Genomic DNA, 72089 nt, shown 5'->3' with positions numbered 1-72089 from the left:
CAGAAGTCAAATCAAAATAATTTCGTCATATAAAACAAAATAATAATACAAATACAAAAATCCACTTATACACATACATATGTATGCACATTTATTTACGTAAATACATATCATAGCCAAAAAGCCATTGTCAATTTGTTCATTGGAAATTGATCTGTTTCCGAACTTTTTGTATTAGCTGCATACATACGTACATAAACACTCACAAACATGTCCACACATACATATGTATGTCTGTATCTATACAAAAAAGAAAATAACTATAGCATCTATAACATTGTGGTTTTTCAATATGGTACAGCTCTCACCTCCCGCAATGCCGTTCTGGTTTCATTTTTAAAAAGCTAGTAACAAAATTTGTTCAAATTCAATTGGTGCATTTTTACTACAGGCATATTGGTTGAAGGGCCATGATTTACCACCCTGTGGCCAACTATCACGCCGCAACCCGTTTACCACTACTTCCACTCCAGTCAGCTGAAGAGTATCCATTGATTTTTTCCGGAGTAGTTTTTTTTACATTTCATTAAAGGCTTTCTCTGTACCGAAACCCAAAGTTTTGGATGCCAAAAACAGTAGCAGCAACAACAACAAAATATAAATGACAAGAACTATGTTGCAAAATAGATCTGCGAGTTTGGCTACGACACTATGTGTGTGTGTGTGTGCTCGTGCGTTCGTACATGTACTAGCAACGTTCTTTTTGTTGTTTAGTGAATATATTTCATGAAATGGGAAAAAATCCAGTTATAGATTTTACCACAAAGACACCAAACCGTCAAACACACGCTCGCACGCACACACTGAAATGCATTTGCAGGCTGTTGTTGTATTCTGTGTAATTTGTACCATAGTACCAAAATACCACACATCGAAATGGAGAGGAAACTATTTTTGTCAGAGTCTCAATATTGAATAGTAAACCTATGGACCTATACCAAAAAATCTATGCGTTTCTCCTACAGTCACTTGGTATTCGAAGGATTTCTATCCGGTTGTGGAAACTTTTAGTCTTACCTTTCGTTTCCGGTTTCATGCTTGAACTTTTCTGCATGTTCACTACATAGAATAATGTACTTTGTATTGCTAACAACTCACCACTTATTCCTGACAAGAAGGACTATCCATGATTTGGTATGTATGGATGTATGTGTGTACTTGTAACCAGGCAAAGTTTCCTACCACTTTTCAAGACCAGCCATGTGTGCATATGAGTGTTACAATTGGAATTTCTACATCCGAACGGAAGACCAGATGCTGTATACACAGGTTTCCGTTCGTTTGATTTTTATGGGCCACAAGTTGAGCTTCCGTTCGCCAAAGGGGGTTGGCATTGACAGGGGAATTGGTTGACTCGAATACTTTGTGTGTTGGCCGTTTCATTCACCATTGCAACAATCTTGATTTTGTGGTCAATTGAATGTCCAGCATGTCTTGAGGGCGAACACCAACAACCAACAATGTTGGTGCATCACCGATAGCTCTGGCTTTCTTCCATCCATGTTGTCTCATTGCTTAGCTATTATCGCCTCATTGGGTTTATGGCGTGGATTCAATTGTAATAATTATGACACTCATTGATTTTAATGGCAAATAAAAGTTATTTGTGGGAGGAACCGTTTAATTTACGAGGACAGTAGAAAGTAAAGATGTGTATCGGGATGATGGGCGTGAATGACATGGATGAAATGGTTGGGAGCGGACAATCTGTGAAATTGAGCTAAAGGAAGTCAAATTGTAAGAAATTGGAAAAAATTAAAATCTGGTAACATCTCGGCAAACATTTGGCAGTCACATAAACCGAATATCCTGTTACAGAGTAATGACAAATGATTGACATTGTTGAAAATTGGTTAATTTTATTAATTTACAATTTAAAGCAATACATTTACAAAACCGATAGTTTTGAGTTCAAGGCATAGTGTCAGCGAACAATCAAAAAACCTTCAAACACCAACTAATACATTTTAAAGTGGCACATCGTATTCGTTGACATACTACACATCAAAATGCCGTGTTTTAGATCCTAATTTTAGAACTGTGTACTTTTAATACTTTTAAGCCAAAAATTGAAATTTTGGAAATCTAATATTTGTTTTTAAAATATCTATCTATGAAGGACTATATCTTGTTGTTCTAAATAAGACCACAAAAATATATGACGATCGATTGGCACCGCCTAACTTTTTTACAAAAAAGGGTTTCGTGGACGGCCATGCAACAAAATCACACAATATTTTTCAAAAAAAAAAAAAAAAAAAAAAAAAACAGACACTAGAATAACATGTGCTCTTTCAGATGAAAAAATCTACCAAAAATGTTTGACAGTTTTCTTGGAAAAAATTCTTGAAAAATTGTTTTTTTGGGGCTTTACAAGTGGGGGTCCCCCCTTAATTGTTTAATCTAGGGAATCGGGTTTAACGACAATAACGTGTGAAATCGAAAGAAACTTCCACAAATCATTTTTTCCAAATTTATACTATTCAAGATAAATTTGGAAAAAATGATTTTTGTTCTCTGGCTATGTTCAGAGCACTTAAAGATGCAATGATCTATTTAAATAGCGTAGAGTGTAACATATTCAACCTCTTCGACTATAGGCTTGTTTACTTAATTCATACAAAAAATGGCAACTGAAAACATTGTTTGACAAATCTCTATTATACCCCAAACGTTGTCAACGAAATCTTATAATCCATACTGCTGGTTTATGAGCGCTTAATTTTTATTTAAACTGTCATACATATTTCACAAGCAATTGAAAGCCACTATCGAATTGTCCTTAGTTGGCCGTTACATCAATAGAGCTCAAGTTTGCAACACGAAGCCGTATCTTCAAGAGCGGTGGGTGGCAGTAATACTTGTGGAATGTTTTGTGTTTCATTTCGATTGAACAACTATTTCGAGCACAATAAATTCCGAATGAAATATATTTTACTCCAAAAAGGATTTCCTTAAATGAAAGGAGAAAAAAAAACTACAACTCCAAAGCAGGGAAGTGAAACACTAAAAAAGACTTACTAACGGCAATTGGCTACGTAATGGGGAAAGCTATCGTTTACATTGAAGATATTATTAAGAATTAGTCTTTAGGCAACATTGGCAAAATAATAAATAAAATAAAATTTAAAAGTTCAATTATACAATTGTCAAATTATGACTAAAAAGACAACATTCAGTTCGATGTATAAGTATAAGTATAATATGCCATTTAGATATGACACCATTAACCGGATTTAGCCCATTATCAGGTTTTATTTGCTAAATCCAGCCAAAATCTACCAGATTTCCCATACAAAAATAAATCCTCGTCATGAGTGGATTTGTTTTAAATCTGGCATAAATCCTCGTATACAACTCTGTTTTTTGCAACATGTTGCTAGAAAATACAAAAGGTTGCAAGCCGGCACAAGAAACAAGGTAGATGAATCGGTGAATTGCTACACTAAAAATAATTTAAAATGTAAAAATTTGTAAACAAGGCGGAAAAATTAAATTTGTTTTGATGTTCAAAGTTGATTTTAATCAACCAGACTACTATTTACGATTGCTCTGTTCCAGAACTTGCAAGAAGCTACTATTTTTTACTACGATAACATTTTTATCGGAAAAAATAGTAAAAATTAGTAGATTCTTGTAGATCTGGAACAGACCAGATGTCTAAACGATAAAATAATTCGATTATTTATTTTAGATGGGCAAACTGCGATAAAATAATTCTTTATTTGCTCTCTAGTTAGCATTATTAGCATAATGTGCTAACATTTTCAGTATCAAACAATAAATTTGTAATTTGACGTATGTTTTTTGAGACGAATTCAATTTACAAAAAAAAATCTTTTGACGTTTCAAATTCGATCAGATGGGCTGATGCATCTACCTTGGTAATTGTGCTATGAACAAAAATCAGCTGACTGCCATTTAAATCCTCCAGAATGTATATCTAAATGCAATGAGATTTGTACTGGATTTATTAAATCCAGTCGAGGATTTATGGCTAGTCTAAATGAGCTATAAGTTCCGAAGCATTGCCAAAGAAACCACTCCACAGCCGATATGTATGATGAGCTGCATAACTATCAGCGAAACCGGTCACATAATTTCCTTTTTAACTTGCACTTTCGATCATTAAGCAACTCCAACGAGAAAATTAATAAAAATAATATCCAGTAATGTGTTAATAATTATTAGAAATTTTTGAGTGCACGGCCACTCATAATATCCGTTATAAGTTATCAAAACTTGCAAATTAAGAACATGGAAGCGTTTTCATTATTTTTATAGCTTTCTTTAGGCCAAACCATCACAAAATTTGGAGCTATAACTCTATTATAGTTAACGTAACAACAATTCGTACCGACATTAATGCCATCTTATAGTTTTCGAACAGTTTTAGTACAATTTTGAAACCATTTCCGTGTGTTAAATAATAAAATCTAGCTCTATCCTTTCACGATATCAATGGTACCAAATTTAATAGTGAATTTTCAAAATTTTCTCCTTATCTCCACATTACAAACCAACTAATACAAAAATTCAGAATTCCAGCTCTATCCTCTACCCAATACCAAAATTAAATAAATAAATTACGTACTGGTTCGTTTTTTCAGAACCCACCTCCATATCTCAAACCTGTACACCAATACTAATAATAAATATAAGAATTTCAACACTATTTCTTCACCCAATACCATATTTAGTATCCTTTAGTACTTTTAATACAGGTATATGATTTCCAAAACCACCTCTGTATCTAAGTCGTACTCACCGAGCGTGAATATAGTACCAATTTTCGAAGTATAAGATCCATCCGTTCCTCCATATCGTACCAAATTTTGTACAATTTTCTACGTTTCGTGCACATTTTCAAAATTTTAGCTCTAATCGTTGATATTTTAGCACTTATAGTTGGAATTTCGAAAAACACTTTGGTTTTATCAACATTTTACTCTACCAGTGACCCTAGTTCCAAATACTAGAATTTTTTCTCTACGGGTTTGCCGAATCCAATACAAAGGGTATAACTTTTATACCTTGTCGTGCTCTTCTAATACGAATTTCTAAAACCCAGTCTTATCTCACACTTCCGCCCTAATAGTGACCAGCCAAATTGGTGTGAATGAGACTGGGCTTTCCTAGTTTTTGGGATTGAGAGTATGTAGTAATATACATAAGTGCTATTATATATTTAAAGCCAATAAATGTCCCATTACATTTCCTAACGGCTGTAGTTACACACCAAAAATCTCGGTTCAAATCATTGGGAGAACGAACGTGTGCTCTGATTACAACACATTTTAGGGTTCGGTAATGATTGCAGTCATGGGTGTTCCTTTTCCCGTTGCTGTTTCCACTTACGAAACACTGCTTAATAGTATGAGGAAAATAGCAATACCAGATGCCACAGAGACCAGTCAGTAGCTGCCAATGCGATCTAGGCAGTAATCCCATCCCACACGATTCGTTTCAATTTCCGATAAAAATATTTGTGAACATTTTGGTCATTGTTGCAATTGTTGTTGTTGCCTTTGGTTCCTTTATCGACAACATTTTCGACACTGCAGCCGACAAAGTTGCCATGTAATGGCAGTTGGCAACAAAGAGAATCTTTATGGGTAATTAAAACTTTTTCCCATATATTTTTTTCACAACATCTAAACGAAACTGAAATGGGAAAGAAACAATGTAATGCAAGGAATGTGGTGGACCGCATCTCCCGAAATTTCCGCTAAGCAGCCCTTAAACTAAGTTGTAATTGTCGAACATTGAACATTGTATTTATTGTTCAATGATAAATTCAATCGCCTATTGACAGTGTAAATAATGTACATACATATGTATATTTTGTAGGAAACAGGAATGTAGAATACTTGTATTTAAGATGTGTGTGCCTGTTTATAGTATATATTTTTCTACATGCAATATTCGATAGAAACATACTTATCTCTTTAGAAAATTATGCTTCTCATTTTAATACTATTTTTCCATTCCAAAACCTGATGACAGGTAATATATAATATTTTTGCATATTAATAATACTGATCGCATTCAAACCCCTTGGCAAATTCCTTTTAACATTTGTTCAGAATTGAATTGAACTTTGATTGTGTAGAACTACAAACAGTTTTAAAGGATATAGTTGGATGTAGTAGAATGCATGCATGCATCCATCCATAGAGTTGTGTCAATCCAGTTCAATTGAACTATCTAGTTCACTACGCAGTTCCAATTAGAGTTGGGTAGTCTAGTTCCTAGTTCCTTGTACTAGTTCCAAAACGTTTGAGTAACATCATGAAATATAACGTGTGATATAAAGTATACGCAGTTTGTTCAAAGAAAAAATGTGGGCCATTGAAACTGCGAAGTGAACTATATAGTTCCATATAGTTCCTTTGGCACAACTCTAGTTCCAATGGCGTATAAGTTGTATCACACGTTGGTTTGTCTGACGTTACTCATACGTTTTGGAACTAGTACTGTGAACTAGGAACTAGAGTTACAGTAGCTACAATTTAAAACGAAAGTTTGGTCCAACATAGACATTATTCGACAGACCCTCGAATATTCCTATGCTGTCTAATATTCACTATGATCAGGCTTATTAGGCGAAGTCTGTGCATCATTGACACGATCTTTAGCCGAATGTAAGGTTATAAAGTGTAACGATAACAAAATGTATGTTTGGTTCAGCCATTTCACGATAATTCCAGGTTGGAAAAACAAGACGAAGGAAATAAAGACAAAGGAATAAAGACATTTATTATTTTAGAGCACAATTTCTGTCTTAATTTTGCGGTCCGCACTTCGAGGTTTAGTGTCAAATAATAAGAATATTATGCGAAGTCGTTATACCTAAATTAGCCTCTCGTAGCATATTTTTAATTAAGTATTTCAATTATGAACAATTTTGTATCTATTTAACAAAACAAGTTTTAACCGGTTAACCGGTTTAAAAAAAATTGAAAACCGAAAACAGGTTTTTGAAAAAATTGAAAATTTCGTTTAACCGAATACTGTTTTGTTTGGAAAAACCGGTTTTTGGACACCCTAAGCACAATCCTTTAAGCAAACCTTCCCTGCAAGCAAAAGCTATCGCGGAAGTGATTAGGCGTGTCGACCAGGGCGATGGAAACAGTCGCGGCGATAGTCGAGGAAGTCACACTGAAGTGACCGTTGTGAAGAAATGAACCACGCCGGCGTGTCGTCTTGGAAGCCACTCCAGCGACACTTCTAGAAGATAATTTCCGCGATAGTTATTGGAATTAAAAAAAAAAAATTTTCCATTTATTTTTTATTTTTATTTATTTTTTTATTTTTATTTCTCTTCTCTTTTAGAGAAATTATTCTTTGCAATTTCCGCCTACATTAATTTTGTCATTTTAAAAATGTGATGCTTTGTTGCCTGACTTGGAAGCGAACCCGGACCTTCAGAGCGCAGTGCGAGTATGCTTACCACCCTCCACCGAGTATGCACCACCCTCTCATATAATCCTCAGATAGAAACATGTTATATATTTGTTCAAATGTGTTGAATCATTAAATATATGTAAACAATTGCCTTGGAAGTCAATAAGGCTATAGGCTATAGAAATTGTTTTTGTAATTCACCAACGTTCTTCCTTGGCGTGTCTCCGGAGTGACTTCCTAGGCGAGGGAGTGAGAAACTCACTTCCAATTGCTGGCAGGGTTAATAAAATAAATTCACCTCACTGTTCTAAAAATAAAACATATGTGTTTAAGGTTATTTTTATACAGTCAGTATTTATGCTAACGAGGGTATAAACACTTCCATACGGACAAAATGTGCCTCATCGAAATAATGGTTTTAGACCCCAAGTATGTTTGGACGAAATCCGTTTCAGACAATTTGGAGTCGATTGAGCAATGTCCATCCGTCTGTCTGTCTGGCTGGAGCGCACGATAACTCTCGAACGGATCAACCGATTCGGTCCAAAATTGGGCTTTCGTAATATTTTGTCCAAACTTAGTTTAAGTTTAAAGATGGGTTATGTCGGTCCACTCCTTCCGGTACCTCCCCTACAATAGTTCGAAAATGTTCGGAAAATTTGTGCGCACGATAACTCTTCAAGGGAGTAACCGAGTTGGTCCATACTCTGCATATCGTGAAATAGGTAATGCTTCAATATGGACTCAATCGGTCCACTCCTTCGGGTACCTTCCACAAAAAATTTCGAAAAAGTTCAGTTTAGGACCAGCTCTCGTATCGCTTTGATTTTTGTTGTAACAACTTGTATTCACTGCCCCCCATACGGCCTTCGTAATATTTTGTCCAAACTTAGTTTAAGTTCGAAGATAAGCCATATAGGACTACTACTTTAGGTACATCCCCACAAAAGTTCAAAAATGTTCGCAAAAATTGTGCGCATGATAACTCTTGAAGGGAATGGCCGATGTGGTCCATACATTGTACATCCTAATATATCAACCAGATTTAGATCAGGTTCGAATATGGACTATATTTGTCCACTCCTTTGGGTATCTCTCACACAAATTTCGGATAAATTCACTTTAAGCCCTGCTCTCGAATTACTTTGTTTTTTGTTGAAGCAGCTTGCATTCGCTGCCTCATTTACGGCAGTAAAAGTTATTTCAGGGGCAACTCCATATTTCTTGAGAAAACTGCCCGAAAGTTTTAAAAACCCCCTATGGCACCGTATGTATTGGCTGGAGAGCTCGAACCGAATATTGCGTTCGTCCACACTTTGGGTATAGTAATATTTCTTCGAATATTAGATGAAATTTGAAGTTGGTGCTTATAGGTCCACTCCTTTCGGACCTCTTCCACAAAAGTTCGAAAATATTCGCTACAATGGTACGCGAGATATCTCATAAACGTAGGAACCCATTGGTTCCTTGGTACCAATGTTCAACATTTTTGTGTGGTTAAGGGTCTTTTCGAGGACCCTTTAGAAAATTTTACAGAAGGTTTTCCTAATGGACCTGTTTACAGCGATATTATGTTTTTCTTAGGCAAGTATGGTACAAATGTCCTATCTATAGATATCCTCCGCAAATGTGTGAGCTTTAATCAAAATTTTGAAAAGCCCCATAAATACATAAATTTGTTTTTTTTTTTTTGGAAAAAACTGTTTCAATCCACCCATGCTGAGGGTATATCTCTGTCGGCAATGTCGACTGATACTTTTTTACTTGTTCAACTTCTACTGGCCATAGAATAAGAAAAGGGGGTGGGGGTGATGAGAGAGCATTACAATAGAACACTTTTTTGTTATAACGCCGAATAAACTTACTCGAGGTAACTTACAAACAGTAATACAATTGCGTTCGTCCTCATTTTAATTAAATCGTACTAAAGTAGTTCTAATTCCGAATTACATTAAATGCTATCTCATTATTATCGATTTTGGAGTAGTCGCAATTCAATGCAAAATATTTTATATTAGAAAATTATTCAAACAAGTTATTTAATTTTTATGACAAGTGTGAATATAGTAATTTTTGTTTAAGTTAAACATCCTTCCCACTCCCTCCTGCACTTGTCGTAAGAAAATGTTCATTTTTAATTTTGTACTCTTAATATGATCTGTGGTAAGCACGTCCGCCTTGCACCAGGGGATCTGCATTTCAATCCCTGTTCCATCAACATTTTACGCGGTGGCAATACCCCTCAGTGTAATTTTGGCTTACATTTCCTGAGTATTTCAGTTATGAAAAACTTCTGTTCAAGTGATATCGTAAGACATGCCGTTTGGACTCGGCGATAAAAAGTAGTATATATATATATATATATATATATATATATATTATATTTTTAATTAAATTGTGCATTTTTGTTATTTTACACTTCTTGTATTTATAACTAAACTGATGGTATCCGGCGTTTACGATGGCATTGAATTACGACATAATTTCTATCAATATTATAATTTTGAAATCAATATTATAACTATACTAGCTGAACCCGATGTGCTTCGCTACCCCGACTAAGATAATATACGAAGGAATGACTATACTTTTATTACCATTTAATGTTACCAATTTTTTAATATTTTAAATTATTTTATTCATGGTAATATTTTTTCAAAGTGCATATTCCATCTATGGTATTGATTACTTTTACTTCAATAATGCTTTAGATATGCCATAAGTAAAATATGCTTTGTTCCACTACTATTTTTCTACGATAACATTATAGTTATCAGAAAAAATATTACAAATTAGTAGGCTCTTGCAGTTTTGGAACAGACCAACAGTTTCTGTTTCCTATTCACCCATTTACCTAATTACTTCGATGTCAATGTGTTCGGGTTAATGCCTATAGCATTGGTTAAGTCATTCCCAAATATAATTGCACGCTTATTATAATTACGATTTCTATTGACTTCGAAGTTTTTACCTTTAATAATGCAATTGCTGAAAGGACAACATCGAATGATTCCTCAGAAATAGGGATCAACAAATACAATATTGCAGATTAGTGTCCCCTCGCTGTACCTAGCACTGCAACTTCCGCTTTGCCTATTGCAGTACTGTGAATTACATTGAAAACGATACCTTAGAAGTTAAAACCGATCTAATAGTGCTGATTCATAAAATACTGCATTTAATATTTGGGTTCTTTGAGAGTCATTGCTTCCCCCGAATCTGCCCGTCCAATTTTTTCGTGTTTAGTAGAGCGATTTAATGTTAGAGTCATTTTATGCAAAAATAGCCCATTTGACCCACATGTGTAATTGTAAGCCCAACGGGAACGACCCCAACGAAAAATCTCCGATTTTTTTCATGTTTTGTCAGAAGGTAGGGTTTGTTGCGCTGATTACGGAAATGTATAATTTTCAACGGTTGCGGATCCGGTTCGCCGGTTATTCGACCCGAAAGGCCAAATTTAAAAACCGGGTTAGATCCGGTTCTACTGAACCGATTACTGCAAAGTGGATATCGTTTGAAAGCTTATGGAAGTATCTAACACATAGTGTCATTACTTTAAACGGTTCGCTTCATAATGTACTTACGCGGCTAATTTTTTATTTGACCTTTAGATCGCGATATCTCGGAAATGGTAATTCTTTTTTAAAAATCATAAAGACCACTCTTGTAGACAATTATTAAATCTACAACTTTTATTTTAGCCGGCTTTTGCTATGTCTTACCGTTTTTGAGAAAAATTAAAAAAAAACTGAATAATGCCTCCAAAAATGACCTTTGACCCCGAATAACTTGTTTTGCACACATGGGATCGATGGGGACTTTTAGGACGTTGCTTCTAATGGCCAACCCTAGCTCTCCACCAAAATTCAGCTTTGTGGGAATTTTTTCCAATTTCCCCTTTTACGCATGTCTATTTTGACCGGACTAAGTGGTAGATTGTTCGAGTTTCTGATTCACGTACGCTTTTGAGTTTTATATAATAGAAGAAGATTTCATCACACATTCTAAATTTAAAATACATCAAATCGTCCGAAAATATGTTAGGGAGCTCTATTCAAATCTGAACCGATTTCAATATAACTTGGCATACTTCTTTCTATACCAAATTTCGTCACACATTCAAAATTTTAATGATATTGGACATACATTGCGTGTTTGACAGCTATATAAGTTAATATTATTAATAAATTTGAATAGTTGCAATAAGGTGCTGACATAGCTGTTAACGCCCTGATTGCGACAATAAGAATATTAAGTAGGGCAATAAGGTGCTGACTTTGTGTCAATGCCCAAATTGCCACAATATGCTTATTATACAATTTGGTGGTGGCTAGCTATACTTTTAGTTTTAGTTCAATTACATTTATACCTTTAATGGGAGCGGTTAGCTCGTACTAATAATAAAGTAATTCAGAAATCAATAACAACGTTGTGTTATTATTATGCATTGACCAAAAGGCCAATGTGATGAAATAAAGATCTTAAATAAATAATTGGCGCCCAACAAAGTAAGATCATCCACGCCCAACTATAACAACAGCATCATCTACATTTGGATCAACAAGCAACTGGAGATTTAGTTTATATTTGTAAATATTAAATTAATCAAAAATAAAGACATGTAAGTAGACTTTTTGATAAAACATAGACTTCAAAATTTTATGCACTTTTTGAGAAAAAAAAAAGAATTAAAAAAATAATGTGGAAATGTATTTTAGAAAATGTGACAAGAAATTAATAATTCAGTGTAAGTGATATCGTAACATGTAACTAAAAATAGTTTTTTCGGCTAAATTTTTCTTTCGTGAAAGTTTCATTCTGAAGTGCTCGTCCATAATAGACATGGATATAATCGAGCTACAGAAGGTGATAGAAGCGGCGGTGAAAAATGCCGTCCGCGAACGAACGGAGCGATTAGAGAAACAATTCCAACTTCAATTTGACGATATAACATCAAGATTTGACCACATTTATGCCAATAGATACTCCTTAGGTACGGAAGAGGATAGACGGAAAATTGACGATAGTTCTTCATGTAAAAACATGAATGTTTTTTCGGAAAAATGTTCGAATTCTAACGAAGCGAAAATGGTCAACTCTTCAGTTAAAATTGGTTACGGGACACCCGATGAACAAATAGAATTCCCTAATAAATTAAAGGAAACAATTAAAAATTTGAACTAAATAAACCCAAGGAATTACTGACCCCTAACGAGGCAGTAACCTTAAACAGTTTAGTTCCAATAAATACAAATAATTCAAATTCAGTTCAGATAATTGAACAATCAAAAAGCCGTAATAAAATACGGAATAACTTTAAGAAATCGGACCCAAAGAAATCTAAGGTATATTCGACCTCTAACGAGGCTATAACCTTAAACACTTTAGCTCCGATAATTAATCACACGTTACAAAAAGTGTCGAGCACTTATAAACAATTGGATATAAATAAACCGAAAGAATCTTTGACCTCAAACGAGGCAATAATCGAAAAGTCTTTGGTCTGCTTAAAGTCTGATAATAAAATTATACCTATTAAAGTTAAATCTCAATTTAAAAATAAAGGACTTAGGTATTCCCTATTTTTGGAGGACAAACAAAAAGAAAATAACAGTAGCGACAAGTTAATTGAAAATTTAAATGATATAAATGAAGTTTCCATTATGGATTACAAGAAAGATTTTAGAAATTATAATAAAATGTATCTTCATGACTATATCAAAATCAGATTAAGTCAATTTAAAAGTGAATTTAAAATAAAAAAAAATGAAATACTTCAGCCAAAAGAAGTAACACAGTCTGATAAAAATGACAAGAGGGTTAAATATATTAATAAAAATTTTATAAGAAAGAATTCACACAAAATTATAACACATGGTTTGCTCTTAGAAAAGAAGAGTCGATATAAAGTACTACATCGTTTGCTAATAAACAATAAAAACCCGTAATCTATTAGAGTCCTCGTTTCTTAAAATTTCGAAAGTAGTAAATACAAGCAAAGCATCAAGTGAGCTCCTTTATAAGATTTTTTATGAGTATTTTAGAAAAATGCGAAAAATTAATAAGTTCCAAGGTTTTTCCACAAAATTGGTTTATAGATATGATTAAGTGTTTATTTCAACACCAAATGATACATTTGTTCATACAAATTTTCTAAAAACGATTTAAAATATCATACAATCCCATTTTTAGCATATTATTCAGCAGACAGGTTGAAGTTTTATAAGACAACCGAAGAAAAAATTGCAAACTGACGACAGCTTTAGCAAACCGTTCTATTTAAGCCATGATTCCATGATTCGTCCTAGCAATTATATTACTATCTGTCCTAACTCTAGCTTCTACCTAACATTGGCATATTAATCTTTAGAAACTCAATACTACCTCTTAGTTGAGAATAACTTATTTATTTTCCAATTTTTTATTCAAATGATTACATGATTTTCCGCACTTTAAGAAAGGGATTGTTCTTTCTTAGCCAAAGTAAAAAAAATCATTGGTGCACTCAGATTTTTTCTCTAAATTTTTGTTCTTTTTAATTTTCCTTTCTTCGGACATTGTTTTATGGAAGGAAAAATGTTTAACGATCTTAGAAGTTTGATTAAAGGACACTCTTGATCTGTTAAAAACTTGTTTTTAACATAATTGAATTTTATTAAATGAATTTATTAGCAAAGATCTCACTTTACCATTAATTAGAAATTTCTTAAATCCTTCTCTGGATTAAATTCAAGTTGAATTAACAAACGAACCTCCACCAAAATTCAAAATTAACCCTAATTTCTTTACTACAATAAATATCCGCAATTTGTCCAATTGGCAGAATTAAGATTGGCAGAATAATAGTAAATCAAATGCAAACAAACGATCCAAGGCAAATGTTGGTCTATTAATAGAGCAATTTCTAGTATCATTAAAACAAAACACATATTACCATCAGATATCTTCTACAAGAAACCTCTCAGAGCTGCGAAGGTAGAAGGTAGAATTTAAACTATAGGCATTTGTAAACAAAACAAAGGAAGTGTCAATAAAATATTTTAATTAAAAAATGTAACATTTGATTAAATATAATTTTCATTTTTAACGTTTCTATGTCATTTCACTAATAACTCGCAGAAAATATAACTCTTTCAAAATACTCGAAATCGCTAAGAATTAATTGACGCTTTTCAAACCCTTGTTTTGCAAATCAAAATTCACACGTACATATGCATATTAGGGCTTTATTTTTTCAAATTCAACAAAATACCGCACATATTAACAAGGTTTTCGCATTGTATCCACTTAGGTATTGTTTGTTCTGAGTTGAGTCTATTGCAAACTTTACCTTATTTCATGAGCATTAGGCAACTTTAAAGTTGGTGTCAACTTTTTATTAATTAAATTTATTAATTTGGATTACATTTATGTTTAAAATATGATTTACATATCGCAATTTCGCTCACCGCTACCTTAACTTGACAGACTAGGTATTTCTTAAATCGGATGTACATGAATTTTAGAGAAAAATCGGTCACTAAAGATGTTCAGTAGATCGACATGTTTGTTATTGTAATGAATACACAAAAGCTCTTAAATCTTGCATGTGAGAAAAAAGGGCATAATAATGTTTAGACAATCTTGGACATTACTTTAGCCATAGCTAAAACCCTTAGAACTGATTGCCGCATTCTCTGAAAACTCTATCATGGATATGAGTGAATTCATCCTCCGTGGGAAATGATTTTAATGGTATTTTAACCTCACCGAAAATAGAAATAAAAGCACAAAATTTCGTTTTGAAATGGACACTTATATTACAGCACAGGTCAGCAATCTGAGTTTTTACTTATATAAATACTCCATGACTAGTATCTTAATAATAATTCGAACAATTTTTCGACGATTTTTTAGAAGGGGAGTGGCCCGAAAGGTCTATTTGCGATTGATTTATTTGCTTTCTTTCCTTTTATTGCATTGTCCAAGCTGTATTTTTGTTTCTGTTTAATAAATCAATATTACAATAGCATTGCCGTTAGGTCCACAAAGATAATTCAAGAGATCAATTTCTTTTTTGTATGCCGGTTAAAAAATCAATAGCGAAATGGGACGGAAAGGCAAATGAAACCAACTCATAGGCAAATCTTGGATATAAGTAATAATAGTGACCAAAATTGCACAGTTTCGCTCAAATTCTGAATTTTAAGATTATTGTCACACTAGCTAAATATAATGTTAAAAACTCCCCAAATTTAGGGAATAATAAATTGAAGTCTATTTATTGAAAGGTTTATAATTTTGCAATTTAATTAAAATTATTAGTTAATGTAAAATTATTAATTAATGTGAATTTATAATAACCATTTAGAATAAGTTATGTAGTGCATGTATTATTTATAATATATGTAGCTCACCTGCGATCGGATTGAATAATAAATCACCAAACAAACAGCAACCACGATGATCGAGCGACGACGATCTAAACGGGCGACTAAATAATGGTCAAGATATATTTACCAGGTTACATAAAGAGCACAACAACAACCCAACTTTGGCCGAAAATTCTTCAAAATATCAAAATGTTTGTTTAAGTTTTCAGACAGACAGTTTTGACAGATTGAAACCAACCACCAAGCTATTTTACGCCACCTTATTATTCCATCATGCGCACTACTAAGTACCGATAGTGTCACCATAAGACATGTTTTCACCCACACTCCTGGATCCACTCGCTTTCACGAAATCCGAATATCCTTGAGTAGAGTCCAGCTGCCAAGCGGTCATAATATTTCCTGTAAACCATAACGACACCATATTGCAGTTGGAAGAAAATACAGTTGCAGAATGCGACGATAGGGTCATAGCTGTCAACAATTGTGCAAAGGTCAACCAAGCAACATTCTGCAGAGTAATGAAAAGCGATACCTGTGCGCGTGCAATTCATTCAGGAGGTTCTGCCCAATGCCACACACAACCAAGTCACTTAAGACCTATAACCATCGTGGACGAGGGTGTAATAGTAATCAACGACCAATCCGCAAGGGTTAGAACAGATAACAGCCCTGAAATGACCATAAGCGGTACTTATCTCATCACCTTTGAGAACACAGCTACAATAAATGATAAACCACAATGGAGACCTAATGAAAGCACCAGGAATAGCCTCTTCACCGTTACTGGACATCATTGGCCATAATGATGTTTTAAGCCTGCCGATGTTGCACCGAATGAATGAGCAAAACCTGAAAATCATAAAGGAACTTAGGGATGACGTTGCATCAGATGGCTCCCCAAAAATGTTGTTTGCCGTTGCAATGACAGCAAGTCTATCTTTTAGTGGCGCTATCATCCTTTGCCAATATCTTAAGACAAGACGTGCTTCTAAGAAAATTCAACGAGTTGTTGAAAGCTATGTTGTGGCTGGGACACCCACTTCTTAAAGGGAGAGCAGTTATCAGGAAACAAATATGCTATTAAATATGTAGTTAAAAATATAAGTTAATATTATTAATAAATTTGAATAGTTGCAATAAGGTGCTGACATAGCTGTTAACGCCCTGATTGCGACAATAAGAATATTAAGTAGGGCAATAAGGTGCTGACTTTGTGTCAATGCCCAAATTGCCACAATATGCTTATTATACAATTTGGTGGTGGCTAGCTATACTTTTAGTTTTAGTTCAATTACATTTATACCTTTAATGGGAGCGGTTAGCTCGTACTAATAATAAAGTAATTCAGAAATCAATAACAACGTTGTGTTATTATTATGCATTGACCAAAAGGCCAATGTGATGAAATAAAGATCTTAAATAAATAATTTATACAAATCTGAATCGATTTCAATATAATTTGATATGGTAAATTTCAAATTTCTTTTGCAATTCCATTGGATTGAAAATTTTGCGAGCACATACGCAATTTTTGGCACATAGATTAAGAAAAAAAGTGGTGGTTTCAAATCTGTTCGCGTTCACAAAATTGGATGCTGCGCTACAAAGTAATAGGGGGTTTTATTCCCTTATAAAGAAACATTTTTAAAAATTCAATTTTTGCTGTAATAAGAAAATGTATATATATAAAGGAAATACGATGGATTGGGAAAGGCGTCACAACAACACCTAAAGGTGACGCACTGTATTATAGCTGCCATGACGTAAAGCATGAGTTTGGTTGTGGATTCGTAGTTAGTCGGAGACTAAAACATCTTGTATCCAGCTTCACTCCAGTGAATGAAAGACTTGCTGCAATTCGAATAAAAGCTAAATTCTTCAACATCAGCTTTATTTGCGCTCATGCTCCCACTGAAGAAAAGGACGAACAGACCAAAGATATATTTTACGAGTGCTTAGAAGAAACATATGACCGTTGCCCTGCCCATGACATTAAAATCATTCTAGGCGATTTTAATGCCAAAATTGGAAAGGAGAATATCTTTGGCCCAACAGTCGGGAAATTCAGTCTCCACAGTGAAACATCTGACAATGGTATGAGACTGATAGACTTTGCAGCTGCAAAAAACATGGTAGTTAGCAGTACCAGATTTAATCATCTCGATATTCATAAGGGCACCTGGCTGTCTCCAGATCAGAAAACAAGAAACCAAATTGATCATGTTGTGATAGATGGAAGACATTCATCGAGCGTGTTGGATGTACGATCGTTCCGAGGCGCAAACATTGATTCGGACCACTACCTTGTTGCAGCAAAGGTACGCACCCGCTTAAACGTAGCAAACAAAGTACGAGCAGACACAACACGAAAGTTAGACATCGGTAAGCTGCAATCACAACAGATAGCCACAGCATATTCCACTCAACTAGCCCAATTGCTTAATCAAAGCACTCCTCATCCCGATAACATATCAGCGCAATGGCAAAGCATTGCCCACTCCATGCAAACAGCCGCAAAATCCATACTTGGATACCAGAGACCTCCACCAAGGAATCCATGGTATGATGAGGAGTGTCGTGCTGCCACCGAAGAGAAAAATGCGGCATATAAGGCTACTTTACAATCCGTAGCAACGCGTAGCGCACGAGAGAGATACAGGGAGAAAAGGAGAGAGGAGAAACGTCTTTTCCGCAGGAAAAAGAGAGAGATGGAAAAGCGGGAGTGTGAAAAAATCGAGATGTACAGGAGCCAGAATGAAGTCCGAAAATTCTACCAAAGAGTCAAGCATCAAACTGATGGCTTTGGTACAGGCACATCCTCCTGTAGAGACCAGCAAGGTAATTTGGTAACTGATACAGATAGTATACTCAGGATATGGAAAGAACATTTTTCAAATCTGTTGGTATCCAATAGCAGCGAAGAAGACGAAGATACCACAGTCCCAATCCCAGAAGATGGTATTGAATGTATACTGCCCAGCCAAGATGAGGTAAAGACAGCAATAAATCGGCTGAAGAATAATAAGGCAGCAGGGGCCGATGGCTTACCAGCCGAGCTGTTCAAAACCGGAGGCGACACGCTGATAAGGTGTATTCATCAGCTAGTTAGCACCATCTGGCAGGAAGAACGAGTACCCGACGATTGGAACCTGAGTATCCTGTGCCCCGTCCACAAGAAGGGAGATAAGACTGTATGCTCTAACTATAGGGGCATAAGTCTACTCCCTATTGCCTACAAGATCGTGTCAGGGATATTGTGCGAACGACTAAAGCCAATGGTCAACGAGATTATTGGACCATACCAATGCGGCTTTAGACCTGGCAAGTCCACCATTGACCAGATATTTACCCTGCGGCAAATCCTGGAGAAGACCCAAGAGATGCAGATCGACACCTACCACCTTTTTGTCGATTATAAAGCAGCCTTCGACAGTCCGCTGCGCTCAAAGGTATTCCAAGCCATGTCTGAATTTGGTATTCCCGCAAAGCTCATCCGGCTTTGTAAAATGACTTTAACTGACACGAGGTCCTCAGTTAAAATAGGAAAGAACCTCTCCGAAGAGTTTGGTACCAAAAGAGGTTTCAGACAAGGAGACAGCCTTTCGTGTGACCTCTTCAACATCCTGCTAGAAAAGGTTATACGAGAGGCAAACGTCAAAAGAAGTGGCACAATCTACACCAATAGTCACATGTTACTTGCTTATGCTGATGATATAGACATCATGGGTCGATCAGTAAAAGAAGTAACTGATACCTTTATAAAGGTCGAAGGAGAATCTGCTAAAGTGGGTCTGGCGGTAAACGGTGAGAAGACCAAGTTGATGGTGTCGACGCGCAATGCGTCCATTGAGCTCGGACCGACTGTGGAAGTTGGTTCCTATAATATTGAGGTAGTAAAAGACTTCGTCTACCTCGGCACCTCCGTCAACACAACAAACGACATCAGTTGTGAAATAAAAAGAAGAATTGTATTGGCCAACAGATGCTACTTTGGATTAAGTAAGCAGTTTAAAAACAAAGCCACATCTCGTCAAACAAAAATAACGCTCTACAAAACACTGATACTACCCGTGCTGATGTATGGCTCCGAAGCCTGGGTACTTGCGCAAGCAGACATGGCAGTGCTTGGTGTGTTTGAGAGAAAAATTCTTCGAAAGATCTACGGACCAATCTGCGTTGACGGTGAATATCGACGTCGCATGAACCACGAGCTGTATCTGCTATACAACGACATGAATATTGTTAAACGTATCGAGATGCAGCGATTGCGTTGGCTAGGCCATATCATAAGAATGAGCGATGATGAACCCGCTAAAAAGGCGTATGAATACATGCCACATGGCGGTGCACGCAGAATTGGCAGGCCAAGGAATAGATGGCGCAAACAAGTGGATGTTGAGATGAAAAGGCGCGGTATTCCAGAGAGCAAAGCAACAAATAGAGAGGAATGGAGATCTCTTCTTAGTTCGGCCTATAGAACAAATGTTCTGTAATGGGCCAGCTAAGTAAGTAAGTAATATATATAAAGCGTTAACAGCATTTAATATCTATCCGTAGATTCCTAATTCCTGGAGTATATTTAATTTATTCTAAAATAAAAAATAAATTAAAAATACATACAGATTCTAGACAACGCGTAAAAAAATATGAGACCAACTTTTTAAAGATAGGATTTAGAACAGCCTTATTACAGCAACAACAAAACACGAAAACTTATTTTTGGAATATTATTTCAAAAATATATCTTTTGTTTAATACGAAAACATTTTTGGGAGTTATTCTACTATTTCGCTAAATTTCGATGCAAGGACTGACGGACATTGCTGAAACTTCTTCAGGGAAAATGCGACGACAAACCCGAAAGTGTATTTGCTTACATTGATAAACAATAGGATTATGAAATAGAATGTAATATTCAAATTACAACCAAAGAAAAAACATAAAAGTTAAAAAACGTATAATTCGCGAATTCGTTAAAATCAGTTAAGGCGCATGCTCTTTTCAGCGAGTGCATCTCTATCAATACCTAGCGATTTTTTCACTTTTCACTCAGCGGCCAAAGTGTGCCTTCAGCTGCATCTTACAGTTCAAAAACATTTATGTGGGAAAAATTGAGAAATCAAGAAAGAACACAAAAAACTTGTAAACTTCAACACATTTTTACACATTTTTTAATATTACCACCAACACAGCTTCCACATAAATTATTTGTTATGGTTCATTTTATGCGACCCCGGCTAAAACACTTCAATTAATATAAATATATTCATATTGTATAAAATGTATTGGCAGTTCGCGACTTATTCAATGGTGAACCTCAACTTCAACGATTGTAAAATATTTTTGAATATTTCCATATACTTCTTTCATATCCAAATACCATCACACATTCCAAATTTCATTGAAATTGGATATACATAGCATGTTTGTGCATCAAATACATGAAATCGGCCGAAAATATTTGTGGGAGCTATGTATATGCAAATCTGAACCGATTTCAATATGATTTAGCATACTTACGTCTAAATCATTTTCCGCTACACCTCCACATTTTAGAGACTAAATCTATTACCGTTCTATAGATATCCGCATACAACTTTTACATTTTTATATCTCCAAATCAACGTGGAATTTCAATGATTTATATATCCAATGTTACTTTCAGGCGATGCAGCATTATTCTCTGAAAATCCTTCTTCAAAATATATTTTTGCAAATTTTCGCGATATCTCAAAAATAAAATACGTCGGATCCTTCCTTGGATAAATACGAACATTTTGAGACAATTTTGTCTGACAATCTCTCTTCAAAATATATTTTTGCAAATTCTCTCGAATTTTTCGCGATATCTCAAAAATAAAATACATCAGATCTTTCCTTGGATAAAAACGAATATTTTGAGACAATATTCTCTGACAATCTTTCTTGAAGATATATTTTTGCAAATTTTTGCGGATTCTTCGCGATATCTCAAAAATAAAATACGTCAGATCCTTCCTTGGGTAAATACGAACATTTTAAGACAAACGCGAAACAAATCGGTTGTAAATTGGTCGAGTTTTTGATTCACGTACGAACGTCATTTGAGTTTTATATAATAGATGTATTTTTTTTTGAAACACAATGTCATAATCGTTATTATTAAAAACTAAAGTTTGCATTATGCAATGGTAAACGCCACCTTTTTTTCATATTGAGAGGATATAGGATATCTTAACTGCGATCAAGTAACGAAGGAGCTTCGCTTGTAAATACAACAAAGGCAATACAAATCATTGTTCCACCTTTGGCAAAATCTGTAGCAGCCAGTTAACAGGTCTATACAACTCAATTCGTTTCTGCGCCTGTTCTTCACTCGGGGCCAGACAGATGAAATCACGAATCCGGTTGTTCATCTTCACGAATGCCTCAAGCTAAGCAATTATAATGGCCAAAACAAACGAATTGGAAATTATTTTCAATTCACTTGTTTCCACCTTCCTTAGACTTTTTTCTTTGAAGCTGCGGACTGTGCCTCTTGTAAGAAATGAGAAAAAAAGTCAAATCGAAACGTAAAACAAGAAAGGATATTGTTTTTTCATTCAATTCAGTATGAAATGCATTCCGCTGCAGAGAAGTGTTAATTTACAAAGGTGTGTATGTGTGTACACATGTTTGTTTGGTACATACAAATTTGAATTTTCGAAAAATTCAGATATAATAACACCTATATTATGCAATGGTCAAACATCACTACTCTCCCTCTCTCTCACACATAATTTAACTTATATAACTAAGGTTATTCTTTCAAAATAAGTTATGGTATATTAAAGTTCGCCTTTGAGGTAGTTCGGATAATGAATGAATTTGCAATACAACATCATAACTATAAGTTTGATATTAGAAGTCACTAGTTGTTTGAATTTTAATGATTGTCATCAAATTAATCAAATGATTTGCATCTGCCCTATAGATCATTGTAAGGGACTATGTATAATAACCTCTGACGACAATCTTCTTCGTACAGCGGTTTACATTAGCAAAAACAAAAAACTTTTGGTGGAAACCATTTTTGATTGATGTGAACCCTAAATGCCAACAGCCAATTTAGACCGACAATTTTAATAAAAGCTTTAAAATACCCAAAATCGTGTGGTACTGTTATTAACGAAATTATGAACGAAAAATGCATATAAAAGTGAACAGCACTCTAGCTACCGGTATAACATTACGACTACTTTTTTTGGTCGCCAATTTACAGAAAAATATTTCGGTTTATTTCCGAAATAATAAGCATTTTACTGAATTTTATCGGTAACTCAAAAAAAGAGTTAGAAAATCGCACTACTGAAATCATTTAAGTTCATAATATTTCATGGTGGAGGATAAAAAAGTTCGGCGCGTGCGAACTTAACGCTTTTTTACTTCTTGTTTATTAATTTGGCATTTCACACCTACAAAACATTTGTTGGATTAAATTTTGGCAGCCTGCTTTTCGCTCGTTTTCGTTATCACTAAACCCATCTCTGGCGGAAGTTCTTTTTTCTTTTGTTTCTGATTTAACGAATTCATTATTTATTTGTAGGCATGCGGCGGCGGTGTTGTCTTTGTCGTCTGGTTATATTTGTTTGTTTTCAAAATTAAATAAACTTTTTCAATCTGAATCTGGATCTTTGATTTGCTTTCTTTGAATGTCTCCTGTGTTGTTAGTGTGGCCATAAAATAAGTTTTCTGATGAAATTGTTAGCGTTTTGCAATTGTTTTTGTCGAAGTGAAGGTGTAAAAGTTTGTTTAGGAATGTTTCCCTATTAGCGGAATAAAATAAAAGAAATAAGCAAGGTGCATTTTCCCAACGAGACAGGTGTACAATTACCAATTCGAGAAGATTTGAACGGCCGTTTTCTCTGATAACGTCAAATGTCGGCGACTTGTACACCGTTTTATGTTTCTTGATATGGCCTAGTGGGAATACAAACAACGCGTAAGTATTGTTTATTAAAATTTTTTGCTTATCCTCGACAGAATACCGCAAACATTTGTTGCCTTTATTGAGTGAAAATTCATTAATTTTGGTTAAAATCCACACATTCTTACACACCTTCATTAACGCGGTGATGTAATAGCTTTTCATGTGCAGCCCATATTCGGCAGAGGTTAATTTATTTAATGCTTCAACAGCGAGTGGTGATTCAATGCTCTCTAGTAGCTGTGCTCGTCCCATTTGAGCGGGTGTTTGTCTCCTAAACCACCGTCGCAGTCGTTAAACAATTAATCAAGGATAATTACAATCCTCCAAAGCCGAATGACTGAACTTAACATCCTCATCTAGCACACACACACAAACTAAATGAAGCACACATTTTGTTATACATGTATGTATGTGTGTGTGCGATAATAACCACGAAAAGCTCCTAGAGTGGCAGAGATAATGTATCATTAATCACTTAATATGCGTACATTTTTCAGTCATCCTGCAAACAACTTCAGGTAAATACAAACCCACACACAATACTCACGGTGCGCCTTAAGTAAATTTAAAGGAAAGGTGCTTACACCTGGGAAGTTTTTGCGGATTCTGAAGCTACAATGTTCATAGATGAGAAAAATCAAAATATAAAGAAACAAATCGCCGCACGGTGGTCGAAAGCACTGATCTAGCGGCGCAAAATTAATAACTTGCAAACGAATTGAGATACGTCATTGAAATTTGGCACAAACTCAGCTTGTACCTGTGGATAATAATGGGCCAAATATGAACAATATCGGCTGATGTTTTGGTATAGCCCCCATATAACGGTACCTTAAGATTTTCGGTATTTTGAGGATTTAAGCCACAATTTCGTAGCAAATTACCTGTAATTTGGTACTTAGGGTTCCTAGTGGTCACAAAATATTTTCACCAAAAATTATAGACATAGGTGTACGTTCTGATATAGCCCCCATGTAACCGTACCTCCCAATTTAAGGTATTTTGAATATCATGACCACATTTTTAAACCAACTTGCCTGTAATTTTGCATTCCGTGTTCTCACTGCGTATAAAATCTTCTTACAAAACATTTTCAACACAGATTTATGTTTCGATGTAGCCCCTTTTATGGTACCCCCGATTCGTTGAATTTTTACGTGTTATCCCATATTTAATAACATTTTTAGCTATAATATAGTATTATAGTGTCTCCGGGGGTAGAACTCCTCCTTGCAAATATTTCTCAAGAAAGGTTCCTATTTTGATTTAGCTCCCATACAAATGCACAGCTAAATTTGTATGAATTTCATGCGAAAACCCCTTATTTTAAAAGTGCAGTCGTCAAAAGATTTGCAAATATTTGCAGCCCTTATGTGGTTATTCCGTATCCAGAGAGTCCAATTTCATTCCCCAAAAAATAATCGAACCTAAGTTCGGCCAAGTTTACAAGATGCACTCTATGGAACAAGCGCGTACAACCCATAAAAACACTAAAAAATTGATTTTTTTGAAAATTTATTGCTGTATAACTATGTACCTCCAGACCCCAAACTAATTTTTATAATTTAAATCACACCCTCTGTTATTAATTAAAAATAAATCTTGTCCAGTTTCATTACAAATTTATTTAACATTTAAACAAATATGAAGTTAATTTTTTTGCAACAATTTTTTAAAATCTGATGCAACAAAAACTCTTGTATTTGGTAGTGAATAACTGAGTGAATATTTACAACAACAAAAATGAAAAAACAAAATCTTTGTCTGCAAAGTGTCTGTAATCGATAGAATGGAAAATATTTCGCAATTTTATAGTTCGATTTGTTGACTTTCGCGCCGCTAGATCAGTGGTTTCGACCAGTGTGCGCCGGAGGCATTTTCAAATAAATCGCGCTCAAAGTTCACATTTTTGGGGTTTTTTAGGTTTTCACTATTTGCTTGGAAACATTTTCTTTGTCCCATTGCGATACGGCTCGCGGTTTCCAAGCAAAATCGTGAGAACCTAAAAAAACCGTAAAAATGTGAACTTTGACCGTGATTTATTTGAATATCCCTCCGTCGATTTTTTGTATTTTTTGATTTTTCTCATCTATGAATATTGTAGTTTCAGAATCCGCAAAAACTTCCCAGGTGTAAGCACCTTTAATTTAAATCTAGTTAAGGCGCACCGTGTACTATAACAATACATAGTGCTTGTACATATACATACATATAGTCATACATACGTATGCATATGTGTCTAGAATTGGGCTGCCAGACTACAAATGCCAATAATAATTAGGAACGTGGTATTGGATTTGTCTTTATTTTAAATCTTGCATTTCTGGATCTTTTGAAATAGTCGCGACTGATGTTTAATAAAATGTGCTCATTGTTTAAAAAAGTATCATATTCCAATATGGTTAAAGGGTAACGGTAATGATTCTCATCATTGTTGTTTTGTTTTTCCAAAAAAATGTTACGTTGCTCATACCATCTTGTCCGAAGTTATCTGGCAACACGTTTGCCTACTTGACTATCACAGAGAGGTGAGATAAATCTATGTTTGTGATTCAAATTCACATTCGCCCTTTACGAATCTTCTCTTGGGCCGAATGTAACCACAGCTACACGTATCATTGGCTCTGCTAATAATTATTTCATTAGCTTTTACTGGATAAGAAAAATATGGTTCGTATCTAATATTCATTTAATGACCCATAAATGCAAAAGCTGTAGACTGTACATACATGTATGAGATATACATATGTATGTGAGGTGTGTGTATTATATTTTGGTGAAGAGCACCTGTTGTATCTGTATGTACGTGTGGGTGTATTTAGATTGTTGCTCCCCCACTCTCGCATGGAACATTTATTAGAATTTATCTTCATTCGGAAGATAGAAATTAATTTGGAAATTCTGTGTGTTTTTATTATATGCATGTGTGTATATATGTATGTATTGAGGAGTAAGGAAACTTATTTTTTAACAAACCACAGCTTTTTTGAAAGCTGTTTTATATTTTAAAATTAAGGTTTAATGTTTAGGTACATTACCAGCCTGCTTTCTTGGATAGTGAGGATGAGTTACTTGTTAATACCTATGATTTCTGTTTTCTTCCATTTTACGTGAATATTTTCCTCTACATCAAAATACTTGTTCAATTGGAGTCACAATTACTTGGAATAACTTCTTCCCATTATTGTTAAATGCGCACTCCTTAATACAAACTTAAAGTAAATTTCAAAGTTGCATCTCATGTACCCAAGTCCTTACGGCCAATATTGTCGGGATGTGCATTTCCACCGTAAATTGTTTAGTATTTTGTAACGTATTTTCCTTTGGTCTTTTATATTTCCACCAATCTTTTATTGCTTTCTTTGCAGCTCGCATTTATTGTTGCTAGCAGGTCGGATGGGAATGTGCAAAATGCTCGGAACGAAGTTCTCGTTTCGTTGTTGGCCAAATTACGATTTTTGGTTCCTTTTCGATGATAAGTTATTTAAAGGATTTGCAAAGGTCCTATTGCAATCCCCACAAATATTGCATTGTTGGCTTCCTTTTTTCGGTAAGAACACAATGCAATTTGCGTAATTTTGTTGAGATGTTTTCCATTTTGTGTGTTTTTTTCTACTTCTTCGTCAGTTTTGCCACCGTTTTATAACGTTTCTCAGGAGGAACTAACCAGAAGTGCTTGGATCACTGGCCAGAGAAATGCCGAAAGGGCGAAAAGCGTGTGTTTGGCGCATCAAATGAATGGCTTGCAAAATACTTAAAAGCTTATTGTGAGGCGAATAAAAAAAAACACAAACCAGGGAGTTGTAAAATAAGGAAACTTTGTTGCCAAGTTTGTTTGCTGGATGGATGGTTTGTTTGCTCTTTCGCATTTGCACAAAGCCGTACAAATTGAATTGATAATTAAACGAAATGCTCTTCAGTAAGTATTCATCTCATTGCCGAACAGCTTAGCTTGTTTTTCTGCCGGACCAGCTCATGGCTTACAATGTACCATGGATGCAGGGATATGAATTATGAGACAACACAGCGAAACGGGCGCGGTTGTTGTTGTTGTTCTTTATTTGGTTTATTTGTATCAGCTATTTGACTCGACTCGAACTCCACTACTCGGCACTAAAACAAGTGATAGGACAAAGCATCAGCTGCCTTTGAAATTGCCATATTTCGGCGTCCGTTTGTGTCAGTATGACATATTCTAGGTTCGCTGCTAGTCATTTGTTGGCCGTGGGCTATTCGCCTAACGACCACTACGCCCATTCCTGTTTGCCGTTCACTCATTATACTCAGAGAAGAATTTAATTAGCGAACGAAATTTTTGTTAATTAGTAAAACTTATCAACATCTCAAGCTTAACAAGAAGACAAGTGAATAAAAAAACAACTGCGAAATTGAGAGTAGAGACAAGAACAACAACAAAAGAACGCCCAGGAATTTGTAGCTTCTTTCAGTTTTTCTTTGTTTTGGCAAGGACTGCCACTCTCCTTCCATTCCTTTATGGCGTTTTTGTTTATGAATGCGTTTGCATTCATGCCTTGCATAACCGTGAAACTATGTTGTTGACTTGGTTTCTGATGGATCACTGCTGTGCTACAAAGAAGAAAAAGCGATTCGGCTTTTGCTTACTTTGTGTCTAAAAATGAATACTTGTAAGGCTAAGTTAAAGTTCTTAGTCGGGTTAAATTTGATAATTGAATCCAGAACTCGTAAAAAAAGGATGAACAAATTATAAGATTGAATTATTTGAGGATGCAAAGAGGTGGAAAGAAGACTCTACGTCATTGTATAAATTTGATTCGCAAGTGAAAAAGAAAATGTTACATACACAAATCCATATCCTGTGCAATTGAAGCGAAATAAAATATATGCAGCGAAAATTTCAATGACCGTTTCTTTGAGAACCATTTGGCAATGAACCATTTCCCCACTACATGTTTAAGAAACAACAACTTTGCCGCTAAATCATACAAATATAAAAAAACATAGTTCAGATCGCCTGCGTCTACCAAATTAACTTAAAGTTTTTTCATTTAACCTTATATCCTTTTAGGCTGCGGGGAAAACACTTACTGACAATTCAAGAAGAAAATTGGAGGCCACATTCCTGTAATACGTATATAATAAACTTATTATAACAACATAAGCAGCAGTAAATCGCAAACATATTCATAGCAAAAACACCAGACGACTTAGGTTATTTTGTATGAAAATAAAATTTGAATAATTATTGGTTCTCTTTCAAGTAAAAATGACGTAAAATTACAAGTGATCTTTTGCATTCTATTTTATATTCATTTTTGGTTTTTATGTAATTTATCCCAAAAAACAAGTCTTTATGAAAAAATAGATCCATGGCCCAATAAACAGCAAAAAGAGCTTGTGATGGAATCGCAGTACAACAAAATAAATAAATAGGTACAAATTCATAAAATTCAAAAGTAAATTATACATCAATAACACTGCGTGTAATTTTTTGAGCCATGTTTTATTAACCATATTTTGACACCGCAGTGTAATAGAAGACCAAAAAAGAGAAGATACATATCTCGCCCTTTTCCCTATATCATCAACTTTCGCGGTTATAGGTCTCCAAAGTTTTGAGGCTTTGATGTCAAAAGAGATCGTTTTGTCAGGCTCATATCTTCTAAACCGCTAAGAATTTGGGTTTACTCGTGGAAGCAAATTTGTAGCTACCCAGCAAAATCCTCATTACAAACAAACCTCCTTTCCCACCCATTATTTTAACAAGGGCAAGTCGCGCGAAATATCTGGTTATTTTGTAACCACTGCAATAAGTAGATGCTGAGTAGATTCTGATTACTTATTTCAGTGGTTACAAAATAACCAGATATTTCGCGCGACATGCCCTTGTTAGAATAATGGGTGGGAAAGGAGGTTTGTAATGAGGATTTTTGCTGGGTATTATCTTAAAGAATAATAATTATGAACACATAAAATTCATTCAATCTCATCTTCAAGGTCAAATTTCAGTTAAATTTTGTTCTCGGATTTTGGTCTGTAGATATCAAACCCATAAGAATTGAAGCAAAGAACCAACAGCAGAAATGTACATTAAATCTTAATAAACATCTTTCTAGAACATGCGAACTCTGTATGCGACTTTTATCCTCTTTTCTCGGTTTCTGCTCCATATATTCTAAACCGTTCAAAATTCATGAAAACAATCAACCACAAACATGTAGCAAAGATATCAGTAAATAACTTTGTGAAACATAAGGACTTGCTATGGATGGCTCTTAAAGGCGAAAATAGTAAAACAGTTTTTGAAAATATTGGGTTTTTTAATTTTCTGGTCCACAGATACCGAACTGCCCAAAAATTAAAGATACAGTCAACTACAAAAATGTACCTAAGATCTCAGTAAACAACTTTCTAAAACATGTGAACATTCTAGATGCGGTTTTAAGCCGAAATTCGAAAAAAATTAAATTATTTTAAACTTTTCTCCCTGCTCAGTTCTGAAAATTTGTTAATTTATGAAAATTTTAATGATTTGTTATATACGACCTGAACAGGAAATAATGATCTAAAATAATGGAATTTTGAGCTTAAGGAACCGTTCCCAGAATGTTCATATGTTCTAGAAAGTTGTTTATTGAGATCATTTGTAGTTGACTGTGTCCTGAAGTAAGTAAAAGTAAAAAAGTAAAAATCGAATATTTTCAAAAGTTTTTTGCTATTTCGCTTTTAATGAATACATTATAATACCCCCACTATTTCTGAAATATAACGTCTTTTTTCATTATTTGACAATTTTTTATTTAAATTTGATAGAAATTTATGTTTTAGTTAATAAAATTCACCGAAAAGCATAACACAAGTGTACATGTGTTTTCGTTTCTCCTCCGCCCATTTCATAGAAAACAACATAAAAAACACATTTAAATTTTAATTTTTTTATTTATAATGATTGTTTTGGAATGCTCTATGAATATGTATGAGAAAACCAAACAAAATCATCAACATGTAGCAAATGTAATATGTAATTAAATATTGCGATTTTTGGCGAATTCGAACATACTCGGCATATATACGTTCTTTTGTCTTAAGTGTCTTAAGGGGTTATGGCCACTTAAAAATTTTACAAAATCGAACAATTTTTAATCGCTCATTTTAAAAAAATAGAATATGTTGCAAACATTTCGAGTCGATCGGACAAAAATTAGCTGAGATATGATCGTTAGAAAGCGAAAAGTCATTGTGATTTGTATGTAACATCGAAGTTTGAAACGCGGTTTTCTCAAAATGACATTTTGGAATGCGGTGCCCACGGATCGAAAACGATCCGATCTTCATATGTTTTTGTGCGATTATTATACATATATTAACGTTTATGGCGAAAAAATCTATTAAATTTTTTTAAAATTTAATTTTTTTTTATTTAAAATCGAAATTTTGATTTTGAATGTTCACAATTTTTTTTAAAAATGGATATGGTTTGAATTTCGTTTCGCTTAAGTTCAAGATTATTAGATTCTTGATCCCAAAAAAACATATGCTGATCGGTTTATTCGTTTTGGAGCTACAATGGGCACCGCAAACTGCTTTATTAAAAACAGTGTTTCGTAGGCAGACATTTGTGAGAACACTGTGCAATATTTTACAAAAAAAAAATCCGAAAGTAGCTCAAGATGTGATATATCAGATGAAAGCAAAATTTTCTTAAAAATATGGTATATTCCCTGCGAAAAATTCATGAAAAATGTCATTCTTCGTGCTCAGTAAGTGGCTATAAGTTATTAAAAAATTACAAAAATAATCCCGAATACAAAATAATCTCGATAATTTGGACACCACATGTCTTGGCGATGTCCGGATTATCGAATTGTCCGGATTACCGAGTATTTACGAAAAACACACAATTTTTTGTTTAAATTATAAATAATGCAACATTTAATCAATATAAACATTTTATTTAACATAAACGAAGTCGTATATAAACAAGAATTTGAAAAATATATCGTATGTTACGACTTTATGCCTGGGTTCGATTTGCTGGTGAGAAAACATCACATTTTCCACGATGGCAAAAATACCGCTCAATGTGATTTTGGCGAAATTTCCTGAGCAAATTAGCAATTTATCTACTAGTGGTGTCGTAAGACTCACTGTTCGGAATCATTGATGTAATATGAATCAATAACATGAGAGAAGTGTCCTTCGTCCCTTCGTTGATGTTTTTGGGAATATACCTAAAATTTCGAATGACTTTAAACGACAAAATTTGTTATCCAAAAGTTATTGAAAACAATTTCTTATTTTCTATTATTATTTTAGGAAAACCCTTAAAAAATTTACCAAATTTAATTTTGAACCTTTTTAGGCTTCAGGATAGTACATTGGTAAATTCGCATTTTTAAAAGATCTTGGACCGTTTCCATTTCTATTACAGAGTTGTATGTTTAGGAGTAACTCTTTCTTCCCAATTGTACGCTGATTGGTCTATAGTCCAAACTTGGAAGTTTATTATTCTCACTTGCCACATTTTCACGCAATTTTAGGATAAATGGCTGGACAGAAGAATCAATCATTCTCGCGATTTTCTCTGCCCACTAAACCAACCGGACAGAGACATCTGGATCGATGGAACCCTAGCACGGATGCCAGCTTGTAATACACTGTAATACAATTCTTTACTTTTCATACATAATAACATAAGTCTAAAAATCAAAATTTTTTGGAGAGCGAAAAAAATATTATTGTATTATTCATAGGGAATGCCAAAAACAACCGTTATGGATAAAAATTTTTCCACTTTTTTTATAAATATATTTTTATTACATTAAATATATTTTTATTACATTAAAACGTATCTTTGCGTTTTCTTTTTAGCACAAAAGGACACATTTATACTTATGTTGTTTTCTATAAAAAACAGCAGAAGAAAATGAAAACACATGTACAGTTGTGTTGTTTTTTGCTGAAATTTATTTTACAAATTATTACCCAATCTTCATACAAATAAAACTTTGAAAAGAAATAGAAATTTAAATAACAAATTTTTATTTCGAAAATGTTATCAGTATCGTCAAATAATGAACAATGATGAAAATAAAAAAAAAAAATAAAACAAAATCAAAATATTCTTCATACCGATACATTTCAGAAATAGCACTATGCAACACTGAAAATGCAAACAACTTTTAGTATGGATTTTTTGAAAGTACATATTTAGACTACAAAAACCCTAGTTGGGTTTTGTCCTGTCAGAACCAGTTCAGATTTTATGGCCTCATCTAAAACTTGGCTAAATCTACACTTTTTTGCATTTATCAGGCCTTTATCTCAGAAACGAAAAGGAATTTGGCCTTGCTGTCTTTAGCAATATTGTAGCCCTAAACTAGTAGAACTTATCTTTTGAAAAAACCACATAAGAAAAACTCCATCTAGGGCATCAAAATCTATAAAATATAGAAAATTTTACATAATTGCTGAAATTCTGGTCAGTATCGGCTAAACTATTGGGAGTTGAACCAAGTAACCTTTTGCAAAAATCTTCCAAATAAAGTTCTCAACAATTCTTTAGAACATTCTGAAACTCTAAAATGCTTACTTCATGTTGTTTCAGCGGTATTTTGCATCATATCTTTTACAACACGTATTTCAAACACAGTTCACACCAACACTTTATTCTCGTATTTCGGATTTCACTACATTATTGACATTTTTATTAAATCGTCGTTGAAAAATGTACTGAAAACAACGGCATAGAGGCATTTTACAACAATGACATGTTCTGAAGAGTTGTGTATTACATTCCAGGGAATATTTTTCCAAAAGAAAATATTCAGAAAAAATTAACGGTTTTGGAGATACGGTACGAAATGTATGTAAAATTGTGGTATTTTTGCATATATTTTGAAATTTGAGGCAATAAATGTAGTTTTTCGAGTTCATTATTTCTCCAAATATTGTATTCTTGTCCTTATCTAAAAATTTGCTTCAGAGGTCAGAAGAAGATTCGCATTGGTTTCAGAGATATAGCCCCGAATTTCTTTAAAAACTCAATATTTAACCATGTTTAGATGGGGCCATAAAATCTGAGCTGGATCTGACACAACAAAACCCTACTAGGGTTTCTTGTCGTTTGGGTCTGTACTTTCAAAAAAATCCTCAGTTTGAATTGTTTGCACAAGATCACCTTAAAAATGTTGCACAGTGTAGTAGGCGGTATTATAAATTATTCATTATCGATATATAATTCGCTTTTCAATTTTATGAATTTGTACCTATTTATTATGTACTTTAATAGTTAAATGAATGATCAGCAGTTTTTGCTGTTTATTGGGCAATGGATCTCTTTTTTCATATAAATTACGCAACGGGTGTATTTGGAAGTAGATTACATAAAAACAGAAAATGAATGTAAAATAGCATGCAAAAGAGCACACTTGGTTTTACGTCGTTTTCACTCGAAAGAAAATCAATAAATATTTAAATTTTAATTTCATATAAAATGACCCAAGTCGTCTTGTGGTTTTTATGAATATGTTTGCGATTTGCTGTTGCTTATGCTGATATAATAAGTTTATTATGAGGATTATTTTATAAAAAGGCCTACTTACGTAGTTTTGCCAAAAACGGAACAGTGATATGGAAAGCTCTCAAAAAGTACAACTACGTGACATCAATAACTCAAAATTTACAAAGGTCGACTTATGTCGTTATGTATGAAAACCGCAGAATTTTACAAATTTTTGCGTCCGAAAAAATATTATACGGTGTTAGTTTCTGATGTCATATCTTGTACATGTAATGAGGAACACAAAATACAAACTGCTCCAAACAATAATCACTGGAACAATACAAGGAAGCCATCCAGGGGACGGAAAGAAACATTATGGTTTGACAATATTCTTAAATGGACCGGCATTGGAAATCTCTCAACCCTACTGAGTGAAGCCAGAAATAGAGACGCTTTTGTGGAGATCACGAAAAATATATGAAAATACCTTAAAATTTTTAATAAATCATTAACAGCTCAACTCGAATGAGAATTAATTAAATTATATAATTGTATTGGTCGCTTATATTCGGAGATCGAATATGCAAACAAAGAAGAAGAAGAGTTCCTGATGAAAATTCATCGTCAGATCAAATATGCAAATATGGAGTTTGATATAATATAATAATAAATAATTTTTTCAAATGTATATTAGTCTATGCTAAATCTTCCTTATCCTATACCTATTATGGTTATAATTGGTTTCTTTTTTCTCAAAAATGATTTCCTGTCGCTCGAATGAATGAATTTTTGCCTATTAATGATAGAAATAACGTTTAATCCATTTAAGGTTTAAACAAGATCTCGCAAAAGCCACTTTGAAATTATATTGTTGTAAAAAATACTATAAAATTTAAAAATCTTTTTGTTTGTTTTTTTTTTTTTAAATAATTCCTGTTTTGCACGAATGAATGAGCTTTTGCCTATTAATGACTAAAATAAAATGGATTCCATTTAAATATTGAATAAGGTCATGCACTTTTAATTGATTTGTAATGATATGATGATACAATTAGAAAACAGTTTTTGCCATTTTGTTATGTCGTGAGACTCTAAAGCTTGTTTTCAGTTATATACCTGCTTACAGTGACTTCAAAAAATTGTCCAACGTGCTGATAAACAAAAAAATTTTAAATCTTTTTCTGCGGGAGTTTTTTTTATGGAATCTATTTATATACAAAATTGTATATAGTCTTAAGTAAAAACTCACCAAAATATGATACAGGGTTATGTGGTTGTAAAAAAGTCATAACCCTAATATTTTTCCCACAAACTGCAACAAATTTACTTTGCAACATGTTGTCGTGTCTACTAGTTCATTTCAACATGTTGTTGAATTTTAGTTTCCATTTATTCATCCTCAACTCTCTTTTCCATTTAGAGAATTCATCATAGACTAATAAAAAAATAGACGTCGGAATGTTCTCAGCTGCTATGTTCGAAAAAATTTTTTGTGTAAGGTGGCGTTGGTGTGCGTTATTTGGAGTGAATTTCCCCTTAAAAAGTTGAGTGAAATTTGTAATGTTCGAAAAAAAGAAATTGAGTTATTTATTTTTAGAATGTAGATAGCACAGCGGTATATTAGATAATTTATGATCTAAAACTAGTTACTCTTTTTGTTGGGGAAAATAGCGGTTGTTGTCAATTTTGTTTTTGTTTTGTTAATTGTTTTCTCAAGGAATTGATTTTTAAACGGCAGATTTGATTGTATTTCAATAGAAAATACTATTTGAATACGTAATATGTAGTCATTCCAATTAAAAGGAGACTCGAATCTTTATCAGAAGTGGATACCGTTCATGATATTGGTAGAAAAGTGTGGAAGTGGCAGATCGTAAATGAAGAAAGTCAATGGAATGGTGATGGTGTTTATGTTGATGTGCATTACCTTAACATTGTTGCGGAAAATTGTCAATTTGTGCTGAAATTTTGGAATTATTTGCTCCGTTGGATTAAAAAGCCCTTCTAGATCAAAACCAAGGGTTTTAAAGAAGCAGACTGACGTTGCAAAAAAAAATTCTACCACTTGGATCTCCAAATAAGCCAACGTTACCACCATGGAAGACATGTTTTCTTCATAATATTACCACAATCAAATAAGGATTTATGAAGGAAGTAGGTATTGAACGATCATTGTAGTAAAAAAAGATATAGGGAGAGAATTGTGTGAACTCTATTTAATTACCGGCACTATTCAAAGGATAATAATATGGTAGCTAGAAGAGTTTTTGTCACAATACAAGGCTAAAGTTGACCAACTCCTTGGAGTAGTGTATATATTTTAACCAGTGGACCAATGGTATGTCGTGTTGATCTTTGTTAAGCTGTACTTTGTAGAAATGTCTTAATTTATCCAATATAAAGAAGAATCTGTTCACTTAGGAAAGACTCGTTGTAATAATAAACGGTCATCAAATTTTAGAGACATTAATAATCATTCTTTTTTATTTTTGTAATTTTTATTTTATGAAATAACAAAAAAAAAAAATAAATAAATACTATATACTATATTATGTTTTATTTTAAATACAAATATAAATTTTTATATACATATATATAGTATGATTGAACATTTAAAAAATATTTATATACATATAGACATACAAATATTTGTAAATTGTTAAAAGCAACAATAAATAATAATTATCAATAAAAGTTACATAAAATGTACCGGCATTTGTATTTGATAATTTTTTCTATGAAGGCATATGGATACATGATAGATGAGTGCACAGCTTTACTGCTAAAAATTTTTAGTTTGGAGATACAAATGTTATTTAAGCCGACGACATGTGCTGTGGTAGCTCAGGGCTAGTGTATTAGCTTTTGATATCATACAACCTAGGTTCACATTCCACATGGAGCAACTTTTTTTTTCGTACAATTTGCTAGTAAAATATATGCTATGTAAAATAAAAAAAAAAAACAATCTTAAACTGTTTCCACTGGGAACACATCAATAATAACATATTACATTTACAAAGAAAACAAATGATGGTCATGTTAAAGAGAATAGTTGTTCGTTAAATTTTCTCACTACTAGTGGTGAACTTAAACATTTTGTTATTCCACAACTGCATAGCATAATGTGAAAAGATCACTCCTCTTTCTTTGTCTATTATCGAAGTGGAACAACACGTACATTCTTGTGTATAATAAATTGGGAAAATAGTTGCATAATAAGTATGTGAAATTAAATGATTAAAATAGTTTGCCTGTCCCGTGTAATGGATAATTTGGTAATAGTTATTACAAAAAAAAAAAAAAAAGATAATGTAACAAATTTGTTATAAAAAAGTTTACATTAATTCTATACAGATGTTATAGATTAAGGTGTTTTCCAGCATTGCATTTGACATGTGCTTTTTATGGCCATGTTAGAATCCTGATTTCGTTATTAATTAATTTATTAAATATATTTATTGTACGGTTTAATTGCGATAACTTGTAACAAAGTGTCGATCCCTTGCAAAAAAATCACTACATATTCAATTCTAGCCTGGATAGCATTTTTGAAGAATATTTATTTCCAACGATGTAATAAATGCTGTGATTGAAGTTATTGCGTGACACATTATAGACGTCGAAAATTCGATTTTTTTAATATTATCCCTCTTAAATTGTAATCCCTCTAAATCGTAAATCTTGATAGTTAGTAAAATTGTACGGTCCCTTGAACTACAAATTGTCGCGATTCGACTGTACTTAAAATTATAAGAAGCACATATGTATGCATATGTATAAACATACATACATATATAGTTTTTATATTTGATGTATATGAAGATGTGCGTGTGTCCGAATTCGTAAGCCTACATTTACACATCATGGCAGAACTACCAGGTGATCGAATGTGAAAAGTCAAACCCCTTTATAAAAAAATTATTTTTGTTGTAATTTCCACAACAACATAAAGAAAGTTTTGACATAACATATTCAAAATTTTACGATGCCACTACCTGGGTAATTGTGCCATGTTATCGTAGTAGCAATGCAAATTGAATTTTCAATTGTAGAAGCAATTAAAAAATAATTTGTCAGAAAATCCAATTTTCTTCCCGGCACTTATAAATTGTCAAGCAAAAAACTAAAATTTTGTGAAATTTCTTTTTTTGATATTTGCGTGTTAAAAGTTATAAGAAAATGAAATGAATGCTTGAATTCGCTGACTTAATTATTTTTTCAATTTGTGAGTAAGTGCATACTATTCGACTCGTTTGGCCATAAATCGAAATGGTATATCTAAAATTTTGGTGAATATTTTGATAAAATTGAAAATGTATTTTAAAAATAAGGGGGGTTTGCGAATCAAAACTATCTACATATATCATCAAAGGCACTCCGAATATATACCATTTCGATTCTGCAAATGTAGTCGATTCGTTTTTCATCAAATACCTGTAAATCTTCTGAAACCTCCAATTAGAACAATGGTGGGCAAATTGCGAGAGACTCATGTATTTTTTACATTTTTGTGTGTGAGGCAGAACATTTCTGCCCATCAGTGAATTAGAAACACATGCAAAAAGGCCGTTAGGATGTGAAAATGTGCGAGTTCATATTACCGTTATGATTTGTAATACAATCTTCTATAGCCTGCAATGACAAATACATACAGAAAGGAGTGTATGCAAGTTCATATTGCCGTTATGATTTGTAAAAAAAAAATATCCCTACGACAACGACTACGTCAACGACCACAAAAACGTCTACGCCAAACACTTATTTTGATTGTAAAAACTGTAGGGTTAGTTTTTCTTCTGAATTAAAAGTTTAAAAGTGATCTACTAATAATTCTAATAATGTTTGTTACCAAAAGAATTCTTTAAAAATTGAAATTTTTGCTTTTTTGTACAAAAACATACATAATGCCAATTAGACGTCACGACACGTCAGCTTGCAATTTTGGATACGACAACGCTAACCGTAATAGGGGTGATTGATATACCAGAAAATCTCAAATCTAATTGATTAAGGAAGAATTGAAAGTGTTGTTGCATGCCAATGAAGAACATTTTCGAAAATGATATCGGAAAGAATACATATTGATTGAGATGGAAATGAGTCTCATGTTTAGTTTCGAACTCCACGATATAAATCTGTAGGAATGAAGTTGAAAACTATTGATTTAAGGCTTAGTGGAAAATTTGCACTGCGTCATTCCGCAATAATTTAATGCAAAGACTTAATTGATGTAAACATATTTTGGAATATTTATTTCAAGTTCTTCAAAATGGATGGAGTTAAGTTTGTCGTTGAGAGGCAAAGGATTCCTATATGCCTTATCAATCTTTTCAACAGACTGACAATTGCGACAAGGAAAATGGCTTCATGGATGGATAAATGAAGGTACGTATTAAAAGAAAGGTCGTGCACATATTACAATATATTGAATTTTGCATACTTTGTTACAATAAACTGAACCCGATTCACCTTACTATTATAGTTGGGCCGTTATTGCTTTGACACTCGCTTTGCTGCTTAACCTTTAATCGTAACAGTAATTCAAATATATGTACAACATTTTATATTAAATGTCAAGATCAGTGCAGGGCCTTTGAACACGTACTGTTTATGTTTTAACTAAAATGTTTTTTTTTACATGCAAGTTGGTTACAGACATTTTGTAGATGGTGTCGATTACCCTTCTGAATACATACGCATAGAAAATACATATTATCTGTACGGTGACCAACCGTACTCTATTATAGAGGACAGTACTCTATTTTAGGTGTCCGTACTCTATTTTTTCAGCGTACTCTTTTTCATCACGTATACTCTATGTCCTCTATTTTTGATTTATTTTACAATTACATGTGACTACAAAGGTAATACAATAAAATCAGACATTTAACCAAATATTGTCGTTGTTTAAATTAAATCAGTGGTTTCTAATCTAATCACTTCTGCATGCGCTAAAACCAAAGCATGAAGCACTTTTTCCACTCCTATTGAAACACCTCCAAAACGTGGTTTTTAAACGTGTCAACAGCGTGTTCTGTCGATTGCTGTTTTGCTTTTTTTTATTGGATTTCTTGCACCAAGCGGTACGGAATCCATCGATAAGAAACCTTTTTTACGCCCAGGTTTTCATGCAGTATGGAATTGTAGCCGGTGAAAGAAATGTCCAAGGATGCCTTGATTTATCAGTTTACTCACGGAATCAATATTTTCTGTCACAACGGCAGTTTTTGGACCACACTTACTACTTTCTTCGTTGAGCGAGCGTCCACCATTTTTGAATTCATTAAACTAGTTTTTCACAGAGCTACATACATATGTCCGTAGTCACACATTTTGGGATAGAACTCGGTCAATGAGGACGCCCCTACCAGAATTAGCGGCAAGTGTAAGAGACATAACCATCGTGTCACCTGGCCGGCCAAATCATGTCGTTTCTCTTGGACGTAAAAAGTTTGCCTAAAATATGTTGAGTGTTTGGTAGAGAGCGGAAGGATAGAGCTCCTCTGCAATCAATTTCACAAAAACTCAAATTACTTTACACTAAAATTTTTATGTGTCACTACCAAGGTTCGGAGTCGAGCCATTTTTGTTTCGACTCCGACGCCGAAGGTAATTCCTAATAGAACTCAATATGAATAAAATATGCACAATTTTCTGAGGTGTTCCTTGACAAAATTTTTTTTGAAATTGAAACTCTGTGTAATGTCATGTTCACACGAGCGTTTCAATTACGTTGTTTGCCTGTCGAACGACGTACACGAATTAACCCGTTTCCACGACACCATTCGTAATTAACAAAAACATAAACAAAATTTCCTTCATTTTTGTTTCCTTGTTTTCACGGAAATTTGAAACGAAACCACATAAAATATACATTAAATGAATAGGAAAAGCAATAGACTTTCCTTCAAATGTATCCTCTATATTTAACTACACACATTTCATTCATTTTTTCCATAAATTCTGAATAATTTTGCATTTTCAATATATTTTTTATATGTTTCTATTTTTAAAATTAAAGAGAGAGACATGTCAAAACAATTTTTATGTATACAGACTTTTAGTTATTTGTTTCCTTTTTGTTTCTGATTTTTTACGCGATTTGGAACTAATGGACAAGAAATGTGTGTGGAAATAAGAAGGAAATACAACCATCTTCCTTCTGCATCAATATAACATGTTTAGTTCATTAATTTCCATTCATCTTTTTCCTTTTTTCTAAAAAATTTTGTGTTTTCAACAAATTTTTTAATTTTGAATTTAGACATGTCATAATTATTTTTTTCGATAAATTCTCTCATTTGTTAGGGATGGGACATACTTTTTCGTCGTTCAGAGAGTACTTCTAATCGAACAACGTAGTAAAATCGTCGTTCGTTCATAGAATTTTGTGTGGGGAAATAAGTAATTTATTCGTAGTTATGGGTCGAACAACGAATAGAGAACGAACGACGTACCGTGGAAACGGGCTATAAGAGTTTCTGAAGCGGCCAGGCTTTCGTTCAGGAATATGAGCAATTTGAGATCATTATCTTCTTGAATATCATTTATCATATTCTAGATCAAGAATGTGTGGGATCTAAAACAAACATTCTAAAATATTATACATTTCTTATCGTATATTAAGAAACCGACCCAGCTTGCAAATTCACGATAAAGTTACAACTCAAAAAAGTTCTTGAAATTTAATTTTTGATAAATGTTGTTGCCCAGAGTTGGAGCTAAGTTATTTTTTCGACTCAGTCTCCGACTACAGCTTAATTGCTCGACTCCATCTCAGACTAAGAAACCCTGGAGACTACTGACTATAGGATGTTGGTTCATCGCGTCGTCATCACGTAGAAAATTGTGAAAAATGGTCGGACGAAAATGTTCACAAGTAAATTCCATATTTTTCTGGAAATTAATCCCTTAAGCCCAGTAAAAACGCAATACGTGGTACGTCAAACCGTACTGAGTACTCTTATGCTGGAAACTGTTAAGCTTTCCAAAGGAAATGGCGCCTGGCATTGTTGCCTAGCCCAGCAACTTATGTAGTAGCCCTCGTATGTGTACTCTTTTTTCATCCAAAAATATTGGTCACCGTAATTATCTGTAAAGTTTAATCTCTTATGATGCTTACCTGTTTCATCGTCTTCTGAGCCTTACCCCTAACTGGCATATATAGATATCTCGGAGACCATGGAAAATTATTTATTTTATGGTGCAATACAAAGGCATCGTAATTTACTTGAAATATGTTCAATGGAATTGAGAACTTAAATGAATAGCTTTATTAATATGCTTTTAACGTAAATGTCTTAATATGTTGACCACATTTTATTATTTAGTGCAGTCATGAAAACTTCTCTATAAATTGTGTCGAACTGTATGCGACAACATAATTTGGATTGGGATTTCATACTTGTTGTAGATATAAATATACATAGAACTTCTATATGTAAATGTAAAAAAGGTTCGTCTTTGAAGGAAAGCATCAAATTTCCCTCCCTAATAAAAAAATTGAATGGCTCCTTCCTGAGTCAATCAACTCAGGCTGAGGGCAACCTATTATGCTGGAGTGCTAGATAGTTATACTGTAAGGAATAGGTGGGAGTTGCAGACAGATGAGAAGACAAAAACACAACATAAAATACGAAGTTTTGATTGGTTCTGATATTCTTAATGTTCGGAGTATCTTTGCTATTTGTGTTTAATGTACCACTTAATTTAAACGCTAGAAACGCTGATGTTCAATATTAGCATTTCATTTTTGATTAAACATAAAAATTATATAACAAGTATTTTTTTTTTTTTTTTTAATATTTTTTATTAAATTATGCCATACATATTCTATGGTTCATAGGGATATAAATATCAGATTTTAAAGTCAAATTAAATATAGTATTAATATAATAATGCTACCTTCTTATTAACTTTGTATTTACTACTAGTTAATGTAAATAAAATAAAATAAATAATAAATAAAATAAAATGTATCAGGTAGTGGTATGCACGCAGTTGATTGAGTATGATGTGTAAAAACTATTGTCTTGATTCGTATAACAATTGTTGTAGGAAAAACAAGCTGTTTAATAATTTATAACAACGTCGAGCTAACTTCCTCCCTGTCTTTTATATTTGAGGTCACCGCAGCACAAGTACAGATCCTTTTCCATTCAAAAGAAATGAATGTTGTTTTTGATCTACATAAAATATAATGGAAGAAATTAGTTTAAACAAGTAGTAGACACAATTTACATGTTACTTACCACGAGTTTATCAAGTGGCTCCAAGGAATAGTGATGTTTATAGTTTATTTTTAAATGCCGGTAACAGCAATGGCATCCCGCTACCATCCATTATGACTTTTCATTATCTATGATTTTGATGAAGTTGTTGCGGATGCAGTTATTTATAAATGTTGTGGTTAACTTTGTCTTCCTTGAAAAATATGCATTGGTTAGTATGGCATTCTTGCACACAGAAGTTCGCATGTTAAGGTATCCAAGACGGCATCACGTACTTTAGCGGTTATTAATCTTCCCAAATAAGGTTTCTGTAGTTTATGTATATAGTCTACAGAAATAATAGGGAGAAGGTGTTTGCACACTATTAACTCACAAATATAGCGCAGTGTGGAGCTTTTATTAATGCAACAAATTTTCATTGAAACATTTTAATCCTTCGCGTCGTTTATATTAGACGCCACACCTTTAGAAATATACCAGCTTGTAACTACCTAAATTGAAAATAAAATAATATATTTTAAACAGCCTTAAAAAATAGTATAGCCGTATTTACCTTTTTTTATTGAAGACTTCTGTTATGGGTAAATCAGTTTGCATTAACGGTGTTCCGTTGGCATTCATGACAAATTGTTTGTTGAGGTAGGATTTTTGCGAGATTGATTATATTGTGATTAGTTGGCCATCCGCTCGCTGAAGAATACTTGAAATCAAAATTTTGTATAAGTTTATTTTGCATTGAAATCAGCCTGCAAATAAAAATATAAAACTTTGTTAACTTTGTTAAAAACAAAATTCCAAGAACAACCTCATAGGCATGATACAATAAGAAGGTAGCATTACCAGCCCAATTTATGTCAAATTTTGACATCTTATGTTACCAAAAACGGCAGTTGCTGCTACCTTCTTATTGTATCATGCTCATAGGGAACTGTGTTGATGTTCTTTTGAACACACAGAATGAGATTGAAACTTCAATCAAAGCAAAAATTAATTAAATTATAATAAAAATAAATTAAATTAATAATTGGTCTTATTTATAAATATTTGGAAGAACGCATATGTTTACTAAAAATATATGAGAAACAGTATAACTCCATTATCCGGGAAAATCGATTATCGGTGGTAATGCCTCCGGTCACGGCCATTACGTATAAACGAGGTCCGAAATTGAATCTGGCATTTATGGAATGAGTTAAAATGTTGAAGAAAACCTAGGAGCTTACGAACAACGTCCTTGCTTGGTTTATTTGGTAAGATAGTGTTAGAGGAGTAGGTTTGACAGACTGACACCAAGCTTGTAATATTAAAACATCGTTAATTTAAAACTGAGATACATATCTAGTAATTATGTAGCTTACAATCATTGCGTTGGATACGTCATAATATATTAAAGACCCGTATTAATGATTTTAGATTGGGAAAAAGGAAAAGATCAGCGCGCTTGGAATTGTATTAATTCGCTTATGGTAAACTCATTCTGTATTCATGTTACATTGGAAAGAAAATATAAATTTCCTCAGCATTTCCTTACAACGCAATTTAACATTATTTGGAAAGTGTCACTTTTTATCGTACGAGTATCAAAAGTTATGGGCGCAAGTTTGAGGTTATAAAAACTTTTTGTGGTTGTAGCTGTTGTAAGGCTTCCGGGTACCTTCGTAGCTCTTATCTCATGAAATGTGGGCTATAAGCAGAAAATTTTATACCTTGTAATCAAAATCACTACAACACTAGTGCAGTATAAAAATACCAACCCGAAAAGTGGCAATAGGGAAAATGCTGTGTTGTAATATTAATATTCATGGACAATTTCAAATCATTTTTCTGCTACATATTTCAATTGTTTAGTAAATGAGGTACATTGTCCCACTTGTTTCATAGATTTCCCGTATGATTGTACATTTTTTTGAGGAATTTAACATCATAACCTTAAATGTAATAAAATTGAAACGCTTTTTGTGCTAAAACTCTAAAATATTAAGATTGTTTCGTAAGAAGTAGAATATTCTAGCTGGAATTAACAACCTCTAAAAACAACAAAGGAAATGTACAAATACAAAAGCTGAATTCTATGAATTGAAGCAAACGTTATATTTTCTTTAGCGTTGTTTTAAAAGAATCGTCGTAGAGTGCTGTGTGTAGAAAACCAAAAAAAAAAATGGGATCCTACCTAGAAAACTGTTGCTATCTGTCGCAAAATTCCTTGATATTTACTGAGAAATGAAATTTGTTGTTATGTATGCTCTCTTTATTTAATATTTCTCTCCCTCTCTCTGTGAAAGGGGAAATAGGAAATTAGAAGAAGTGGGTTGAAGAACCGTTAACAATGTCATTATAAACATTTGTATGTGTGTATGGGTGTATATGTGCAAAGTGCGTTTGCAATGAAAAACCAATTTGATTTTTGCAAAAAAAAGCTGTAATTTTTATATGGTTTAAAATGTTCCTTAGAATGTACTAAAGAACGCCATCTTTTTTTACTCTCTTAGCACAGTTATCTACTGCTTTCCGTCTCTCTACGAAAGGGGATTTGGGAAATTAGAACAAGAGGGCTGAAGTGCCGTTAGGAATGCCATTATGAACATGCTTATGTTTGTATGGGTGCAATGTGCATAATGCGTGTGTAATCATATGTTGTTGGCAATGGGCTGACGTCGACGTCCCGTTACCAACGTCCTATAACAAGTGCGTATGATTGCATATTGGTTTGTATATGATGGAATTTTGAGAGTGTTATGTATTCGCTCAAAATGTTAGGAGAACAGAGTTAGATGAGAATAGAGTTAGATTGGCTACTACAAACTGTCTTTTGATAATGGTTAGATATTTGCAGACAAAATACCCTGTAGGAAAAGGTGGGTCATGTCATGTTGGTTTTGTCTACTATTCTTAAAATTTACAAATTTAAAAAAAAAAATCTAGTGTTTGAACTAAATTGTCTTATAGTACTGTACTGTAAATGTGATTTCCATTACCTATACTTCAAATAAATCTTGTCTTATTTTCAATGGATTTTATTGGGCGTAGAATGTGTACATTCGAAATTTGAAATCAAGTGGATTTCGTAAATCTAAACGTGCAATTATTCATCTAATGGTCTGTTCCAGAGCATGGTAGAACAAGAAAAGGTAGCAGCAATACCCAGCTGACTGAACTGGGTTGTAGTGTTAATGTCAAATTCCATACGACATTTTATGTATTTATTTCTATGTTCGATGTATATTAGGGATACATATTTTTGAAGAACAAATTTATTCATCAGAAAAAAAAAACTATTTGCCATAAAGACGGCTTTATATCATTGACATGTAACCTCCTCCAGGTCCGAACGACATGCCGCACACTAAAACACCGCTTATAGAGGCGGTACAATATTTGTTAATATGTGTGGTATTTTGTTAAACTTGAAAAGAATAAAGCCCTAATAAACATGTGCTTTTTTGTTTTCAAAAGCAAATGATTGAAACAGCTTCTCTTTTTTCAATGAATTACCAGCGACCCGAAACATTTTTGCAAGTATTCTACTTTCTGCGAGAAATTATGCATTTAGTGGAATGATATGGAAACATTCAAATTGAAAATCTAACGAGTTTTCATTCATGTTTTCCAAAATATTCAATCAAATGTGAAAAATTATTTGTTTTTTAAATTCCAATAATTTATAGACATTTCCTTGTTTTGTTTACATTTACGTTGACACTAAGGTTTACAAACAAAAACAAATTTCAATGTGGTTGTTGTTGAGTTGTATTTGTTGTAGTATTAACTTTACCTTGTATTTGTTCTACCATGGTTCCAGAGCTGCAAGAAACTACTAATTTTTAAAAAATTGTATCGTAGTAAAAATAGTAGCTTCTTGCAAGTTCTGGAACAGAGCATAAGTTACTAGTTCCAATGTCAGTACTGACTTTCGGGTGACATGTTCATACAAAGTACATACGCCGGTCTGCGTACTCGATAATTTGTAATAATTATTACAAATGTTTCCAACATTGACAATTGTTTAAAGGAAAAGTTGATGAAAAATTGTATTGTATTGTATTTAGTACCAATTATCACATACGAGGACAAACCTAATGCCTATAGGAAATGTGATGGGTTGTCTACAATTTGTCAGTCATACTGTTGACAATGTCAGTAGTAAGTCAATATAGATTCACTATTGACATTTCCTACAGGGTCTAAAAATAGGTCTGTCTGGTTACTCAAAATATTTCTACTGAAATTGCTATTTTCCCTTATCGGTTCTGGGATGTTTGTGAAGTAAATATATGTATATATATGAAAAATCATTTTATTGTTTGTTTTGGTGCAAGGAAGAGGCATTCAAAACTTTATGGTTTAAGATGCAGACAATATAATAAACAAGAAGATCATAGAAGTTGTATGTTGTTGTTTTTTACAAACACAGTTGTGTTACAGAATTGTTGAGTAATATTTGTGGGGTCATTTGGACTATGGCGGTTTAATTATTTTGTAATTGATTTTAAATTTGCGTTTAATTATTTTTCTAGAAAAAGTGCGCTAAAGGCATTTAGATTAGAGCTTAATGTTAGGTGGGTTTACCTTCTTTGTGAGTATTTATTTGAAGTATGCATAATGAAATTGACATTCGAAACCTACAGGATTTTTTAAATCTTGTTATATATAAACGGCCTATTAATTCGAAAATTGTTTAATTTTTTCCTTTTATTTTTATTATTGAATCAAAACAATATGTGTGTCTGTAACATTAAATAAACTAAAATGTTCATTTGTTAGTTTTGTCGTGTTCCCAATAAAAGATAGGCCTACAGACAGACCTTATAAGAGATTTGCTTCTACACACAACAACGACATTTAGAGTGGAAATCGTTAGATTTGCATAAAAGTACTAAAATTTTGTATGTACCCTACATCAAATTTTGTACCCTTCACGCACTATCCATATGTTTGAACAAATGGACATGTGTGTGAAAAAGTTTGCAGATTTTATTTATGTGCATTTATTTTATGTGAGAGGAAGGAGTTGTTGTGTATAACAAGGTCGACTTCGCCTGGCAATTTTTCCATCTTGTTTTAAAAAATGTTTTTTTGGTAAATCAGTTAAATTTTAGTACCACCAAAAATTTACCAAGCTATTTTTCAAAAATGATCATAGTCGTCTATGGATTTAGTAGGTTATAAAAGCGTGATCTGAGGAAATTCAAACTATTCCAATCTTCGTCATTAAAGCGTTCGTTACATAGAGAATTTTGGTTGTGAAGAATAAGTTGTGAATTGTTAATTTAAAACATTCTACTTTTGATAAGTTCCAATTGTGTTGGTTGTAAAATTTGTGTAATTTGATGAATTTAATCTTTAACAAAGAATATTGAAAATACTATTACCACATTTGAAGTGCAATACTGAGCTTTGGATTTTTACATTATAATTTTTGTGTTGTGTATAAAACTTTTAACCTTTACTAAGAAAGGTTAATGCTTTTCAACTTTATTTTGTTGCTTTGGTTATAATAAACATTTTGATACTATGTCCAGAAAGTGTATTTTCGGTTGCAAAACCTTCAAACATCTTTTCAAATTCCCCCTTTATGACCACATATATTGCGTTCGTCAATTGGAAAAGTGGTGTGAAATGAAAATGGACAAAACAAAAATTAAGAAGCACATGACATTGTGCGACAATCATTTTTTGCCGGATAAAATGGGTAAAACGAAACTGCTGGCAGGTGCACTTCCAGGTTAGTAGCATTCCTTTTTGTTATTTTATACATAGGGTGAATATTTAGAGTGAATTTTATGTTTCCGCAAAATTGCAATATATTTATGTTTATATTTCTGTTGATATAATGTCCCAGCAAAATAAATTGGAAGTAGTGCAATGTAGACTGCTTCTATCACGGCATGTTTTGATGCCGTTCAAACGGAGTCGTGAAAAAGGCACTCCAATCCTCACATTTTAACCGCATTTGGATGCAATCCAAAGAATCACATCCACTTGTCACATTTTAACAACATCCGGATGCAGTTCAACGGAGTCGTGAAAAAGGCACTCCAATTCCTCACAATTTAACAGCATCCGGATGCAGTCCAAACGGAGTCGTGAAAAAGGCACTCCGTTCGCTACATTTTATTAGCAGTTGTTAGAGATCCCTATATGTACATAAATCAGATTGTACATCTCTACAGGCAGCGGCTTTCATTTTCCAAAAAGAGATTAGCGTGTTATCATGTCCAAACATTTGTTAATACAAACTAAATAATAATTAATATTTAAATAATATTTAATTTGTGAACATTTTTCCGGCAACTCACCAGAAGAAAATTTCCGAATGGAGTGCTGTTGGAGTACGTGTCGAAATCTTAACTGGTGATGGGAAGACAACCCATTTAGCAAATGAAGCAAAAACAGTTCAGCTTGGAACAAATGCAAGCGGAGGAAACACGCATGTTTGCGATTGAATTCAATGGAGAATTTTCATCATTTGTGTTAATGTAATAAAGTTGTTAATATTTTTGTTTTGCACAAATAATAAATGCATTTTATTTGTTCTGGCATATTTTGTAATGGCTTGAAATTTCTGCAGAATGCCTGTACCAAACACGTGCTTTGGACTGCCTCCTATTCTACCCCAAAGGGTTAGTTAAAATGCAATGCCAAAGGGTCAGTTAAAATGCAGTGCCAGAGGGTCAGTTAAAATGCAGTGCAAAAGGGTTAGTTAAAATGCAATGCCAAAGGGTCAGTTAAAATGCAGTGCCAAAGGGTTAGTTAAAATGCAGTGCTTTGGAGTGCATCTTTCAGTAGTCACGCTCTTGTAAAAATCATCAGTGAAAATGCATAATTTGATGCACATCCAGATCACTTGTACATATCATTTAACTGCATCTTTGGAGGCAAACATTTTGCTGGGGTATGACTGTACCTTATATTTTTAAAGAACTACTAGCTGACCCGGTCCGCGTTTCTGGCCCGTGTAAACATTTAACATATCTATAGATAGAATCCAAGAAATAAGTGGAAACAATATGACTTTAAAATTGAAAACCATTAATTGAATTATTTCAATGTTATTTCTCTACTACATTGAACATTATAAATTTAAGATTGCATGATCTTATTTTTGAGTTGCAACTTTTCCCTGCGTGTAGGTATGTATTTATCTATCTACATCTTTTTCAGATGTATTTCAAATAGTTTTAGTTGTAATTCGAGAATTCCATGGAATAATTCGAATTATATATGGAATAATTCGAACTTCAAATGGAATAATTCAAATTACAAATGGAATAATTGAATTTCATATGAAATGTTGCGAATTACATCTGCAAAAGATGTAGTATTGATAACTCTAGATTTTCGAACCAAATTGACGATTCTTAAAAGTTCATAAAATAATTTTTTTTAGCACAACACTCATGTAATGGTATCTCCAGATTTAAAATAGAAATTTCCTTTAATTTTACCATCCACCATAAGATGGAGATACAACTAACATTTTGATTCCGTTCGTAACACTTCGTTTTTTTTATCAGAATAAAAACAAGCTAGTATAGCGGTGTCCTTCAGCTAAAATCAAGATACAGCTCGCAATATTTACCATTGAATTTTGTAATTTGGTATAAAACACGATTTTCGATATTTTTAAAGTTGAAGTCGCATTATCTTACCGAAGAGCCACAAAATATGAACTAATGAACCGTACTTTCCCATCCTTGAAATTAGGATTTGCTGATTTCTCAATAATTTTTTTGGAATTTCGGTCAATCGACATTCAACATTACCGGGGTTGTACTGTATACCAAAATATCAGGTTCATCGCGTCTTTCCACTTATTGAAGGCAGTGGATATAGCGTTTTTGTAGTCACTCTTACTAAAACTAAGGATATTATCTATAATTATATATTTTTGTACAATTGGTCTAACCGCGATATTCCACTTCCGAGATGACCATTCAGGATCAAGACAGTTATTACTAGACATCGGATTTTGCATATTTTTTGCATATTCTGCATATTTTTTTTGCATATTTTGCATATTTTTGATATGACCTCAAATATCGAAAAATTTACCCTTAAAACGCCTAGATCAAGGGCGTAGCCAGGAGGTGGGGGGCAACTTTTTTTTTTGTCATGTGTATAGTTTTTACATACAAAATTTTAAAATCTTTATTTAGGTACTTACCTAATGAAAAACAAGTAAAAAGCGTCCACCATGAAGTATTCTGAACTAATATGGAATAGATAGTTTTCTTTTCGTTACGAAAATACCATAGCCCACAATTTTAGGCGAATTTGTTTAACCACTTCGTACACCAATTACCTACAACCTAACCTTATCTGGTCAGCTAAAAGTTTGTACAATACTTGAAATTGGGCAATATTGTTTTTAGGGGCTATACCAAAACGTGGACCTATGTCCACAACCATTGGCGGAGAAGTATTTTGATCACTATGAACCCTTAATGCTAAATTGCACCCAATTTATAGAGAAAATATAAATAAAAACAAAAATTTTGAATGGGAGGTACCCAAAGAACGGGATTGATATGGACTATATCTGACTTGATACATGACTAGATCAAGCATGGTCACATTTGGCACGGCGGTGCCGATGATTTTCGGTAATTTACACGCACACGGCCCGAATGCGCAGAAAGAGCGTACGAAAGAGAACAAATGTTTTGATTTGTTATTGTTTTATAGCTTGCGTGAATACAAACTTACTAACACACTGTTATAAGTTGCTTATATATTTCAAATACATTCACATTTTCTCCGTTCTCTTTTTGGTCATGCCTGGACTAGATGAAATAATACGATGTGCAAATTTTGGACCAAATCGATTGCTTCAATCGAGAGTTATCATTCACACCATCTTACAGAATATATTCCGAAACAAGCGAAATATACACCTAATGACATTGAATGCATATTCTCTTGTGGTTCGAGCATAGTAATTTCTTAACAGATACATATAGCATACCTAGATAATTTTAATATATGCATGTCTCTGTTTTCCTGTTTAACCCATTTCGTACTTGGTGTTCGATTTTTTAAGCATTAAACAAATTTTAAACAAGTTTGTATTCATCTGTCAGCAAATAAAACAATTCTTCCATTGAAAACTCCCCCTCCTACTAGATGGTACGGGTACATTTTTGAAACCTATATTTTTTGATACTTTTTAAATTAATTTAAAAAATTAAAAAAATGAAATTTAAAAAGTAATCATGGTGAATTATAACCAATATATGGAACCGTTTCACAAAGTATAAAGAAGATGATTTAGATGCTGATGACTGATCGAAATTTCGAACACTGGTACTTATCATAAATGACAGTGGCTATGTCACAACGTGGAAATGTACTGACAAATTAGGGGGAAAAGTTATTATGGCCCAATTGAAGACTTAGTACTACATTTCAGTCATTTCTGTAGGAGAGTACGGCTAAAATCCTGAAAACTCCTAAAATCTCTATAGGCAATATAAAACATGGACCAGTGCTGACAAATTTCTGCAGGGAAGTTTAGTAACCCCACAGAAGACTAAATATGTATTAAATTACAACCATTTCTATAGGATAATGCAGCTAAATCCCTGACAACCGCCGAAAATCGGGCGGTCCCGTTCTATGGTGGGTAGTAAAAAATTTGGACCAGTTCTGACACATTTCCGGGGAAAAGTTTTGTAGGCCCAAAGAAGACTCAATAACACTCTTTAATCATTTTTTCGTTCAACAATCACGGTGCTCTCGAATCAAATTTAAGTGGAAGGTTCTTACACCTGGAAAGTTTTTGCGGATTCTGAAACTACAATGTTCATAAATGAGAAAAATAAAAAAAAAAAAAAATTAAATAATGTCTGCATCGCTTTTTAAATAAATCGCGGTCAAAGTTCACATTTTTAGGTTTTTGCGATTTTCCTTGGAAACCGCAAGTCCTTTGGGGCTAAAGAAAAAGTTGTAGCTGTGAAAATTCTCTACAAGATTGACTTTCATGATATCTTCTTAGTTTTTATCGTTATTGAGATATAGAAGTTCAAATTGGGACAATGGATTGACTGTATCGGCTAAAAAATTTGGAATTTTTACCCCCTAACTTTTTTCCATTTGATCCAAAAAGTTACATATGAAATTTTATGGCTATTGGTTAACGATCAAAATGTGTCTTATCGACATAATTATTTTAGACCCCAATTGAGGCGCTCAGCGCCAAAAAGGCCTAACCCACATGCCCAAAAAAATCCAACAGACTGTAAGAGTCGTTTCAGCTATCTCCTTGCATCCCCCCCCCCCCCCCCCCATACCATACACATCCGAAATTTTTCTCCAAAATGGCTCGCACGGCTCAGAATTTTATCATGCTCAAAAATATGTATACTTTATAGGGCTGCAAATAAGTATTTCAATGCGTTATAAACGGAAAAACCAACTTAATACACCTTCCATACTATGGTGGAGGGTATAAAATATATGTATATCTCATATATTTTTCAACCGAATTCATTGGTTTTTCCAATTCTCGAAAGCTTACTTACAAACAATAAATAAAATATTATAAAATAAGAAATAAATTATACTGTTTGGCATTTTCTAAACAGCCTAGAGCATTTCCTTTTTAATGCGTTTTTTGCACTTCAACTACTATAACATAAACATTTGTTAACCGCGGATAAAAAAAAAATATAGCTTATTCGAAAGATATTAGCAGCCCATTTGCCGTTTTAAAAAGTAAAAAATAGTACATCAGAACATCTGCAACATTTTTTTTCAACTTTTGTATAACTGTAAAAAACTGGTAAAATTCAAAATATTAAAATTGGGATAGCTTAGCGCCTTTGCTCTGAATGTCTTCATTAATACATGCCAATTTTGTTGAAACGCAATTAAGTACATCTTCTGTACAACTTAAATAAAAAATGGAAAAGTGGGATGTACGCCAACCATCAATAGGCTTCTTTCTCTGTGAGACCCCCACCAACCCCCAAAATTTCGTGAGGATCCGAACAAAACTCCGACCCGTAGCTTTATTACAAGGTTTAGATGGACAGACGGACGGACGGACACACATAGCCAGATTGACTCAGCTCGCCGTAGTATGGGTCTACGACCATTATTTCGATGCGTTACAAACTTTTTGGCCAAAACAACTTATAATACAGTCTCCCCATAGTGGTATTGGGTATACAAATTTAATAGAGCTTGACAAAAATATCTAATATGCTTACCCTCTTCCCTTCCTACACAGCGGGATAACCGAACCATCCCCATCACACCACCAACATACACTACAATCCTCATCAACAACAACACCTTTAATCACCTGCATCACCACAATCCAAAATACACAAAGACATCAATAATCACCTCTACAAGTACCATTACTCTCAAATACTTAAGATGATCACAATGGACCTCAAGGTCTCCGAGTGGAGTGACTGCCAACACAGTAGCTGCGTATCCTTAATTTTTTTTATTCTTCTTCACATTGGGTATAAAATCGGCTCAACTCTGTACCACACCCTCAGCGGCAACTCACCCACATCCATAGTACATCACTTCCACTTCAACATCTCTGCCACAACCACAGCAGCCGCACACCCATATCCATTACACATCGCATCCATCACACCAAAACCACTCTACATCAACAAAATCTGCAATACACCAAGCACCGTTTCACCTTTATTATAAACCGTCACTTATCATCACAGCGTCAACAACAATACATAAACATTTCTACAATAGACCAACCACAACACACAACTTTTCTAAGGATGATCACAATTGACCCCAAGATCTCCGAGTGAAGTAGCTACCAACAACGGTAGCTGCGCGTCCTAAAACCAAACCATCCTTAAATTTACACAATGTTTTCATATTGATCTTTATAGAACCCCCATCTCCAGAATTACTACAACGTCTGCCCCAAGACTTGAGAGCTCCTGAAATATTAGAATGTCTCCCCACAATTGAAACCCCTGAACCGCAGATCTCTGTACCCGATATTGAAAATAACAACAATTCCACTCCTAGTAAACCTCCTCTTCTAAGATGCTACGAAGGACCAAAATTTGGCTTGAGAGCTCCTGAAATATTAGAATGTCTCCCCACAATTGAAACCCCTGAACCGCAGATCTCTGTACCCGATATTGAAAATAACAACAATTCCACTCCTAGTAAACCTCCTCTTCTAAGATGCTACGAAGGACCAAAATTTGGCTTGAGAACTCCTGAAATATTAGAATGTCTCCCCACAATTGAAACCCCTGAACCTCAAATCTCTGTACCCGATATTGAACATAACAATTTCTCTCCCAGTAAACTTCCTCTTCTAAGATGCTACCAAAGACGAAAATTTGATGTAGAGTATAAGCCTATTATAAAAACTAACAACCAGGAAAACCAGGATCCGTCACCATGCACATGCAACTGCCATCAAAATAGCGATGTCAACAAAAAGTTGGAACATGCTAATAAAGAAAACCGCAAATTAAAAATAGAGATTGAGAGAATGAAGAATCAGTTGGAAATTCAACAAACACAACACGAATCTATTGTGAAACAGAGGATGAACGAGGAGAATCGCTTGAGGCAAAAGTTGGACGATATGGCATTAGACTTGAAGAGGATACATGACAATTCTATATTCTAGTCTATGCCGAAAACCTCATTGCCTTAATCGTGTTTCCACACTCATTCAAAACACAACGGACGACGGAAAATTCTGTATTTTATTTTCCCATAGTTGTCGCATATCGAATTTGATTTTTGAAGAGGAAATAATAAGCGACGAATTATTCTTATCAGAATTCTGAATTTTATCGTGATATCGTATCAAGTATTGTAATCGCAACATATGAATGGTTGTTATTGAAGGTGTTAGAATAATTTTAGCTATTCAAGGTTACAATTAAAATTTAATTATTGAAAACTACTTTTTATTGGCAGCAGATTCTTTTAAATACATAAATTGTGACAAACCCTTCAACATTATTTATCATGTATCAATTTTTGTTACTTTGGTGTCATAAAACAGTCATTTCTTATTGGTATTTTTAATATGCCGATAATGAGAATATACAACACAAGTTGGGTGCTTTATTCTATAAATGGTAAATATGACTACACCTTCAGACTCCTTTCTTAAGTGAGAAACACCACATCTAATATGGATGAAGTGCAACTTGACACTTGCTCATTAGCCTAGAGAAGGTGCTTAGAAATGCAGATCATTTTGCCTGAACCTAAAAACTCTTAATTTTTTTTTTTTTTTGGATTTTTGGATTTCATATGTTGATGAAGGTTTTTTATGTATGACAAAATAGATAAAATCTGCACATACAAATTAAATACAATTGCTGGAAATTGCCTGCATTTACAGTTGATTTTACAAATTAAAATTCAAGCAAAGAAAATTGTTCAAATTATTTCGATTTAAAGCTAATGTTATTATTTTATTGTATGAATTCTAAAACTTGCCATCTCAACGTTAGCGTTAATTATTGGGTTGCATCTTTCATAAAGGGGTTGGATAGAAATCGCATTAGGCCAATGTATTCTTAAAATTCTTCTTAATCATCTATTGACGAATGCCTGGAGTCTATTAAGCGTTCTTGAAGAAATGGAAATGGAGCTTCTCATCCTTATAATAATATTGAGTTTACATTTGAGTTAAATACTCGTTGTTGTTGTAGCAGCATGAAATCTACGTAGAAGCTTAGGGTTTATGCTGGGTTTGCAGCCGCTGCACTATAGGTAATTTGCCCTGTTTTTGAGGCAAAATTTAAAAACGACGGAATTAAAGGATATTTAACCTTTCAAATGATTTATGGGGAAAAGTGAGATAAAACAAAGATTTCTACACATAAATTCGAATATAACGAACTACGTTTATAACGAACAAAGCTATTCATTCCAATGTCATTTTCATTAGGTTTCTTATACACAACAAACTGTTGAAAACGATCACGGTAGTAAGTAACAAAAATTGTGACCCCGCGGGTAGATTTTCAAACGAATTGCTATTAATTACAATTTTGGATATTTTTTAAATATACGTTAATAAAGACGAGCTTAGTACTCCTTTAAACCGTATCAATGATTAATATGTAAAAGAGATATAAAATAAAGCTTACTACTACCACACCGTTTATAGAAAATCACGGATATAACGAACAATTTGCCGCCATTACTTATTTTACTTGCTATGTAATTGTAAACAATAATATTTTTTTTAATATTTTTTATTGAGAAGTAACCTAACAAAATCAGATAAATATCAAAAAGGGAAAAAATCGGGTTTTGAAATGCAGTAATACCAATGCAGAAGGCTCTCAGTAGTAAAAGTCTATATGAAGTGAGTTAATAAAAACAAAATATTTATTTCCGACTTTTTGTGTTTTATGGTTGTTACACAAAATGTTTAAGCTATATTATGTATTAAATAAATTACACTCGCAATGGATAATCTACTCCATTTTACATATATTTATATTTGATTTATTTTTCCACGGTTTTATATACATTGAAATAGGCCTTATAATTTATACTTTTTTTAGTTTTTCTTCTAAATTCTTTGACTGCAATTTAAATCGCGATAATACCGCTATTTTAAAAAATGTAAATCATATGAATAATACATTTTGAAATGTTCTTTGTTCAATGCCCACTAAAAAATTCTTATTATTAAAAGTTGCAAAATCGACTTTTTGCTTAAAAAACTGAGCAAATTACCTATAGTGCTTGGCCAAAATACTTTGGTTTCGGGTCAATCCGGTACGAAAGTACCGTACTCTTTTTTTTTGACACACGAAAAATATTTCCATACCATAAAATAAAAATATTTCCATACAAACTTTTTAAATAAAAATCAGATGTCGTGCGGTGGTAATTGCATCTGTTGAGAACGGTTGGACCGATTTAGGTAATTATACCCTACACCACACTGTGGTAAGGGGTATTATGTCTTTGTGCATTTGTATGTAACATACAAAAGGAAACGAAATAGACCCACAGTTCCTTTTGGGGATATACATATAATCACTTTCTGAGTCGATTTATGCAAGTCCATCCGTCTGTCCATGTATTTTTGTTCGCAACGTACAGGTCGCATTTTTTGTCCGATTTAGCTGAAAATTGGAAACTAAAACTTTTTTGGTCATAGGAAGAACGCTATTGCTTTTGGTGAAAATCGGTTCAGATTTGGATATAGCTCTCATATATATTTTCCTCCGATTTCACGTATTTGCTGCACCAAACACGCTATATACGCCCAATTTTGATGAAATTTTGAATGTGTGACTGAATTCGGTCTACAAATAAGTGTGTCAAATTATATCGAAATCGGTTCAGATTTGGATATAGCTCCAATATATATTTTCGGCCGATTTCACGTAATTTCTATACCACACACGCTATATATGTCCGATTTCGATGGAATTTAAAGTATGTGACTGAATTCGGTCTAGAAATAAATGTGCTAAATTATATCGAAATCGGTTCAGATTTGTATATAACCTCCATATATATTTTCGCCCGATTTCACGTATTTGCTGCACCAAACACGCTATATAAGTCCGATTTCGATGAAATTTGGAATGTGTGACTGAATTCGGTCTGGAAATAAATGTGCCAAATTATATCGAAATCGGTTAAGATCTGGATATAGCTCCGATTTATATTTTACATATTCACAGTGATGTAGGGTATCATATAGTCGACCCCGCCCGAGTTTGATCCTTTCCTTACTGGTTATTTTTAGAAATGTTCGTCATAACTCTACTTAGGTTTTTGTGCAAAGAAAATTTGATCACGTCCACTTTTACACCCTTTTTTAATTTTCAATTTAGATATTTTCTACTGCGGAAACTGCAGATTTCCCTGAAATTTTCAGCGAATGTACAGGGATGGCCCTGGTGAAAATAGGCTATATATTTTATTGAATTCCAGAGGGGACAGGATACCTCCCCAATGCGATATTTAAAAAACGCTATATTTGGAAAAATTACGCATGTATCGTTTTAAACATTTACGAATTAATCTACAATCTAGGGGCATAAGGTCCCGACCACGCCTGTTTTTTTAAATATGTTATATCTCCAATACTACTGAACCGATTTCCATGAAATTTGTAGAAGCTGAAGGTTTGTCGTTGTTATGTGTAATTTATGAATTTCCTCAAGCCTTTCTTTTAAACGCTATATGTACAAGCCAAACTTATGATTGAATGATTGATTATGTTTATGATTGAAGACAATTTGGAGTCGATTTAGCCATGTCTGTCTGTCCGTCCGTCTGTCTGGTGCGCACGATAATTCTCGAACGGGTTAACCGATTCAAACGAAGTATTGGACATCGTAATATTGTACGTGGAATATAACTCTCGAAGGGAGCAATCGATTTGGTCCAAACTTTGAACATCGTATTATTCCTTCCAGATGTATATTGGGTTCGAATTGGGTCCACTCCTTCGGGAGATTAGGAGGTACTCACGGATCGTTTTGATTTTTTTTTTAGTAGATTATCCTTGCGATTCCCTTTACGACGATACAATTTTTTCTTCCGCAAGTCCATACTTCCTGAGATATTGCCTAAAAGCTCCAAGAAACCCTGACGGCACCAACCAAAATGGCAAGTCCGCAAGATAATTCTCGTAGAGAGTTTCTGATTGGTGCAGACTTTGCACATCGTATTATTTCATCCAGTCATACGAGTATATCAGGTTGGAATATGAACTATACCGGGAAAAGTGAAGTTAAAGAGCTCCCCTGGCATCGTTTTGATTCTTTTTTCAGTAGGTTGTTCAAGCTGCCTCATTTACGACGGTAAAATTTTTTTCAAGTCAATACTTCAACAATACGGTACCTACGGATACGGCATAATTATTGTGTTTGGTTTGGTTTAGTTCTTTTGTTGGTTTTGTCAGCGGCTGAGGGTATATCTCCGACAACATAGCTGACTGATACTTTCTTACTTGATATTATTATTATCATTGTTATCATTATTATTATTATTATTATTATTATTATTATTATTGTTATTGTTATTAGTACACTGCACAACACAAAAAATAATTACAAGATAATTCGACCAGATTATGAAAGAGGACCGAAAAAAGGAAGACAAGTGTATCTGCGTTTTGAATGTTTACGTCGGGAAGTAACCTAAATAGGCCTGGCAAGTTCCGCCCATTTCTACAGGTTTTGAAATATTCGACATCAGATTCCTTGGAATCCTTGCATTTTAGGTATAAAGTGTCTTTGGCAATATTATTTATAACAATGCGGGGTATCTTGTAATTAAACAAATTAACCCTCATGCGGGTCACTAAAGGGGTCTTTTTGGTCCCTTTTTCAAAAACGTTTAAAAACTCCTTTAAAATGTTCTACAAAATTATTTGTCATAAAATTTGACTATAGGTCCCCGAATACACCAAAACTCTAAATCGTACCTAAGCGCCAAGAAACTGCCAAAAGTAACATCACGTTTTACAGTTAATGTTGTACTTTATCTGAGTTTATTAAGTTTTGTCCCACAAAACTTCATTCTAGATAGAAGGCGTCAAAGATAAAAATAATCTCCATCAAATTGCAATATAAGTTGCCGAATAAATAAAATATGTATTTGCAATATATATCAAGAAAATATATACATCAAATTTGCCAAAAAAACACCCAAATATGTTTTGTATAAATTTGTTTCGTTCTTTTTTCGAGTTGATGCATGAAAGTAATATGAAATTTAATTTTAGACGAAAGGTGTTAAAAGAAGAAATATTCTACACAAAATTTCACTGTAAGTCCCAGAACAAACTAGATATCTAAGTAAAATATTTTGTTAAGAAAATGACGTTACAAAATTAGATATTAAAATTTATTCCATACTGAGTCAAAATCACCTAAATTACTTCAATTTTTGGGGATTGTGTCGAAAGAAGAAATTTTCCAAATCAAATTTCATTATAAGTCTCTGAGCAAAAGAAATTTTTAGCTATAATATTTAACATCTCCAGAAGCTTTCGTTTTTTATATATGATTTAAGACCATATTCTACCGTTTTTATTCACATTTTCGTTATCTGCGGTCACAAAATATATTTTATTGATGTTTTTTCATAATAAATTCTTTCAGAAGATTTTGTGTGCTCGATCCAAACTGTTTTTGTAATATCTATGGTGAATATATATAGGAAAAATATTGATAACCCAGATCGGACTTTGAAAAATTACGTATTTAAGCCATAGGTTACTGATATTGTTATAGTGATTTAAGTGTGCAAAAACGCATTAAAAAACAGGAAAATGATTTTCCTCGTGCTCTAGGCGGCGTAGAAGTGTGTCAAAATCGCATTAAAAACAGGAAAATGCTTTTCCTTGTGCTCTAGGCTGCGTAGATGACACCAAACTGCATAATTCTTTACTTTTATCAAGAAGGAAATTTAGTTAGCTTTACAAAATGGGGAGAACCAATGAAATCGCTTGAAAAAGAGATGAGTTATGACATTTTTGGTGTTTTAACTCTTTGGATTTTTCTTAATAAAAGTTGGTACCTTAGTGCGTAATTATTAATTAAATTCAAATTACAATCATACGCACTAAGGTACCAGCTTTTATAAAGTGAAACCCAAGAATTTAAAACACAAAAATGCCATAACTCATCTATTTTTCAACCGATTTCATTGGTTTTCCCCATTTTGTAAAGTTAACTAAATTTCCTTTTTAATAAAAGTAAATAATTTTAAATAAAAAATAAGCTGTAAAAGTCTGTTGTGGAAAAATAACTTATGTCCGTTTTAAGTTGAAAATCCAAGAAACCCCATTTTTCACTACATTTACCGTTATAAAATCAAAAAACGAAGTTACCCAAAGAAATCATAGGTATTTTCGTCTTCCATGGACTCCCACAATAACGAATTTATGCATCAGAACTCCTGCAGATTTTCACTGTAGCACAGTGTAATGATTAATTCTTCTGGGGGTAAGATTCTGGATATTTTTTTTTTGTACTTTTAAAGAAAACCACAGCTCCTATTAACAAAAATCTTCATATGTTTTACGCTCAATTAACAATGTTGTTAACAAAAACAGATTTAAAATGAATATTTTTTTCAATCTTAATATTTTTTTAGTTCAAAACTCATCTTAGTTACTTTTGCAGATGTGTGAATGTTTTTTGATAGATTTTATTTGTAAATATGTATATGTATGCATGTAGAACTTTCCACAAACATTTTACCAGTTTAGCAGTAATAAAGGTGATATAACCATGAAAATATGTATGTATTTTGTAACCATGTATTTTGATTTTTGTACTTTTATTTTCTTTGGTGTCCATGTTTACGGAGTGTGGCTAAATGTTTGGTTGAAAGGGTTTATATGCGATGTATTCTTACAATAAAGGTACTTATATATATAGACATATGTATGTACATTGTAATCGATAACGTTATCGTTTGTTACAGTATTATCATAATTGCGACATAAGCTGGCTTACATCTAAAATATTCTCTAATCTGTCTAATGATTATTTTTTCGAATTTTTTTCCAGGGAAACCACTACAGCTGTCAATAGAACTACAAACATCGATGGTGACAGTAGGGAAGCACTGTTACATCTGAAAAGTTTAAGCAAAACAAATCATTTTATTTAAAAAGAGGAAATGTTTTTTTTTATTAACCAGCACTCACTTTGACCCCTGTTCTACCCAGGTTATATCAGCTGCATTAATTCCCTGACCGGTTATTAGTTGTTCCACTTGTGTTTTTATAGTAGAATCCACGGTTCTTTCCCTGCTTAATAGCCGTACTAAAGATACACTGGGAGCTATACCAGAATATCCACACACTAGTGTGAGATTATTCAATGTGCCCATGTAAACGAAGTTGACTGTAACGTTTGTATCGTCACCACTGTAGGTCAGATTGAATTTTCCATTTTGGGTATTAGTGTCCCAAGGAAATTCAATTTTTTCCTGCACTCGTTTCCAGCCGCTGCTTACATTATTGATATAATCCAACTTTAGGGTAAATGTGTCGTTTTCAATAGTACTGGGGGCAACAACTTCCAAACATGCTGGTACATCACTTTGAGGCAGTCGGGCCACTTCATACCAGACACCAGACACCTTAAATGTTTTGGGAGTTATTCGATATCAAATAACGATGAGCCGCATTCACAATTACCTGTTCCACATTTATTGCCTGTCCAGTGGCATTTTCCTGGCAACTCCAGCGCATAGCTGCTTGACCGCCGGCAAATAAGCTTACGAATAACGTTATTCCAAAAATCTCTAAACTGTTGGCCATTTTTGCGACTTGGCTTATAATTGCAACGCACACTTGAAGAACTCAATTAACACTGACATTTGGTTATTTGCCCCAGTGAGCTGTCATCCATCGATCTACCGAACTGTATTCTTATCAGGCCATAACTGTCCTTATCAGATCGATATCAGGTGGGTATCCACGTCTGGCTTGGTGATTAGACGATTTATTTGATTTGTGTGACTAATAGCTAATAGCGTAGTTTATTGTAGCGGTAAGCCAATGTAAACAAAATATGTATGTTGAAAACAATGTAGTACAGGGGAAGAGGCATGACAAATTTTCGAACCGTTTGTTGTGATTGGTTTGGCACCAAATTAAAATGAATAAAATCTAGAACCAACTTCCAATGGTTTCACATAGCAGCTGAATTAGACTATTCTTTCCGCTCCCCTTGTTATCGTTTTGGTATGCAGTAATAAAATTCCTTTAATAGAATCTCTGACATTGCTCCAGCGTTTTTTATTAATCATAAGTCAAGGGAGTGGTGAAAAAATGAGTTTTCGATTCATGCCGGAGTTCATTGTTGCACTCAGCTACTACACACCAGCATTGAAATATTCGCCTCAGACTGTATCTTCAGCAACAACATTATTTTTTCTGTATTCCTGCGAGACCAGCATGATGCACAACAACAAACATCTTTCAATGTAGTTAGTCAATGTCTGGAGTAATGATGCCAAGGACATTATTACAATACATCCTGCTAGCTGATGATATGGTGATGGTGAGAGGAGGAACTATGTCAACAAGACGAATTAAAGAACGCTTGGCATCGCATTTAAAGTAGCATCCACTGCTGCAATGTTGGTTCATAAAAATTCCTCCACAGGACATTTTTTAAAAGCCAAGAGGGGGGAGGTCGGGCACAGGAAGACGACACTAGTGACGAAGACGACAGATACGTTGTATCTGAAAGACAAGAGGAAACGCGCAAACTATCAAGTTAGGCATCAGTGATGTTAATGGCATGCCGAGTTGTTTGCGCCTTGTTGGTGTGTCGGTTAGATTGGCATCTTTCGAGATGCTCTCCAAGTCGAGCGTGTCGAGGTGTATCGAAGCTCGAAAGAGAAAACAAAAGAATGAACTTAAATTGATTTTAAGCAACAAAGTTCAACGAAAACTAAACACCCATAAGGATGACACCGGCGAACATCAGAATTATTTACAATGAGCAGAGATTGATACACGTCCAGGTATTTGTTACTGAGTGTATGCATTCGGCTCGCCACCCAAATCAATCTTGCATTCTGTCTTATCTATGTCCAGACGTAAAAAAAGTCGACGCCGAAAAATACCGTACACCGACTCACATTAGTTGAAAATCGTACCTGTTGGAGGGCATAATATTTACCCTCTAACTGTCTACCAGCAAACGTTGTCATTTGCGACAGGAGACATTGTTATTTTTTGGCATAGCTTCCGTTGCATTGAAATACAACACCTCAGAGCCCTTGCCACAGTGTTGTCTCACTGCTCACCATGACATTCGGCTTTGTTTTCCGTTTCTGATTTGATTATCATCGATAATTCGTTTCTATTGTCGTGCTTTTCTCTTTGCTTTGTTTCTTCCTACGCGTTGATGGCATTTGCATTGCAATACGAGCTTCGACGTTGGATGAGACATTTTCAATTTCTTTGTTAGTCTGACTATATCTATCAGTCTGTTATAATTTGTTTTTGTCTACACTTAAATGTTGGTTTTAGTGTTTTTTGTTTTATTTAGAGTATGATTAACATAAAAAAACTGAATTTAGACAAAATGTGCAATTCTTACCCTTATACAAGAATGAAGTAAACGACGATTCACCTTTTGTATGTAGAAACATTTAATAAACGTAAGAACGACTTTAAGTTCGGCCGGGCCGAACTTGTTATACCCTGCACCACGAGTGGTATTTAAGTAAAATGGAACAATTAGTTTCCTTTTGTTTATGAAGAAGACTTAATACCAAATTTCAGCAATTTCGGTAAAACAATATCGCTCACCTTCAAAATACCGAAATTCGGGAGGTACCGTTCTTTGGAGGCTATATCAAAACGTCGATCTATACCGACAAATTTTAGGCGTAATGTTTTACACTTTAAGAAGACTAAATACAAAATTTCGATATTTCAGTAAGATACTGTGGTTAAAACCTAAAAAATGCCGTAAATCAAGAGGTACGCTTCTATACTGAACACTTTATAACCCAATAAAGGACTAAATTGACGTCACATATTTCACATGTTCTTTCACCGTTCTATGGGGGCTATATCGAAACGTGGACCTATACCGACGAAATTCAGTCGGAATGGTTTTTAAATACCAAATATCAGCCATTTCGGTAGGTTGTTGTGGCCACAACCTTCAAAATACCGAAAATCGGTACCGTTCTATGGGGGTTATATGAAGGCGTGGACCTATACCGACAAATTTCATATGGAAAGTTTTATACCTCAAATAAGGACTAAATACCACAACCTTCAAAATAACGGAAATCGGGAGGTACCGTTCTTTGTGGGCTATATGAAGGCGTGGACCCATACCAACAAAATTCTGGGTGAAAATTTTATACCCCAAGGAAGGTTAAGTACCAAATTTTCGTCATTTCGGTGTGATAATGAAGCCGAAACCTTCAAAATACCGAAAATCGGGTGGTACTGTTCTATGGGGTCTGTATTAGGGCGTGCAACTGTACCAACAAATTTCTGGGGGAATGTTTTATATACCAAATTTCAGCCACTTCGGATGAATATTGAGGCCACAACTTTCAAAATACCGAAAATCGGGAGGTACCGTTCTATGGGGGCTATATGAAGGCGTGGACCTATAGCTACAAATTTAGAGGGTAAAATTTAATACCCCCAACGAAGACTAAATACCAAATTTCAGCCATTTTAATGGATTAGTGTGGCCATAACCTTCAAAATACCGAAAATCGTAAGGTAAGCGGGGCTATATGAAGGCGAAATATTCCAGGGTGAAGGCGTTTACCCATACCAACAGAATTCTGGGGGAATGTTTTATACCCCCAACGAAGACTAAGTACCAAATTTCAGCCATTTCGGTGTGATAATGAAGCTAAATCCTTCAAAAATACCGAAAATCGGGCGGTACCGTCCCAGCAAAATGTTCGATACCAAAGATGCTATTCAATCATGGGTGAAAGTGATCTGGCATGTCATCTTTTGAGCATCTTCATCGATAAATTTTTATATGAACGTGAACCCCAAAATATGCTATTCATTTTTGGATCCAAAGCATGTCATTTACACCAATTCTTTGACATGTTAATTTCACCAATGCATTGGCATGTCATTTTCACCTTTTCTTTGCAATGACATTATTATTACGACAAGAGTTTTAACAACCTTGGTTGTGATTTCGAGTCTCCGACAACATCAACACTATTGTAAATAATTAATCTTATATATTTAGAAAATGTGTATAAATAAAAACACAAAATTCATCTCTATTGGATCGATAAATGTCATGTCATATAAATGGTCGATCTTTCACGACTTCGTTTCAACCAATGCAAAAGATGCCATGAAATCACGTCATCGCATGGGGTTCCTTCAAATTTTGCTGGGCGTTCTATGGGGGCTATTTCAAAACTAGAACCGATATAGCCCATTTGCAATACCAAACATCCTAAGAGTAATAGAAACTTCTATACCAAATTACAAAGCTCTATCTTTAAAATTGCGAGCTGTATCGTGATTTCAACAGACGCACGGACAGACGGACATGGGTAAATCGACTTAGAATTTTACTCTGATGAAGAGTATATCGTCGTATATTGAGGACTTTCCAAAAGCCAAGTCTGACTATGAAAGTAGAAAATCCCATATTCACAATGATGTAAAACAGGCTGGCGTAGGTGGCCTATTTAGCCAAACTAAAATATCGCAATAGGTGGTAATACATCCCATCTTAATTTTTTTTGTAATCCAGCTGCACGTTTGATTGGATCGTCACGAAATTGTGGGTGTTAATGGTGGTCCCACAGGGGAAAAAACCTATTGATTTTGGTAATGGTCGGAATTTGAAAAAAAACTTATTTCGAGAAAAGACCAACGTTTTATTTCAAAGCGAATATATCTCTTCTGTAACAGCTATATCGGAAGCAAAACCTGGAAAGGAAAGTAGAAAATATCACCATTACAACGATGTGAAGTAGGTTGCCATAGGTGGTCAAACAACAGAGATATCGCAATAGTCGGTAATGCATCCATTTTTCAAAATTTTGGGGATTGATGGGGGTCTCACAGAGAAAGAAGCCTATCAATGGCTGGCGTACATCCCACTTTTCCATTTCTTTATTTGAGTTGGACTGACGAGGTGAGAAATGAGGTGGAAAATACGTATTTTTGAATTGTAAAGCATAAAGTCAAATCAATACGACGGGTCAGCAACGCGGACCCGGGTTTGCTAGTCTTTGACTAATTTTAGATAGTAGTTTGTAAGGTTTCTATCATTGAATTCCATCATTTGAGCGATGAGGAGAAATTCGATTTAATCTACTAAAACAGAATTTTTAATCACTGTGCATAGCTTGGTCTGAATCATACAAGCATGTCTCTTCGATATTCCGAATTGATAAAAATTTGTTTATAGCAAATAATTTATTTGTCTTCGCATAGTTTGAATGAAACATAAAACAATATATGTCCAATTATCTTGATCTAATCTTTATTGGCCTCATTGAAAAGCAGGTGTTTTAATTGACTGATTTCAGTGGACACGTGATGACGATTCACGATGACATTAATTATTAAAAGTGGGCACTACTCGATGTATGATTAAAGTCATGTTTGCCTTTATGACCCAATTTACTGTTTTATTGGCAATCGCATTAAAAAAATAAAACAAAATTTTCAATGCAACCTTTTGTTTCCGCGTATTTGATAAAGACATATTCTTAATTTTTCTAATTTATTTTCTAATTTCTTTCTTTTATCAGGAAAGTGACGACTCATACATTTTCAAAACAATACAATTGAACAACCAAACATACATAAGTACAAGTACTCACGTGCAACTCTTTATTGTATTAAAGTTGTTTGTGTAGTTTGGCATTGGACTGTGAGGAATATTCTTCATCCATCCCCCACCCATTCACTCACTCACTAAGGATTCTTAACAAACATTCACATCAAAACTTGGACAAACATTGTGGCATCATCAAAGAACGGCTGGAGACAGACAACCAGATATCCAGCGGGTTCAAAAGTATTCATTCATTGTAAGACTTTGAAGTTGATATCGTTAAGCTTACCACGAAACCGTCAACAGCAACACAAAATGTAGCGACAGCGAGTTGCTCAAAGGTTACACAGTGTGTGTGGCAACACATTTAAAAGAGTGTTCGAAAGTGTGTGTTGCGTCGAGTGGTGGAAGTGTAAAGCTGACTTAAAACGCACTCATTAAGCTGATTATATTGTTATCCTTTTTATTATTATGCATGCATTCATGCTTTAAGGGTGTAAGTGATGGGATATCGGCTTACACCCGCACAAATTCGCGAACACACACATCCAGCAGATCCAGCATGTAGCCGCATTGGTGTCACGAGACATGGTAACACGAATAAGCACGAAAGCAAGCAGACACGACCAGACTGTCATTTTTGTTAGTTTGGCTGCTAACATATTTCATTCATTACGGATAATGCTCGGAGTAGTAGTGAAAGCTCTTCCGCTTTTTTGAACGTTCTCGAGTTGTACACAGCACTCCAATGGAATATGTACCTCCATGCCTCTCCTGCACACCCGCAAATTATTTGCATAAAGAATGTCGCGTATAATTTAATGCCTGTGCTAGCCACAAATGGTAGCGAGTGGTGAGAATGAGAAATGGAAATGTGTCATAATTATGCAAATCGTATTAGGTTCAAATACTGTTTGTTCTTGTTATTGTATGTATGTTGAAACAAAAATGTCCTTTTTGTGGATTAGGTTGTGGAGGTGAGCCTTTATTGAAACAACATGTGTATCGTGTGGAATGGGGATCGTGTAAACAGAATAATAGCAACAGAATCATTTTGAAAACATTTTTATGGTTTAAAAACATAAGTTTGCATTCGCTTGGGAGAAGTAGGTGGAAAGTCCAAAGCTCCCAGAAACAACATCTGCGTATAAAATTATGCGTTGTACTTCAATCTTTTGTGTGAAATAAATACGAGCTTTAAACCAGACAAACGTAAACAATTGATTTGATATATGATAGCTTTTAGGCAAAAGGTACTCAGGAAATTTTGACATACGATCATGTGTTGTGTTGTTTATAGTGGCTTGATTGAGACACCTCCAAAACATGTTTTTTAACGCCTTTACACCACCTTCTGGCGATTGCTGCTATTTTTCGGGCTCATACACGTAGTTCCTTGATTCGTCACCTTATAAACGTCTTTTGAAGCACTGCGATCGTATTTTTTTCGAAATTTTTTGCATCCCAACCCCACTTTTGCCGCCAAATGTTCATGCAATATCAAATATTAATTAATGGAATAAATGCCCAAGGATGCCTCTATCTCACGGTATATAACAATATAGTTCCATAGTTCCAAATAGTTCCGAGACCGAAATAGTTCAACGAATCTTTATCTTTCGTCGTTCTTTTCGTGTTCATCATGGATGGCATAAGAAAATTGACACAAATTGCAATGACTGTGCGATTAAAGGAATGAGAATGAAAGGAACTATATTGACTAAAGAAACTATATGAAAGCAAGAGCTGGATATAGTTCCAATAGTTCCTTGTCCGGAATAGTTCCTATCAACTAGTTCGTTCCGGAACTACACAACCAGTGATGCTAGATTTACCGATTTATCCGCATTTTGACGATTTTTAGTCCAAAAAACAGAAATGACGATTTGCCGAGTTTTACCCCTAAAATAACGATTTTTAGTTTTTGCAACTTGTTCACATAAAATTTGCGATTTGAGAGATCTCTGAACGACAACTTTACATAGATGTATCACCTTATTAATTACCCTCTAAAAATTATACTTCTATGAGTTTTGTTTAAACTAGGTGTTACCCAGTCGTCCAGCTCAAAAAACATAATTTTTATGATTTTTTCAAGAAAAGTACCAGTAAGATATTTTTCATGTGGAAAGGCACATTTTCATTCGGTAAATTTTTCTTCAAAAATATAGTTTTGTGACAAATGGCCACCTAAAAAACACTGTTTTTAAAAAAAGCGTTTTACGGGGTCCCCTCTATCTCGAAAACGACTGGACGGATAATCACATATTTCTGTGGTCATATTAAATACCTGATAATCTTGTCTTTAGAGGAGGGAATTAAAAAAGATTAATTTTAAAAAAATTATGGCCTGTCAAAATCAAAATTTGTGAAAAATAGGGTAGTTTTTTGTTTTGTTCAAAAACTTTCAAATTTAAGAAAATTGCTCCCTTAAAGAAAAGATTTTAATGGACTTAATCATATAGTATTATTGTTCCACAAATATGTATGTTTATATTTAAACATATTTAAAATTGTATTTGCCGATTTTTTTGACAATTTTGAAATACTATTTTGACGATTTTGGCACCAGAAAATTTACGATTTTCGACCAAACTTTTCTAGCATCACTGTACACAACTCTAAAAAGCACTACTGACTAACTAGCATGCAAAGCGGATATGCCAACCGTTGTCCAGCGATCCGTGGATGTAAGATATATGTAAAAGTGGTAATGTCTTACGCAGATTTAACGGTTCTTAGGAACCGTGTGGGTATGAAGAAACATCGACCTGTAATAATGATACATACATATGTACTTACATATACATATTATATACATATCGCACATTTACTCAATAAGTGGCATAACTCAAAAATGCTTTTCCTGAGTTAGCAATTTCTAGTTTTTCTACGACTTCTACTTCATCTTGTATCAAATTTTCACGCCTATATCTCTAAAATTTAACGAGTTACAGGTGATTTACTACAAGTTTGGGATAATTCAACAAATCATGCTTGATCTTGCACAGAAATTTAGCACTGATCTGGCTAGCTCTTTACAAATAATGGTCCAAGTAGTTTTTTTTATTTTTATACCCTCCACCATAGTATGGAGGGTATATTAAGTTTGTCATTCCGTTAGTAACACATCGAACTAATCATTTGCGACCGTATAAAGTATATATATTCTTGATCAGGATAAAATTCTAAGACGATCTAGCCATGTCCGTCTGTTGTAATCACTCTAGCGTCCGCAATAATTGAGATAGAGTGCAGAAATTTTGCACCCGAGGGTCTTTTTATACCCTCCACCATAGGATGGGGGGTATATTAAGTTTGTCACTACGTTTGTAACTACTCGAAATAATAATTGTAGAC

General features: G+C 33.9%; 1 protein-coding gene across 1 annotated transcript; it reads right to left on the bottom strand.

The window, feature by feature from the left end:
- Positions 1-62580: 62580 nt before the first annotated feature.
- LOC141390293 (uncharacterized) lies at positions 62581-63805 on the bottom strand. The gene is made up of 3 exons (XM_073963207.1): positions 63614-63805; positions 63119-63555; positions 62581-63045 (listed from the first exon to the last, which is right to left on the bottom strand). Exons 1-3 carry the CDS (start codon positions 63734-63736, stop codon positions 62955-62957), a joined length of 651 nt encoding a protein of 216 aa, XP_073819308.1. The 5' UTR covers positions 63737-63805; the 3' UTR covers positions 62581-62954.
- Positions 63806-72089: the final 8284 nt, after the last annotated feature.

This window comes from Musca autumnalis, unplaced genomic scaffold (genome assembly GCF_047663935.1).
Source record: "Musca autumnalis isolate F117 unplaced genomic scaffold, ASM4766393v1 scaffold_1, whole genome shotgun sequence".
Lineage (NCBI taxonomy): Eukaryota > Metazoa > Arthropoda > Insecta > Diptera > Muscidae > Musca > Musca autumnalis.
The sequence above is the reverse complement of the archived record's forward strand: the minus strand, read 5'-3'. Positions and strand labels throughout refer to the sequence as shown.

Bases quoted from the DNA above. Each gene is read 5' to 3' on its own strand.
- LOC141390293 (XM_073963207.1), bottom strand. From the start codon at position 63,736: ATGGCCAACAGTTTAGAGATTTTTGGAATAACGTTATTCGTAAGCTTA. The intron at 63,556-63,613 runs GTAATTGTGAAT...AAAACATTTAAG, and splicing joins AGGCAATAAATGTGGAACAG to GTGTCTGGTGTCTGGTATGA. The intron at 63,046-63,118 runs GTGAGTGCTGGT...TAAACTTTTCAG, and splicing joins TGGGTAGAACAGGGGTCAAA to ATGTAACAGTGCTTCCCTAC.